At 38.7% G+C, this 72089-nt stretch overlaps 1 non-coding gene and 2 pseudogenes across 1 annotated transcript; 2 read left to right on the top strand and 1 right to left on the bottom strand.

Annotated features, from left to right (window-relative positions):
- The first annotated feature begins 18894 nt into the window (after nucleotides 1-18894).
- Nucleotides 18895-20848, top strand: LOC132651118 (zinc finger protein 433-like; annotated as a pseudogene).
- A 16695-nt stretch (nucleotides 20849-37543) lies between these two features.
- LOC132651117 (zinc finger protein 431-like) lies at nucleotides 37544-54318 on the top strand (annotated as a pseudogene).
- Nucleotides 54319-63470: 9152 nt separating this feature from the next.
- Nucleotides 63471-63604, bottom strand: LOC132651186 (U4 spliceosomal RNA). The gene has a single exon (XR_009589018.1). It is a non-coding gene; the product is annotated as a U4 spliceosomal RNA (small nuclear RNA).
- Between the last annotated feature and the right edge of the window lie 8485 nt (nucleotides 63605-72089).

Raw genomic sequence — 72089 nt, 5'->3', positions numbered from 1 at the left:
AATAATCTTTTAAGTGTATTGAGTAATTTCTTAGTATAAAGGTTATTAATTCTAGAATATTGTGTTTGTGGAGGTCTTCTCCATCTTGGCCTCCAGTGCAGGACTTCTGGGGTGCATCTTTTTTCCAAAGTGTTACATTATTCTCTTAAGACCGGATAAGAACACTTTGAGATGTTTTAAAAACAAAAGACAATATATTAAATAATTGATTATTTTCATGAATTCAGTCTCTCTAATAAAACACATCAGCATAATAAAATTAAACTATTTACCTACTTTTGAGTAGTTTTTTTGAAATGTATATTTAATCAAAAATAAGAGCCCCTCACTTTGTCTCACCATCACAGACATTCTATGTTAGAATAGATGCTACTGCTGAAAACACATTTTAGGAAGTTTTGGCCGTTAACTATTAATTTATGGACAATATAAATATCAAAATTTAATTACATGATAGTAAATATTATATATAAGATATGAACGAAATACTTGTTCCCCTTGTTCTTTTTCAGAGTATAACGCATTTGGTGTTATTTGAGATTCTTCTATGGAACAGAAAAATAACAAGATCTCTGAAAAACAAGGGGGGAGGGTTTTAAAAACCTTTTAAAAAGGTTGAGCCATTCCAGAAATCAGTGTAGAAATTTCTCTTAAATGAAACAAAAATAAATCTGCCTCATGACCCTGCTCTCTTATTTCTTGACATGTGCACAAAGGATTTAACATACCACTCCAGATATACTTGCTCAGTCACCTTAATTGCTAGTCTATTCAGAATAAGTATGAAATGAAAACTTACAAATATCTTTTGAATGGATAAGGAAAATATCATACAAATAAATCAATGGAACTAGAAAAAAATATTGGTTTTGGTTACCCAGAACCAACAAAGTCAAAGATCACTTGTTCTCTCTACTCTGAGGCATCTACTTCCAAATCTTCAGCTGTGAGTATTCACCATGGAATCACTGTAGAAACAAAGAAACATGGTAGGCAATCAATACAGTGGCAGGGTAAAATTGATCTGATTGGGATAATGTGGGGGAGGTACTCTAAATATGAAGGTGGATTATTATAAAAGAAGGAATTGGGAGAACATCCAGTAAATATATGTGAGAGTCTTAAGCAATCATACTCTGAGTTATCTACATAAAAATAAATATACTACAAATAAGTCCATGCATGAATATAAACACGGTGTTTACATAGAAAATATACAATGCTTACTTTAATAAACTAGCATAATATCTACCTAATATTTTCATTATATCTATATATAAGCATAGTTCACCAGTGACTAAAAATTTTGTTATGTTTTGTTTTTGCCAAAACAATCATGAGAGAAAACCAAAACAAATTAAAAGCCAAAATTTTGGACAGCATATCTGATACAAAAGAATCCCCACATTAAATGCTCAGAGAACATGCAAAAAAAAAAAGGTTGTGAAAACATTGCTCAAGATAGAGGATCAGAGTAGGATCTGGGACTATATGTCCTTTTAATGACAGAAGCTACACTCAAAAGACTTGCCAGTATACTTTCATGAACATGAACTGAAGTGCTCCAGGAAGAAATCATAGTCCTCAAACCTATGCAAAGACATATATGGAACAAATAAAACTGAGCATGGGAGAAATATTCTTCCTAGTAAAGAGCATAACAATCAGTTAGTTATCAAGCACCAAAAAAGTCACCTTGAAAACATATAGAGGTCACATTGAAAGACTGACCAAAATATTTTTAGAACTCTATATGCATACATATTTGTGTTTAATAATGAAATTAATGAAAAAGACTATGAATGTGTTTTTTCTTCCAAAATACATTAATTTATTTATAATTTCTGTATTGTAACATTCTTTCTCCTTTTTCATTTATTTATTTTTTATTTATTACAATTTATTCACTTTGTATTCCAGCTGTAGAGCCATCCCTCATCTCCTCCCAATCCCACCATCTCTCCATATTCTCCATCCATGCCCTGCCTGAAGTCCACTGAAAAGGGAGGTCATGCTTACCTTCCATCTGATCCTAGCTTATAAAGTCTCATCAAGACTGGCTGCATTGTCTTCCTTTTTGTCCTGTAAGGCTGCCCTTCCTCAAGGGGAAGTGATCAAATGGCCTGCCACTGAATTCTTGTCAGAAACAGCAAAGTTCCAGGATACAAAATCAACTCAAAAAAATCAGAAGCCCTCTTGTATACCAAAGACAAAAGGGCCAAGAAAGAAATTAGGGAAACAACACCCTTCACAATAGCCACTAATAACATAAAGTACCTTGGGGTGACACTAAACAAGCAAGTGAAAGACCTGTTTGAGAAAAACTTCAAATCTCTGAAGAAAGAAATTAAAGAAGATATCAGAAGATGGAAAGATATCCCTTGCTCATGGATTGGTAGGATTAATATTGTGAAAAAGGCCATCCTGCCAAAAGCAATCTACAGATTCAATGCAATTCCCATCAAAATACCAACTCAATTCTTTACAGACCTTGAAAAAAAGATTCTTAGCTTCATATGGAGAAACAAAAAACCCAGAATCTCCAAAACAATCCTGTACAACAACAGATCATCTGGAGGTATCTCCATCCCCGATCTCAAGTTGTTCTACAGAGCAATAGTAAAAAAAAAACTGCATGGTATTGGCATAAAAACAGAAAGGAGGATCAATGGAACTGCATAGAAGACCCAGAAATAAACCTACACACCTATGAATACTTGATTTTTGACAAACAAGCCAAAACCATTCAATGGAAAAAAGACAGCATCTTCAAAAAATGGTGCTGGTCCAACTGGATGTTCACATGCAGAAAAATGAAAATAGATCTATATTTATCACCCTGCACAAAACTAAAGTCCAAGTGGATCAAAGACCTCAACATAAAACCAGATACTCTAAATCTGTTAGAAGAAAAAGTGGGGAACAGCCTAGAACGCATTGGCACAGGAGACAACTTCTTGAACAGAACACCAACAGCACAGGCTCTAAGAGCAACAATCAATAAATAAGACCTCATGAAACTGAAAAGCTTCTGTAAAGCAAAGGACCCCATCACCAAAACAAAACGACTGCCTACAGATTGGGAAAGAATCTTCACTAACCCTTCATCTGACAGAGGGCTAATTTCCAGTATATACAAAGAACTAAAGAAGCTGAAAAGCAGCAAACCAAGTAATCGAATTAAAAAATGGGGAAGAGAACTAAACAGAGAATTCTCTGTAGAGGAATATCAAATGGCAGAAAATCACTTAAAGAAATGCTCATCCTCATTAGCCATCAGGGAAATGCAAATCAAAATGACCCTGAGATATCACCTTACACCCATCAGAATGGCCAAGATGAAAAACTCAAGTGACAACACATGCTGGAGAGGTTGTGGAGAAAGAGGAACCATCCTCCACTGATGGTGGGAATGTCAACTGTTACAACCACTCTGGAAAGCTATCTGGTGCTTTCTAAGACAATTAGGAATAGTGCTTCCTCAAGACCCAGCTATACCACTGCTAGGTATATACCCAAAGTTTGCTCAAGTACACAAAAGGAATACTTGCTCAACTATGTTTATAGCAGCTTTATTTGTAATAGCCAGAACCTGGAAACAACCCAGATGTCCATCAACGGAGGAATGGGTACAGAAATTGTGGTATTTTTACACAATGGAATACTACTCAGCAATCAAAAAGGAGGGAACTGGAATGAGTGGCAACAGAGCCACGCAGAATCCTGGGAATCAAAAACCAGAGACAAGACTAAAAGGGGCAGATCTAACTTTATTATCCATTGTAACAGCCTGTAAATGACTGAAAGCCCAATCAGAACCTCCTATGTCATCCTCAAGTACCAGGAACAATCAATGCAGTTGGTTCAACTATGAGGAAAAATGGGAGTTGAGTGGAGAGGCAAGGTCATGTTAGGAGACAGATTGGGAAAGAATCTTCACCAACCCTTTATATGACAGAGAGCTAATATCCAGTATATATAAATAACTAAATAAGCTGAAAAGCAGCAAACCAAGTAATCCAATTAAAAAATGGGGAACAGAGCTAAACAGAGAATTCTCTGTAGAGGAATATCAAATGGCAGAGAAACACTTAAAGAAATGTTCAACGTCATTAGCCATTAGGAAAATGCAAATCAAAATGACCCTGAGATTTCATCTTACACCCATCAGAATGGCAAAGATGAAAAACTAAAGTGACAACACATGCTGGAGAGGTTGTGGAGAAAGGGGAACATTTCTCCAGCTGGTGGGAATGTAAACTTGTACAACCACTCTGGAAATCAATCAGGCACTTTCTCAGACAACTAGGAATAGCGATTCCTCAAGATCCAGCTATACCACTCCTGGGCATATATCCAAAAGAGGCTCAAGTACACAAAAAGGACATTTGCTCAACCATGTTTGTAGCAGCTTTATTTGTAATAGCCGGAAGCTGAAAACATCCCAGATGCCCCTCAACTGAAGAATGGATGCAGAAATTGTGGTATTTCTTCACAATGGAGTATTACTGTGCAATGAAAAATAAGGAAAACATGAAATTTGCAGGTAAATGGTGGGACTTGGAAAGGATCATCCTGAATGAGCTGTCCCAGAAGTAGAAAGACACACCTGGTATATATTCACTCGTATATACTTATAACATAGGATAAACCTACTAAAATCTGTACATCTAAAGAAACTAATTAAGAGAGAGGATCCTGACTAAAATGCTCAATCCCCATCCTGAAAGGCAAAGAGGATGGACGTCAAAAGAAGAAAACATGAAACAACCTAGAAACCTGCCACAGAGGGCCTCTGAAAGGCTCTGCCCTGCAGACTATCAAAGCAGATGCTGAGCCTTATAGCCAACTGTTGGGAAGAGTGCATGGAATCTTATGTAAGAAGTGGGAAATAGTAAGACCTGGAGAGGACAGGAACCCCACAAGGAGAGCAACAGAACCAGAAAATTTGAACACAGGGGTCTCCCCAGAGACTCATACCCCAAGTACCAGACATGGAGATAACCTAGAACCCCTGCACAGATGTAGCCCAGGGCAGTTTAGTGTCCAAGTGGGTTACATAGTAATGTGAATAGGGATTGCCTCTGACATAATCTGATTGGCCTGCACTTTGATCACCTCCCCCTGAGAGGGAAGCATCCTTACCAGGCCACAGAAGTTGACAATGCAGCCACTCCTGATATGATCTGATAGACTAAGATCAGAAGGAAGGAGAGGAGGACCTCCCCTATCAGTGGACTTGGGGAGGGGTATGGGTGAAGAAGGAGGGAGGGTGGGACTGGGAGGGGAGGAGAGAGGGACTTATGGGAGGATACAAAGTGAATAAAGTGTAATTAATTAAATAAAATTTAATTAAAAAATTCAGGCTTGGCATGAACACTCACTTTCTGTGTTTTTACCCATTCTGATTGAATAAAATTCTCATGGGATCTTTAGGAAGATGCGCTGCTATTCAGATGAATTAATTCCTGATTATCTAATTCCTGATTTGATTCAAACAAATTTAGAAGTTAACTTGCTTAGAACTTCTAAAACAATTTTACAGTTTTATGGCTGCAATAAATACTTCTGTGGTTCTCCATAAGCCTCACTAAGAGAAGGGCTTGAGATAGATTGTGGCTTCAGATAATCTCAGTCTAGGAATAGCTCCATTCACTCTTGTATACAGTTAAAATATAGGCAAGTTTACTCTTCCAAAAATGCAAATTATAATGGGGCAACCAAGAAATGACTAAATTAAATACAAAACTTGACGTCAATATATACAAATTGTTTCACTGTAATTCCGTATGCCTTGTCAGCTTATGGCATAAAATACTGTCAGTCTAAATTCACTTTGTATCTTGGAATGAAAGACAGATAAAATTTTGGTCCTGATCTCACTACAAACTAAGAGATAGCTGGAGAATGTGTAGCCAGGTCAGTCCTAATTGAGCAGACATATATCTTCTTGTAATCTCTTGGATCCTGTTAACCTTCAACCCCTGTCAACCTTTGTCATTGTGAACTCGCATGAACTATAATGGATACACAAATACAAAATGTTTAGTTTTAATAAAAATACATGTAACCTGTTACATTTTTTAATTCCTTTTTATCTGTAATCAATTGCCTTTTTGACTATGAATTTACTCCTTTGTGTCAGAAATAAAAAAGCTAAGACCAGACCGTAAGCAGGACTGAAGCCCACTGGAAGTTACTTCATCCATGAGTTGTAATTATGTAAATATGTGTATTGATGTGTTTGCATGAAATATGTCTGTTTTTGTACACGTTACATGAGTGCATGTCAGTTGCTGCCTGTAAGGTGCTCCTTTTGCATCATCCATGGAATATGTATATAAATATGCACAGGTTTATATATCTGATCATTTGTCTATGTGATTGTATGTGGGAACCAGCCATAACCGGTGGACAGGGAAGATGTTTTCCCAAAGACAGCCTGAATTTTCTGCAGTTTATGCAGAGGGAATGCTAGCTAAAACCAACATGATCATCATTATCATATGTAAGCTTATGGGAATTTGTTTGAAAAATTTGTTTCAGTGAGTGTGTATGCCTGAGACCTCTTTTCTCTCCATTTCTCATTCATTCACAGAGGGCAATGGGACCCTAAATGTCTACCAGCCCTGAGAGCCTGCCTCAGAAAGAGGACAGAGGATGGCCAGTCAGCCCATAGTGGCCTGAAGAAAGTGTCTGAGTAAACAAGCCTGGAGAACTTTGTCAGTCTAATTAAGACCACCTGTTTTTAAGTAATAACAACATTAGGAAAAGAGTAATTTTGGTGGGAGAGCAAAAAGCCTTAAGTGGCTCAAATGGTAAAGCACCAGGCTCTAAGAAAGGAGACTGGGGGTTAATACCTAAATAAAACTACTTTTGAATTCCTCATCAAGATGCTCAAACTAAGTTTAGGTATACAGAAAGATACAAATATTAGTCTCTGACCCTGAATTCATGTGCCACAGTCGTTTCACCCTCAGTATTCACTTCTGGATATTAAAATTTATCAATTATTTTGAGTCTATAGTTTCTTTTTTTTTTAATGGAAAACATTTAATTGGGACCGGCTTATTGTTTTTTTGTTTGTTTGTTTGTTTTTGTTTTCTTTTAAGTTTTTTTTATTTTTTTATTTTTTTATCAGTTACATTTTCTTTTAAGTTTTTTTTATTTTTTTATTTTTTTATCAGTTACATTTTATTAACTCTGTATCTGAGCCGTGTCCTGATCCCTCATTCCGTCCCAGTCCCTCCCTCCCTCCCTCATCTCCACCGTGCCCCTTTCCAAGACCACTGATAGGGGTGACCTCCTCCCCATTCATCTGATCCTGTTTTATCAGGTATTTTCAGGACTGGCTGCAAAGCCCTCCTCTGTGGCCTAACAGGACTGCTCCTCCCTTCGGGGGTGGGGAGACCAAAGAGCCAGTCATTGAGTTCCTGTTAGAAATAGTCCCTGTTCCCCTCACTTTGGGAAACCAATTGGTTACTGAGCTACCACAGGCTACATCTGAGTGGAGGTTCTAGGTTATATCCATACATGGTCCTTGGTTGAATGTCAGTCTCAGAAAAGACCCTGTGCCCAGATATATTTGGTCCTTGTGGAGCTCCTATCCTTTCCCCATCAGACTAACTCCCCTTCTTTCTTATGATTCCCTGTACTCTGCCAAAGGTTTGGTCATGAGTCTTTGCTTTGAAAACACTGCTAGTTAGAGTCTTTCAGATGCGCTCAGTAGACTCCTGTCATACGTTCAATGCACATCCCCTCTGTCTTTCTAAACGAGGATTGATCATCTTACCCCATGTCTGCTCAATTGATTATCTTTTTTTAGGTGTATAGATTTCATTATGTTTATCATATCTTATAGGTCTATATAAGTGAGTATATCCCATGTTTGTCTTTCTCCTTCTGGGATATTTCACTCAGAATGATCTTTTCTAGATCCCACCATTTGCCTGCAAATTTCATGATTTCCTCCTTTTTGATTGCTGAGTAGTATTCCATTGTATAAAAATACCACAATTTCTGTACCCATTCCTCCGTTGATGGACATCTGGGTTGTTTCCAAGTTCTGGCTATTAAAAATAGAGCTGCTATAAACATGGTTGAGCAAGTGTCCTTTTGCGTACTTGAACAAACTTTGGGTATATACCTAGCAGTGGTATAGCTGCGTCTGGAGGAAGCACTATTCCTATTTGTCTTAGAAAGCGCCAAATAGCTTTCCAGAGTGGTTGTACCAGTTTACATTCCCACCAGCAGTGGAGGAGGGTTCCCCTTTCTCCACAACCTCTCCAGCATGTGTTATCGCTTGAGTTTTTCATCTTGGCCATTCTGATGGGTGTAAGGTGATATTTCAGGGTCGTTTTGATTTGCATTTCCCTGATGGCTAATGAGGATGAGCATTTCTTTAAGTGTTTTTCTGCCATTCGATATTCCTCTGTCGAGAATTCTCTGTTTAGCTTTGTTCCCCATTTTTTAATTGGATTACTTGGATTGCTGCTTTTCAGCTTCTTTAGTTCTTTGTATATACTGGATATTAGTCCTCTGTCAGATAAAGGGTTAGTGAAGATTCTTTCCCAATCTGTAGGCAGTCGTTTTGTTTTGATGACGGTATCCTTTGCTTTACAGAAACTTTTCAGTTTCATGAGGTCCCATTTATTGATTGTTGCTCTTAGAGCCTGTGCTGTTGGTGTTCTGTTCAGGAAGTTGTCTCCTGTGCCAATGAGTTCTAGGCTGTTCCCCACTTTTTTTTCCAATTGATTTAGGGTATCTGGTTTTATGTTGAAGTCCTTGATCCACTTTGACTTTAGTTTTGTGCAGGGTGATAAATATGGATCTATTTTCATTTTTCTGCATGTAGACATCCATTTGGTCCAGCACCATTTGTTGAAGATGCTGTCTTTTTTCATTGAATGGATTTGGCTTCTTTGTCAAATATCGAGTATTCATAGGTGTGTGGATTTATTTCTGGGTCTTCTATGCGGTTCCATTGATCCTCCTTTCTGTTTCTATGCCAATACCATGCAGTTTTTATTACTGTTGCCCTGTAGTACAGCTTGAGATCAGGAATGGAGATACCTCCAGATGATCTGTTGTTGTACAGGATCGTTTTGGAGATTCTGGGTTTTCAAGAAAATCATAGAAGAAAATTTTCCCAACTTAAAGAAAGAGATGTCCATAAATATACAAGAGGCCTACAGAACTCCAAATAGACTAGACCAGAAAAGAAACACATCACGTCACATCATAGTCAAAACTCTAAAACTACAGAACAAAGAAAAGATATTAAAAGCAGCAAGGGAAAAAGGCCAAGTAACATATGAAGGTAGACCTATCAGAATCACACCGGACTTCTCATCAGAAACTATGAAAGCCAGAAGGTCCTGGGCAAGAATAATGGAGACTCTAAGAGATCACAAATGTCATACCCTGCAAAGCTTTCAATCAACATAGATGGAGAAAACAAAATATTCCATGACAAAACTAAATTTACACAATATCTACACAGCAAACCATCCCTACAGAAGATACTAGAAGGAAAACTCCAATCCAATGAAAACAAATTCACCCAAGAAAACAGGGCATACAGATAATATCCCAACAAAAATGAAAAGAAAACAAGCAATGAAACAGGGTTAGATCACCGACTCCATTACAAAAGGAACTAACATGCATTGGTCACTATTATCTATCAAGATCAATGGACTCAACTCACCAATAAAAATGACACAGGCTAACAGAATGGTTAAGGAAACAGGATCCAACATTCTGTTGCATCCAAGAAACACACCTATGCAACAAAGATAAATACTACCTCAGAGTAAAGGGCTGGAAAACTGTTTTTCAAGCAAATGGTTCCAGAAAACAAGCTGGAGTAGCCATCCTAATATCTAAGAAAATAGACTTTCAACCCAAGTTAATCAAAAAAGATAAGGAGGGCCACTATATTCTCATCAAAGGAAAAATCCACCAAGAGGACATCACAATCTTGAATATCTATGCCCCAAATACAAGAGCACCGACAATCGTCAATGAAACATTATTAAAGCTTAAATCATACATTGATCCTAATACCTTAATAGTGGGAGACTTCAACACTCCACTCTCACCAAGGGACAGATCAACTAGACAGACACAAAATAGGGAAATAAAAGCACTTACAGAGTCCCTAAATCAAATGGACCTAATAGACGTCTACAGATCGTTTCACCCAAACTCAAAAGAGTACACCTTCTTTTCAGCACCGCATGGAACCTTTTCCAAAATAGACCATATAGTGGGTCACAAAGCAAGCCTCAACAGATACAAAAGGATTGAAATAATCCCTTGTATCCTATCTGACCACCATGGACTAAAGCTAGACCTCAACAACAACAGAAACAACAAAAAGCCGACACGCACATGGAAACTGAACAACTTACTACTCAATGACAGCTGGGTTAAGGAAGAAATAAAGAAAGATATTAAAGACTTCCTAGAATTCAATGAAAAGGAAGGCACAACATACCCAAATTTATGGGATACATTGAAAGCAGTGCTCAGAGGAAAATTTATAGCACTAAGTGCCTGCAAGAAGAAATTCGTAATATCACATACGAACAACTTAATGGCCCAACTGAAAAACCTAGAAAAAAAAAAAGAAGCAGATACACCCAAGAGGAGCAGATGGCTGGAAATAGTCAAACTAAGGGCTGAAATCAATTAATTAGAAACAAATAAAACTATCCAAAGAATCAATGAAACAAAAAGCTGGTTCTTTGAGAAAATCAACAAGATAGACAAACCCTTAGCCAAACTAACTAAAAAGCAGAGAGAAACTATCCAGATCAGCAAAATCAGAAATGAAAATGGGGTCATAACCACAGACACTGAGGAAATCCAAACAATTATTAGGTCATACTACAAAAGCCTATATGCCACAAAATTTGAAAATCTAAATGAAATGGATAATTTTCTTGAAAGATTCCATCTACCAAAACTAAGTCAAGATCAGGTAGAAAGACTGAATAGCCCTATATCTCCCAAGGAAATCGAAGCAGTCATTAAGAGTCTCCCCTCCAAAAAAAGCCCTGGACCAGATGGCTTCGGCGGAGAATTCTACAAGACCTTCAAAGAAGTGCTAACTCCAATTCTCCTCAAGCTATTCCACAAAATAGAAACAGAAGGAACACTACCAAACTCATTCTATGAAGCCACAGTCACCTTGATACCTAAACCACACAAAGACCCAACAAAAAAGAGAACTTCAGGCCTATCTCTCTTATGAACATTGACACAAAAATACTCAATAAAATTCTTACAAACCGAATCCAAGAACATATCAAAGATATCATCCATCATGACCAAGTAGGCTTCATCCCAGGCATGTAAGGGTGGTTCAACATACGGAAATCCATCAATGTAATCCACTACATAAACAAATTGAAGGAAAAAAACCACATGATCATCTCCTTAGATGCCGAAAAAGCATTTGACAAAGTCCAACACCCATTCATGTTTAAAGTCTTGGAGAGATCAGGGATACAAGGCACATACCTAAAGATAGTAAAGGCAATATACAGCAAGCCTATAGCTAACATCAAACTCAATGGAGGGAAACTTAAATCAATCCCACTGAAATCAGGGACAAGACAAGGCTGTCCATTGTCCCCATATCTCTTCAACATAGTACTTGAAGTCCTAGCCAGAGCAATAAGAAAACTAAAGGAGATCAAGGGGATAGAAATCGGAAAGGAAGAGGTCAAAGTGTCACTATTTGCAGATGATATGATAGTATACATGAGCGACCCCAAAAATTCAACCAGAGAACTCCTTCAGCTGATAAACACCTTCAGCAAAGTGGCAGGATACAAAATCAACTCAAAAAAATCAGAAGCCCTCCTGTATACCAAAGACAAAAAGGCTGAGAAAGAAATTAGGGAAACAACACCCTTCACAATAGCCACTAATAACATAAAGTACCTTGGTGTCACTCTAACCAAGTAAGTGAAAGACCTGTTTGAGAAAAACTTCAAGTCTCTGAAGAACGAAATCGAAGATATCAGAAGATGGAAAGATCTCCCATGCTCATGGATTGGTAGGATTAACATTGTGAAAATGGCCATACTGCCAAAAGCAATCTACAGATTCAATGCAATTCCCATCAAAATACCAACTCAATTCTTTACAGACCTTGAAAAAAAGATTCTCAGCTTCATATGGAGAAACAAAAAACCCAGAATCTCCAAAACGATCCTTTAAAACAACAGATGATCTGGAGGTATCTCCATACCTGATCTCAAGCTGTACTACAGGGCAACAGTAATAAAAACTGCATGGTATTGGCATAGAAACAGAAAGGAGGATCAATGGAACCACATAGAAGACCCAGAAATAAATCCACACACCTATGAATATTCGATATATGACAAAGAAGCCAAATCCATTCAATGGAAAAAAGACAGCATCTTCAACAAATGGTGCTGGACCAACTGGATGTCTACATGCAGAAAAATGAAAATAGATCCATATTTATCACCCTGCAAAAAACTAAAGTCAAAGTGGATCAAGGACCTCAACATAAAACCAGATACCCTAAATCGATTGGAAAAAAAAGTGGGGAACAGCCTAGAACTCATTGGCACAGGAGACAACTTCCTGAACAGAACACCAACAGCACAGGCTCTAAGAGCAACAATCAATAAATGGGACCTCATGAAACTGAAAAGTTTCTGTAAAGCAAAGGACACCGTCATCAAAACAAAACGACTGCCTACAGATTGGGAAAGAATCTTCACTAACCCTTTATCTGACAGAGGACTAATATCCAGTATATACAAAGAACTAAAAAAGCTGAAAAGCGGCAAACCAAGTAACCCACTTAAAAAATGGGGAACAGAGCTAAACAGAGAATTCTTGACAGAGGAATATCGAATGGCAGAAAAACACTTAAAGAAATGCTCATCCTCATTAGCCATCAGGGAAATGCAAATCAAAACGACCCTGAGATATCACCTTACACCCATCAGAATGGCCAAGATGAAAAACTCGTGTGACAACACTTGCTGGAGAGGTTGTGGAGAAAGGGGAACCCTCCTCCACTGCTGGTGGGAATGTAAACTGGTACAACCACTCTGGAAAGCTATCTGGTGCTTTCTAAGACAAATAGGAATAGTGCTTCCTCCAGACCCAGCTATACCACTGCTAGGTATATACCCAAAGTTTGTTCAAGTACACAAAAAGGACACTTGCTCAACCATGTTTATAGCAGCTCTATTTGTAATAGCCAGAACCTGGAAACAACCCAGATGTCCATCAATGGTGGAATGGGTACAGAAATTGTGGTATTTTTATACAATGGAATACGACTCAGCAATCAAAAAGGAGGAAATCATGAAATTTGCAGGCAAATGGTGAGATCTAGAAAAGATCATTCTGAGTGAAATATCCCAGAAGGAGAAAGACAAACATGGGATATACTCACTTATATAGACCTATAAGATATGATAAACATAATGAAATCTATACACCTAAAAAAGATAATCAATTGAGCAGACATGGGGTAAGATGATCAATCCTCGTTTAGAAAGACAGATGGGATGTGCATTGAACATATGACAGGAGTCTACTGAGCGCATCTGAAAGACTCTAACTAGCAGTGTTTTCAAAGCAAAGACTCATGACCAAACCTTTGGCAGAGTACAGGGAATCATAAGAAAGAAGGGGAGTTAGTCTGATGGGGAAAGGATAGGAGCTCCACAAGGACCAAATATATCTGGGCACAGGGTCTTTTCTGAGACTGACATTCAACCAAGGACCATGTATGGATATAACCTAGAACCTCCACTCAGATGTAGCCTGTGGTAGCTCAGTAACCAATTGGTTTCCCAAAGTGAGGGGAACAAGGACTATTTCTAACAGGAACTCAATGACTGGCTCTTTGGCCTCCCCACCCCTGAAGGGAGGAGCAGTCCTGTTAGGCCACAGAGGAGGGCTTTGCAGCCAGTCCTGAAGATACCTGATAAAACAGGATCAGATGAATGGGGAGGAGGTCCCCCCTATCAGTGGACTTGGAAAGGGGCACAGTGGAGATGAGGGAGGGAGGGAGGGACTGGGACGGAATGAGGGATTGGGACATGGCTGGGATACAGAGTTAATAAAATGTAACTAATAAAAAAATAAAAAAAAAAAAATAAAAAAAAAATTCAGAATTGAAGAAAAAAAAAATCTGGCTTTTCTACTCTCACCTTATTGCTTTTTATAGTCTCCAGCTAACTCCATTCATCTTTTCCAATCTTTAGGCTCTTTTTTATTCTCTGGCTCATTTGATCTTGACCTCAGTTCTCTCTTTCCAACCGGTCTTTCTATTACTGTCCCAGTAAAACTCCCTCTTCTCTCCATGTAGTACCCCTTAAGAAGCACATTTCTGTTACTGTCTCGTGAGAGACGCATGTATCATATTCTGCCAAATATTTTTTCTGATTGTGTCACCTTTTCTGCCACTACTTTTTCTTCAAACTGATTTAGTGTGTCTGGTTTTATGTTGATATCTTTGATGTACTTGGACTTTCTTTTTGTGCAGAGTGAGTAGTATGGATCTATTTGCATTTTCCTGCAGGTAGATATCCAGTTAGACCAGCACTATTTGTTAAAGGTGCTGGTCTTTTTTACTTTGTATGGTTTTAGATTCTTTGTCAAAAATCAAGTGATCGTAGGTGTGTGGGTTTTTTTCTGAGTCTTCTCTTTGGTTCCATTGATCCAGTATTCTGTTCTTATGCCAATACCATGTAGTTTTTATTGCTATGGCTGTGTAGTATAGCGTGAGATCAAGGATGGAGATACAGATGAACTGTTGTTGTACAGGATCGTTTGGGCAATTTTGAGGGGTTTTTTTCCATATGTAGTTGAGAATTGTTCTTTTCAGGTCTGCAAAGATTGATGTTGCTATTTTGAAGGGAAATGCTTTGAATCTGTAGATTGCTTTTAGCAGGATGTCCATTTTCAGTATGTTAATCCTATGCATCCATGAGAACAGAAGATCTTTCCATCTTCTGATATCCTCTTCAATTTATTTCTTCAGGAAATTGTAGTTGTTTTTTTTTTTTTTTTTTTTTTTTTCAAAGAGGTCTTTCACTTGCATGGTTAAAGTCACACCAAGGTACTTCATGTCATTAGTAAAGGGTGTTGTTTCCCTAATTTCTTTCTCAGTCCCTTGTCTTTGGTTCACAGGAGGGCTTCTGATTATTTTAACTAAATTTTGTATCCAGCCACTTTGCTGAAGGAGTTCTCTGGTTGAATTTTTGGGGACACTCATGTGTACTATCATATCATCTGTGATTAGTGATACTTTACCTTCTTCCCTTCTTATTTGTATCCTCTTCTCTCCTTTAGTTTTCGTATTGCTCTGGCTAGGACTTCAAGTACTGTGTTGAACAGGTATGGAGTGGGTAACCTTGCCTTGTTCCTGTTTTCAGTAGGATTGATTGGAGTTTCTCTGCTTTTATTTTGATGTTGGCTATAGTCCTGCTGTATATTGTCTTCACTGTGTTTAGGTATGTGCCTGTATTCCTGATCTCTCCAAGAGTTTAAATTTGAATGGGTGTTGGATTTTTGTCAAATGCTTTTTAGCATCTAAGGAGATGATGAGGTGTTTTTTCTCATCCAGTTCGTTTATATGTGAATTTCATTGATTCATTTCCATATATTGAACCACCCTCCATGCCTGGGATAAAGCCTATTAGGTCTTGGTGTATGATATATTTTATGTGTTCTTGGATTTGGCTTGAAATTTTTGATTATTTTTGCATCAATGTTCATGAGAGATAGGGCTGAAATTCCCTTTTTTTGGTTGCATCTTTGAGTGATTTAGGGATCAAGGTGACTGTGGCTTCATAGAATGAGTTTGGTAATGTTCTTTCTGTTTCTATTTTGTGGAATAGTTTGAAGAGAAATGGAGTGAACTCTTCTTTGAAGGTCTGGTAGAATTCTTTGCTGAAACCATCTGGTCCTTGGCATTTTTTGGAAGGGAGACTTTTGATGACTGCTTCTATTTCCTTGGGGGATATAGGACTATTCAATCTATTACCTTATCTTGACTTAATTTTGGTAAATGGAATCTACAAGAAAAGTGTCCATTTTATTTAGATTTTCAAATTTTGTGGTGTATATACTTTTGTAGTAAGACCTAATGATTGTTTGGATGTCCTCAGTGTCTCTTGTTATGTCCTCCCTTTCATTTATGATTTTGCTAATTTGTATAGTTTCTCTCTGCCTTTTAGTTAGTTAGCTAAGGGTTTACCTCTTTTGTTGATTTTCTCATATATCCAGATCTTGGTTTCTTTGATTCTTTGAATTGTTTTTTGGAGAGCTGATTCCATTGATGTTGATAAACAATAGTGACCAATGAATGTTAGTTTCTCTTCTTGTGGAGCTGGGGGTGTTACTGTGCTGTTTTGCATGTTTTCTTTTAATTTTTTTGTTGTGCAGTTATCTATATCATATGTTTTCTTGTGTGTAGTTCTTTTCATTGGATTGGTGTTTTCCTTCTAGCATCTCCTGCAAGGCTGGGTTGCTGTGTAGCTATTGTTTAAGTTTAGTTTGTCATGGAATATTTTCTTTTCTCCATCTATGTTGATCAAAAGCCTCATTGGGTATAGTAGTGGAGGCTGGTATTTGTGATCCCTTAAATTATGTGTGACATCTGTCCAGGCCATACTGGCTCTCTTAGTTTCTGTTGAGAAGTTTGGTGTGATTCTGATAGGTTTCCTTTTATTTGTTACTTGGCCTTTTTCCCTTTCTGCTCTTAATGTCTTTTCTTCCTACCATTTACCTGAATATATCATGATTTTCCTGTTTCTTATTGCTGATTAATATTCCATTGTGTAGGTATACCACAATTTGTGCTTCCCTTCCTCCACTGAGGGGCATCTGGGCTGTTTCCAGCTTCTGGCTATTACAAATAAGGCTGGTACCAACATTGTTTAGCAAATGTCCTTATTGTGTACTTGAGCCTGTTTTGAATATGTGCCTAGGAGTGGTGTATCTGGATTTTGAGGAAGCGCTATTCCTAGTTGTCTGAGAAAGTGCCAGATTGCTCTCCAGAGTGGTTGTACAAGTTTACATTCCCACCAGCAGTAGAGGCGGGTTCCCCTTTCTCCACAACCTCTCCAGCATGTGTTGTCTCTTGAGTTTTTGATCTTAGCCACTCTGATACGTGTAAGGTGAAATTTTAGGGTCTTTTTAATATGCATTTCCTTAAAGGCTAGGGAGGATTAACTTTTTTAAGTATTTCTCTGCCATTCAATATTCCTCTATTCAGAATTCTCTGTTTAGTTCTGTACTCCATTTTTAAGTGGATTACTTGATTTTTTGCTGTTTAACTTCCTTAGTTCTTTATATAGATTTTGTCCTTCCATGTTGAGAACACTGTCCCAAGAATACCAATGTTGTTCACAGTGGGTGTGTGGGTGGGAGGGATCGGATGTCTGGCTGCTAGAGTAGAGAGACCCTGGATGTGGGGCTCTGCAGGCACTCATTTGAAGGCATACCCATTCTCTCTTTGATCTAATGAGAGAACACAGGGTTTCCCCCTGTTTTCTACTCTCAGATGTGTCCCTGCTCGGGCAAATGTGGGTGTAGGAGATCTATCAGCTCAGTGGTGCTGCAGCTGCAAAACTTGGAAGCTGGTAAAACAGTCCACTGGGAGTCCAGCCACAGCTGCAGAAGTGGGAGGCAGGTACAGATGTCTGATGGGAAGCCTTGTGGAGACCCTACACCAGTCTGCAGTCCTGGGTGGACTGTACAGCCAGCTTCCCTCCACTTAGGATCTGGGAACCTGGTACAGTCACTTGCTGGGAGGCTCTGAAAGGCCAATACAGTTGCTTGTAGACCTGGGACATGGAAGGCTGGTATAGCCAGCAACTGCCGCTGAGGACTTAGGAGGCCTGCCCCTGCTGACTTAGTCAGGAAGCAGGGAGTGCTCTGCTAGGAGCTGCGGGGCACTGTGGGCTGCCTCGGCTAAGGAGAAGGGAGACCTGAGAAGGGAAAGTGCAGAGGGATCGATTGTTCCCACTCTCAGTCCCCAGAGGAGTCCTTGGATGACATTGAACTAAATGGTCTCAGCTCATGTGTTGTCCCCTCTTGCCAAGGAAGCCACAATGTAGATGTTCTGGCTTCAGCTGCCCCTCCACTTACCAATTTCAGAGTTTCAGATCCTTGGCCTCTCAGATATGATGTACGCTGGTTGCCACCATCTTGGATCCCCCATTGTTCTTTTTTAAATAACTATTTTTGTCAAGTGTGATACAACTCACGTGGGCATACGGACATGGAAAATGGAAACATACCTCTCTTTCCCAGAACAAGTAGAAGATATGTAGTAGTCCTTATTTTGTGCAGACTTTCTGAATGTGGTGCCAGTTTATATTTAATTTATTGATCATTATTCAGTACTGAAGTATTAGTTAAAATGTTAAAGAGTGTTCATTGTCTCCCCAAAAGAAGTTATTATATTGTAGGTCTCCATCATTACATCTGTGTAAAGGTTCTTTTCAGAAGGATTCACAAAAGTTCAGTTTTCCTGAGCAGGCTTTTTCCAGATGAACATCATCACAGCCTATTGCATTGTAAACCTCATTATACTTATGTACAATAGAACGCATGATAGTGACAACACTATAAATTAATATTTGTTCATGTGTTCATTCATTCATTATTAATAACAAATGAATCATAAACCTGTATCACATTCAGAAAGTTTAGTCAAAGCATGAGACTATTAATAAATTCAACTAATATAATTAGTTTTCCAACCTCATTGGAAATATAACCAATGAAATCACACTACAAAAAAATTCCTATGATTACTGGCCCGATGGAAATTGTTGTGTTCATTCTGTTTCACTTTACAAATTCAGTGTGGTTATGGATATAGGAAAATTTATGAATGCATTCACTGTGTTAAAGGTGAGTCCTCCTAGGTCCTTTTAAATATGTGAAAAACCACATATAGAAAAATGATGCTATAAGTTTCTTACCATCAAAGGTATCTTGGAAGATACAAAACACTCATAGTCAAGGGGGAAACTATGAATGTAAACAACGTGATAAAAGTTTAAGATGTAACTTCATTTTACAATGAGACCAAATTGCAAACTTAATTTACACTGATAAAAAGATTCATCAGTGTCATGTACATGGTAAAGCTTACATGTATACTTATTATCTTTGCAGGAATGAAAGAACACCTATATATGAAAATCCCTATGAATGTAACCACTGGGGTAAAGCCTTCACACATCCCACTAATCTATCGAGGCATAAAAGGAATCACACTGGAGAGAAACTCTACAAATATAATTAATGTGGTAAAGGCTTTTCACAACAGAGTCAACTCCACCTACATAGAAAAACACATGATGGAGAGAAACCCTATGAATGTAATGAGGGTGAGAAAGTCTTTTCCCAACATGGAAATCTCCAAATGCATAAAAGAACACAAACAGGAGAGAAACCATACCAATGTAATCAAAGTGATAAAGCCTTTGTATATTGCAGTGATCTCCAAAAGCATGAAAGAACTCATACAGGACAGCAGTCCTGTGACTATAATCATTGTTGTCAAGCCTTTTCACAACATGGTAGTCTCCAAATGCATAAAAGAACACATACTAGAGAGAAACTTTATGAATGTAACCAAAGTAGTAATGCCTTTTCATGCCCCAGTAGTCTCCAAAGGCATAAAAGAACACATACTGGAGAGAAACCCTACAAATGTAAAGAGTGTGGTAAAGCCTTTTCACACCACAGTAATCTCCAGGTGCATAAAAGAACACATACTGGAGAGAAACCCTACAAATGTAGTCAGTGCGGGAAAGCCTTTTCAAACACTAATATTCTCCAGGTGCACAAACGAACACATACTGGAGAGAAACCCTACAGATGTAATCAGTGTGGTAAAGCCTTTTCCCAATCCAGTGGTCTCCATGTGCATAAAAGAACACATACTGGAGAGAAACCCTACAAATGTAATCAGTGTGGGAAAGCCTTTTCACAACCCAGTAGTCTCGAAAAGCATAAAAGAACACATACTGGAGAGAACCCTTACAAATGTAATGAGTGTGGTAAAGCCTTTTCACACCCTAGTACTCTCCATGTGCATAAAATAACACATACTGGAGAGAAACCCTACAAATGTAATCAGTGTGGTAAAGACTTTTCACACCCTGGTAGTCTCCATGTGCATAATAGAACACATACTGGAGAGAAACCCTATGGATGTAATCAGTGTGGTAAAGCCTTTTCACATTACAGTAATCTCCAGGTGCATAAAAGAACACATACTGGAGAGAAACCGTACAAATGTAATCAGTGTGGTAAAGCCTTTTCACAACACGGACATCTCCAAGAGCATAAAAGAACACATACTGGAGAGAAACCCTATGAATATAATCAATGTGGTAAAGCATTTTCATGTTGGAACAGTCTCCAGAGGCATAAAAGAACACATACTGGAGAGAAACACTATGAATGTAATCAGTGTGGTAAAGCCTTTTCAGAAACCAGTAATCTCAAAGTACATAATAGAACACATAGTGGAGAGAAACCCTACAAATGTAATCAGTGTGGGAAAGCCTTTTCATGATACAATAGGCTCCAAGTGCACAAATGAACACATACTGGAGAGAAACCCTATGAATGTAATCAATGTGATACAGCCTTTGCAAGTTGTAGTGGTCTCCAGAGGCATAAAAGAAGTCATACTTCAGAGAAACCCTAAGAATGTACTCAATGCGGTAAAGCATTTGAATATTGCTGTGATCTCTGAAAGCATGAAAGATTTCATACTGGAGTGAAACTCTCTGAATATTACCAGTAAAGCCTTTGCATGTCACATTTTTTTTTTCAAAGCCAAGAAAAAAAATCATACTAGAGAGAAAACCTTATGTATGTATTTAGTATGATAAAATCTTTGTTCATTTCTATAGGCTTCACTTTCATGAATGATTGATACTGAAGAGAAAGCTGATGAATGTGGTATAATTAGCAATTGACTGCATCTCACTACATAGCTTGAGGTGATATGAATATGTATATATAATTTGATGTTCCATGATTCTGTATGTTTCTGCTAATTATCCGTTTGTCATTTCATCTTGAAGTACTATGTTCTATAGGAAATATATAAAAGGTTCTAGATAATGTAACAGCAAGGATAGTTACTTAAAAAGAACCACTTCTGGTGTGTGTGTGTAAGGTTCATGGGGTTTGAGGCCATGGCAGATATGTACAGAGTGGGAGACAACTTTGTTCCATGTCCTTTGGCCATCTAAATATGATGATTGAGGTCTGGTTGCCTGCTTTAGACAACCTGAGGACAAGCTGCCTCCTACTGTATTCTCTGTATCTACTCAGCTATGGTGAGTCAATTCTCCAGTTCTTCCCCTCTTCTTTTGTCTTCTCAGACATGTGTACTTGTCAGTCAGAATACCAAGGAGGCCACCACTTTGTGGTCTCAAATAGGAGTTTAAATCTCCTCAGTCCCCACTCTGTCATCCCTGTAATCTCTCTGCCTAGCAGGAATAAGGATATTCTGAATAAACATTCCTATATCTCCCTTGGATGAATATCTAGTCAATCAATGAACTCCATGAAATTCTGATTTCCTCTGGAATGTCATTGTTCAAAAGACCTATGCCTGTAGATGAGGTATTTTCTGCTCAATAACATTATGTCATTCTTCGAATACCTTGCAGTAGAGACATAAGCTGAGCATGGAGGAGGAATTTACAGATGGGAAGTTTTTAATACATGGCTTGGTTATATTACTGAGTTGTGTATCTCTCACCACTGAGAAAAGCTGCTGAGGTGCCTTTTTGACAGAAGGGGATCTGGCTTCCAGGTTCTCCCAGCATCCCTCAGTCCCTACCTTCTAAAAGGCATGATTGGCATACTCAACCACTACGGTTAACTTTCCAGTCCTATAGAATAGGCTTCCGCTCTCCCAGAGGCTCTTCCCCATATAGCTAGATATTTTGTTTTCTTCTATATGCTTTTCTTCTCTCACTCTTCCTTTCTTTGCTTCTTCTCTGCTTTCTGTTTACTCTCTGTGTGTTCTCTCTCTATTTCTTTTGCTCCCTCTGTCTCTCTTTCTCTCTACACATACTTCTCTGGCCACATTTATGTTTTCTGCATGGGAGCTTCCATGCAATTCCTTAGAAACTGGGAACCCTCTGAGAACTGTTTGCAATAAGCCTGCTTTTAAATGCATTCACATGTCTTCAATTACCAAATTTCACTTGCAGGAAGAAAGATAAAGTGAAACCTTATATATTTATCACTGTTCAAAATTAGTCACAATGCAGAAATATGTTAATATGTTTCCAGTTTTCGTTAATAATTTGTGTTTTAACCATTGTTTTTTTTTTTTCTTTTTTCCTTAGCTACTTATCAGTGAACTAGGGAAATTGCATATGGGATGATGGGAAGTGGGTGAGAATGGGTGGATTTGGAAGGGGATACAGCCAGAACACAAAATGAAGAAATTGTAATAAATAAATAATTAAAGGTGATTTCATTTTCAATCATTGATTTCTTTTTTTTTTTTTTTTTTCATTTGAAAGAATAGTCTCAATATGAATCTCAGGCCTACCTGGAAGTTAGTATACATACTAGATCTGCTTACCTTGCCTTCTTAGTGTCTGCAGTATAGTTGGGCACGGTCTACCTCAGTAACTGAGTTCTTTCAATGGGCTGATTAAGAATGAATCGCTGAGTTCAAATGGTCATGGTAGGCAGGACACAGGCTCTGGTCTTAACTCCAGTAAGTGAAAAAATATCTTTGTTCAACTACAGTTGTTTGGCTTAAAATCCTCTCCTATAATTATAAAGAAAAATATTTTTTTCTTTAACATTGAGTTTTTATCACTCATCATAGTAAATCGGAGTTCTGTCCTTATTCAACATATACTGAGCAGGTGCCTCACAGACATAAGTATGTATATGTATGTGTCACTACTCATTACACTCATCCCAACATTCTACTAAATCACTGAGGTTGAAACCACCTAAGCCAGGCTTGGTAACACAGGCCTATAGTCATGGTGTACAGAAAGAGGAGGCAGGAACTTCAAGATTTCAATGACATCCTAGCAAATATCCAAGGTCAATCGTATAATGGGAGGTCCACAATACAAAGGAAGACTGATTGGCTAAGACCAATGTCCATAGTCCTCCCTACAGCCCCAGAACATCCAGGCCATGCCAGCACCATGTGTTACCTAAGGAATTTGCCACCCTTTCCTTGTTAATGTTTCCTGTCCAAGACAGCTCAGGTCACTTCAGAGTCAGACTCATTCTGGGCATTGAAGATTAGAACACTCTTGGAAGTGGGAGAATTAGCCTCAGGCAGTGGTTAGTTCCTTATTTATATATCCTATGGAAATGGTTAAACACAAAAACCCTTACCCACACAAGCCATATAAATGGACTCAGTAAGTTTTGTTTATATACATCGGTCCATACTTATTCACACATTCTTTTCTAAGACATTGGAAGGAAAGAATTTGGAACAGGGTGGAGAAAGGACAAGGATAGGGGAAATGGTGTAAAATATTTGAATTAACATCTGTAATATTAAATTTAAATAAAATTTGGCTATAGAGGGCATAGGAGTTAATAGCACTGGGTGATGTTATAGAAGATAGCATACCCTGTAAATGAATTCCCAAGGGATCTGCTGTCCTCTTTGGCCTTTGCAGGTATGACACACAGACACATGACACAGTAGGAAAACATGAATTTACCAATTAGGGTAATTTGATAACAGTGCAGGCTGAGAGTAGAGCCAGGCATCAAGAATCAGGTCTTGCTTAGACTGAGGCTGTGCAAGATATTGTGGTGCACTGCTGCCTGGAATAGGGAGGAAGTTGACCCAGGAGAAGCCTATGTTTCTTCAAGGGCAGGGACCTTGAAGGTATGATTTGGCCTTTGGGTCCATCTGTGAAGAGTCACGAATTCTACCTGGCAACGGTTGTTATGGTGAGTATGTCAATGATCTGTGCCCCAAGTCGTTCTACAAGTGATAGTTGACCTGGCATACCAGGCCACTGACCGTACATGTTAAGACTGACCACTTAAAGCTGATGGGAACTTGCATAATGAACAGATGAAGGGCCCAGTTGCTTCGAATTTCCTATGATGAGATCTGTCCTGGGTCAAGAGATAGCCACAAGGAATCTAACCATATTGCTCACCAGTTTACATCGCATGCTAAGGAGTGGTTTATATAACTATAAACCACTTGAAACTTGACTAGGCCTTCTTTAGGGCCTATGATGTAGAATAGCAGCAGGCATTTTTCATAGGCTGACTTGGTGCTTGGCCTTCACCTGAATCACCAAAATGCCAAAAACAAAACAGCAAAAACAAAAGCCCAAACCCCAACAAACAAACAGACAGACAGATAGACAGACAAAATTCTCAGGGCCTTCTAAAGCTCTCAAAATGTCTAGAGCAAGACATGAACCTGTTAGACCTGGGCCAGGGTTTCCAGGGCAGGTTCCACGTTTCCATGCAAGTACCTGAAAAACTTACTACCAACAACTGAACTTACAGGAATGAAATCACTGAACTAGACCACTTTGTGTGTCCAAAGAACACTTCCTTTGGGTAAACAAACTGCTGAATGTCTTTATATGGCAGAGAACTGTACCTGGCTGTAAAATCCATGTCAGTTTTATAAGGAGAGTTTGCAGCAGAAGAAGAGTCCATCCCAGGACTACCTGGGAGTTAGCTTGGCAAATTTGGTCTGTTGTAGTCTCTTTGTTCTTATCAGCACCAGATGACCCTTTGGGTTGACAAAGGAAGGGGTGATTTTTCTACCAAACAGAGATCTGCTGCACAAATCTCTGAGAAATGCTGAGTTTCAATTTCTGTTTCTCTGACAGCAGTCCTTCTGTTTCCCGGTCAGAAGTTCTCCTGGACTGTCAGTGGGGACATTGTCAGCAGCTCTGCCACTTATGAGGCCGACTTTGAAACTAACAAGAAGCAAAAAGCAGGACATGGAGGAAAAGAAAGACCCAAAATATAACAGCACTGAAAACTGATATACAATTTCTTTAGCTACTCGACTAAAGATCACTATTTCTATCAAATTATAAGAGAGTTTAAGCCATGATATTGCTTATTACAATAAAAGTACCACAGTTTAGTGAAAATTTCTGGGTTTGAGAAAAATCTTTTCATATGTTTGATATTGTTTAATGTATTGACATGGTATTTCCATACTTTTTGTTTTCTCAGTTCAAGGATAATTTATAAGGCATAATTAAAACTGCTGTCAAACCCTTACTTCCAGGCATCAGTGGTAGTTTCAGGATGGTTTAGGGTCGACGGACAGCAGTCCATACAAACTATTACAGAGTTATACAGCTACTAAGTGTGTGAAGATCTAATTTCACACCTTTTAGCTACAATCTATTAGAAATGTTTGCAAAGCCACACCATCTTTTCAGATAGAATTTATGATATGTACCTTATTGATACTAATTTTCAATCTTTGTTCCCTTGTTATTTTCCCTCTTGTTTAACTTAGAGTTTGTTCCAATGTATCATTTTCAGTCAAATAACCATTTATTGCATAACATACAGCAATGTTTACTGTGCTATTTTGTACATATTTATGAATACATATATTTATAAACAAGAAAAGAATAAAGAGACAACAAATCCATGAATAGTTGGTGTATATAGTATTTGGAGGGAACCAGAGGAGGGAATTATGAGTATAGTATAATCTAAAAACTAAATATTTATAAAAATGGAAACATTTGAAATTTATTTCATCTTGAGCTATTAACACATCATATCATAGATGTCCACCTAAGCACAGGATTTGTACATGGTGCATGGTTTTGGTCTTCCGACCAGTGTTGGGGGCATAGTTCATTGTGTAAACTGCACCAGACACAGGCAGGCAATCAGCTGCTGGGAATACCATTAAGAAAATGAAGTTGTTTATGGCAGTGTGATTGACTTTGTAATATCACAGCATGTCTTAATTTATATTATATAATGAAGAGAGATAAGATTAGGGGTTGTGCAATTTGTGAACGTTAGGTTGAGCCAATGGATATTGAATTTAAAATAAGGCTTTCTCCTAAAAAATATATGGTATTCTGGTTGACCATGTTCAGTCTCTTCAAATTTTGAGATACAGGTCACCTGCTAGAGCTGTGTGTGTTGGGTTATAGATCTAAGCAGCTAACATTGCACATAGGGTCAAGGTTGATGAGTATCTTACTAATCACATTTGGTCTACCAGGAAATGGTCTGAACTTTGTCAAGGTCACAGTATAGTTGTGCATTTCACAATTTACTCATCATTTTGAAGGGGCAACTGTTGGTTTCTCTCTTTAAATTTGACTTCTTTAGTGCAACATAGCTCTGCATTCTTATTATATTAAGTCCCTAGTGTTTCTGAGCCATGACAATTTTTTCCAGTTCCTCAAGTACTACTTATTGATCTTGAGTTTTGTTTTTATTCATTTTTATTTTTATTTTTTGAGACAGGGCTTCTCTATGTAGCCAAGCATATCTTGGAACTCCCTCTGTATACCTGGTGGGCCTTGAAGTCACACAGATCTGCCTGGCTCTGTTTTTGGATTTCTAGGATTAAAAGCCTGTGCCACCACCACTAGGAGATTAATCTGCATCTTTTGAGGTTATAAGATCATTCTTTATATATTTCTGATGGCAACCTACACATGAAAAGGCCAGTGAAGATGATACCTCTGCCTCTTTTCAGCTTGCCAGAACGCTAGCTAGCAAGTTCATTTTTTTTTTTAAACTGGGAGTAGAGCCTACTTTGGAATTCTGGTATCTACTAAAGACCAGCTGAGACATTCAGCCACATGCTATGAGCAGCTACTGGATTCTTCAATATTCCATTTGTCCACAGGTACAGGCAATTTTTATAGATCCAGTTTCTTCATCAATAGAGAGAGTCATTCTATCTGTTGTGTTCATATACACTGCATTTGTGATAACACAGTGTGTTTCATTTTTCTTTAATTCCAAAATCCCACAGAGGAAGATATGCCTGGTCCAAATTGTGTATCATCTCTTTCCTGCTTTTCTCCCAGAGTTGTCTGATACCTACCAGGTGAAAAGTAGCTACAGTTTAGAGGACCCCAGTGTGAAGTCACAGAACAACAATCTCATTTTGTTTCCTAAAATCTTTCCAAATTGTTAATATTCTTACACTTGTGGATGGATTGTTCACTCCACTGAATTTGAGTAATGGGCTGTTCAAGCTATTCACCTTGATTCCAGGAGGAGGAGGGGAAGTGTCTACTGAGTGCTGGAAGATTGAAAGTTAGGCTATTTGACATCAGGCATAAGTCTGTCGAAACACAAATCTCTGCAAATTTGGAAAATGTGTGGCCCTGATTCTCCACATATGAATCCAAAGTTCAAGTCATGGATCCAAGGTGTCTGCCCGGAGCATAGGCTTCTCCAGAGTCAGCTTCTTCCCTAAGCCAGGTCGTCATTGCTCTTTTAATTAGCAAACATGCATTCATTTCTCCTAGGGCAAGAAGCACTATGCTTTGTCTTTTCAGTACACTGCAATCCTAGGGGAGGTGCTCATGTCGCTCAAGACTCACTGGCCAATCAGGACTTGCAGACGAATCCAGGAATCAGAGGAAGGGGAGGGTTCTTCCGGGCGCCATGTTGCAGGTTCAGATCAGTAGCTGAGGTGTGTGGAATGTTTGGCGTGCTGTGGTCTGAGCTTAGCTGCTGGGTCCAGTGAGGGGATTTCAGGCGACTTCCAAAGCGGCGATATGGTGAGTGTGTGGCTGCCGCCCCCAACGTGGTGGAGCAGGAGGCAGAACAGTAGGAGCTGGTGTGGTTTGTCATTCCCAGGCTGGGTGAGAACCCGCAGCCATCAGCTGCTTGTGAGGTCCTTTGTCCTGGCCTTAGGAATGCTGAGCTATCTGAGTCCCATGTGTTAGAAGTGGGATGGATGGTGAGCCCTACTGCATGTGGCCCTGGGCACTGTTAAGACTGAAATCCTGGGACAAATGGCTGAGGTGCCTATTTAACAGTTCAGAGCAGAATTAGCTACCAGGTTTGCCCAGCATCCCTGATCCCTACCTGTTCACAGGACATGGCTGGCATACACTGCCCTCTAGCCCAGAGCTGGGGCTGCCCTTTTTTCTGTAGTCTACCCATTTTGGTTACCTGCTCCGTTTCAGCTGTTATTTACTGTCATTGGCTCTGGGTTTTGCGTGCCCCTCTCTTTTCCTCCCTGTCCTCCCATGGCTCAGGGTTGTGTTCACCTTGGGCTTCCCCAGATCTTCCTGCCTGTGGGTGTGCCTTTCTATCTATAATAAACTTTCTCCCCACCATACCTAGGAAGAGTCATGTCATTTAATTTTTATTTTCTTCATTCACCTCCCATTTACTACTCCTTTCTTTGAAACTGATATCTCATTTTAGCTTTAATTGTTGTTACTGTTTGATATTTTGTCTGGTCTGCTGCAGGAATTCTCAGTAGCAGTGTGGGTGAACAGCATCAGGAAGAGCAGCTTCTTCCTTCTTCAAAGACCCCAGGCCCTCTTATGACTTTGGCATGTGTACCTTCTCCAGAGAACTCAACATTAAACTATGTGCAGGGGGCAAAACAAAATGCTTGTTAGAGCACAAGACAATCAGCATCATACTCCCCATATTGGGTTAAAAGAAAAACAGAAAAACATATTCACATGACATGAGTGGGATTTTAAAGAAACAAAAATTCTTAATACAATTTCTGATTTTATTAACTTGGGTATTCTCTCTCTCTCTCTCTCTCTCTCTCTCTCTCTCTCTCTCTCTCTCTCTTCGTTAGTTTTGATAAGAGTTTGTCCATCTTGTGATTTTCTCAAAGAACCAACCCTATGTTTCATTGATTCTATACCTTCTCTTTATATTTCTTTGATTTCTGCCCTCAAGTTGATGCTTTCTTCATGTCTACTCCTTTTGTGTGTGCTTACATGTGTTTGTTTTAGATTATTCAGGTGTGTTGTTAAGTTGATAGCGTGAAATCTCTCCAATATCTTTATGTAGGCACTTTGTGCTGTGAAGTTTCTTCTTAACACCATTTTCATTCCTCATTGTATTCCATGAGTTTTCATATGGTGTGTATTTATTTTCATTGAATTTTATAGTCTTTAAAAGTTTTTATTTCTGTTTTAACTCATTTTTCATTCAGTAGATGATTCACTTTCCATGAGTTTGTAAGCTTTGTGCTTTTTACGATGCTATTTATATCTTCCTTTATACGATCGTGACTGATAGGATACAGGATGTTATTTCATTTTTCTATTAAGACTTAGATTGTGTCTGAGTACGTGCCCAATTGTAGAGGAAGTTTCATGATATGATGAGAAGGTATATTCTATTCTGTTTCTGTACAATGTGTTGTAATTTGTCAGCTGTAGGGTGGTAAAGATCTTTTCTCAATCTGCAGATGACCATCTTATATTATTAATAGTGTTCATTGCTTTACAAAATATTTTCAGATTCAAGATGTTCCATTTAATAATTGTAGATCTTACAGTCTGTGCTGTTGGTGTTCTGTTCAGGAATTTGTCTCGTGGACCAATGAGTTTAAGGCTGTTGTTACCCAGGTTCTCCTCTAGCAGATTTAAGGAGCCTGGGTTTTTGTTGAAGTCTATGATCCACTTGGACTTGAGTTTTGTGCAGGGTGAGAAAAAAAATATGGAACTATTTGCATTTTTTACATGTGGACATGTATTTGGAGCAGCACTATTTGTTGAAAATGCTGTCTTTTACCATTGTATGGTTTTGACTCCTCTGTCAAAAAGCAATTGTGCACATCTGTGTGGGTTTATTTCTGGGTCTTTGATTTGATTCCATTGATCAAACAGCCTATTTTTATGCTAGTACCATGCCATTTTTATTACTGTTTCTCTGTAATTTATCTTGAGGTAAGGTATGGAGATAGTTCCAGAATTTCATCTCTGGAGTCTGTAGTACTCTTCTCTATGACAATAGTGGGTGTTGGCTTTGAGAATGGAGACATGCAGGGGTGTGTATTTCAAAGGGAAGAGAATGGGCACAGCGCCCTGAAGGGCGAGGCATTGTAATGGAAGCCTTTGAAGGGTAAGGGACATGGATACAGTTCAGTTTTCTTTTCTTTTTGAGAAGCAAAGGTATCGTTTTGGAATGCAATGAGAAGGAACCTCTCTAATGCCACAGTTCAAGCTAGTGAAAGATAACATAAAAAAAAATGACCTGAGCATTTTCCTCAAGGATACACATTTCATATTGCTGAGAGCAAAACTATAGGCTTTGTTTTTTCAAAAACCTAATTAATTTAGGGTTCTTAAATGCCTCTACCTCCTTTCTATCCACCACCCCTAGTTAGGAGAGAAAGCAGGTTAGTACAGACAAGGAACTCTGACCTCTTCAGATTCTTAATGTTGTGTAGGGTCATTGGCTTCTTTTGAACAATGCCAGTCTCATACATCTGGAGTCCGGAATTCTACTCAAACAGCAAACAGCAAATGGCACTATTTGTTTAATCTATTTTATTTTGGGTCTTTGGAAGAGGAGCCAGTACTTTTCACCTCTGAGCCATCTCTGCAGCCCTTTATTTGGGTTCTTAAATCTATACCCCCCTTACAACCCTTATTCCTTCCAACACCCCTACTATGTAAAAGAGAAAGAAGAGTAAAGGGAAAGGAGATCTAGGTCCCTTTAAGATGCTTCCTGTGGATTAGGGTGGCCAGGTTCTTTGGGGCAATACCTGTTATTCACAGGCTATCCAGCAGTCCAATAAACTAGCAATGACAAACACAGTAGCAGTGTGGGTGAACAACATCAGATAGAGCAGCAGCTTCTTTCTTCTTCAAAGAACCCATGCCTTCTCATGGTTCTGGCATGTGTACCCTCTCCAGAAAACTCAAAATTAAATTATGTGCAAGTGGAAAAACCTCATGCTTGCTAGAGCATGAGACAATCATAACTAACAGCTATGATTTAATCATAATCAAACTGAATCAGCCTCAAGGTCCATACCTGGGGTTAAAAGAAAAACACATTCACATAACATGAATGAAATTTTATTTATTTATTTTTATTTTTTACTGATTTTTTTTATTTTTTTATTTAAGTTTTATTAATTAAACTTCATTCATTTTGTATCACCCCATAAGCCCCTCCCTCCTCCCCTCCCCCCCTTTCTGCATGCATGCCCCTCCCCAAGTCCACTGATAGGGGAGGTCCTCCTCTCCTTTCTTATCTTAGTCTATCAATTTTCATCAGAAGTGGCTGCATTGTCACAATAAACTCTTAATAAAATTTCTAATTTTCTTACTTTGGATATTTCCTCTCTGTCTTATACTTAGTTTAGATAAGGGTTTGTCTTTCTTGTGAACCAACCCTTTGTCTCATTGATTCTTTAACTTCTGTTTCTATTTTATTGATTTCTGCCCTCAAAGTGATTCTTCCTTGATGTCTACTCCTTTTGTGTGCTTACATATTTTTGTTGTAGACTTTTCAGGTGTGCCATTATGTTGATAGTATGAGATCTCCCCAATATCTTTATGTAGGCAATTTGTGCTATGATATTTCCTCTTTGCCTCACTTTTATTCCTCATTACATTCCATGAGTTTGAATATGATTTGTATTTATTTTCATTGAATTCAATAGTCTTCAAATTTGAATTTTTTTAATTTCTGTTTTAACCCATTTTTCATTCAGTAGAAGATTATTCACTTTCCATGAGTTTGTAAACTATGTGTTCTTTCTGATGATATTTCTGCTCAGCTTTAAACCATGGTGGTCTGTTAGGATACAGGGTGTTATTTCAATTTTCTGTTAAGACTTACATTGTGTCTGAGTATGTGGTCAATGTTAGAGGAAGTTTCATGAAATGAAGAGAAGGTATATCCTTTGTGTTTCTGTAGAAAGTTTTGTAATTTTCAGATAGCTGGAGGTCCTGCTGTGGTATTATAGCTGAGCTCAGGTGGTGATATATTGCCTGACTGTTCTTGAATCTGTTTCTAAGCTGGGATCTAGGCATCATTTGGTGTGATTATAGGTATAAGTGCTGATTTGATGTGTGGGAGTTTTGTTCTTGGGGTTCTGTTAGTGCTCTCAAGTTTCAGAAAGTTTGTTGGCGGAATGTTGTTTATTTAATGGCCTGCTTGGCTAGTTTGTTCATGGTGTTAAGGTTGCTGGGATGGTATGGAGTGGATGGTGCCACATGTGTTCAGTTGAAACACTAGTGAAGATCCTGAGAATTGGGCATGCTGTAAGAAATATAGTGGGGAAGATGCCCAGTATACCACTTGGTCTCCATGCAAACATGGCCTAGAGTTGAGTTGAGTACTTTCAGTTGGGATCCCGGACACAGAACAGAAAGTGGGAGTGTGTAATCCACAGGAGACTTGGACACAGGGAAAGGGAATTTGCCATTGCTGTTCTTTTGGAGTGCTAGGGGCAACTGTAAGAACTGGGTCTTCAGTAACAGAAAGTGGAAAAGGTTCACAGAAACAAGTAGGAGAATATCATTGAACATTTATTTCTTCTATGTGTGCTTCTTTGGAGGAAGTTATAAAAGGTTTTGTAGGAGAAATCTGTCCAGATTTCTTACTGGGGATTGGATTTGAGTGTCTGTGATCACAAACCATTTCCTTTTGTTTCTGTCTACTGTGTTGTGATTGAAACCGATCAGTCTGTTTCCTTCTCATGCTCATGTGGGCTTCATCATTATCCAATCTATCTCTAAATCACAAGAAGGAGTCAAAGAAACTGCTATTCATTGCTAAGCTATTTTGGTATCCTGAGGTTTTACAGTTTTAATTTTGTTGTTTTTCAAGACCAAGGCTTTTGTGTAGATTTGACTGTCCTGGATGTAGGTATGCAATCCAGCCATGCCTCAAACTTAGAGATCCACCTCACTCTGGCTCCAGAGGACTGGGGTTCATTGTGGCCCAATATGCCTAGCAGTTTTTGTTTTCATATGTTTGCTGATGACTGTGGTATGTAGGTTTTTGTACATGTCAAGCATATGCTACTATGCTGATCTTCATCCACATCCACACTTGAATTTTGATATTTGGTAGAGAGTATATTCTGTTTATCAGGATGTTTTGTATTCATAACATTAATACTGCGTGAGTCTTCTGAGTCATTGGATTTCAGGCAAGTCAGGTTCTTCCTGCTTCTTGTTTTGTTTTAAGTGATTGAATATTACTAATATTTTTGCTGTATGTGTGACTATGCAACTCTTGTGTACCTGGTCCTCACAATAGTCAGCAGCTGACTGGCCTCAGAACTTCAGAATTTAAAGTAATGGGGAGTTGTGAGCCTCCATGTAAGCACTGGCAATTGAGCCCAGTTATTGGCAAGACCAACAAGAGCTTTTCATTGCTGAGCCCCGCAACTGCCTTATGTTGCTCATTTATGACCAACAATTCCAGTACTAATTTTTTCATCTGTCCATTTGTACCTGTTTTAACATGCATTCCCTTTTAGTTAACTTTCATTAACATTACAGTTTAAGCTGGGACACTTCAGGTTTCTGGAAGATAGATACAGAAATGTTGTGAATATATAATTCGTTGTAGGAACTTCAGAAATACCATGGAGTTATTTGTATCTTTCTTATCTTTCTTATTTGAATGATTGTGGTGGATTCAGGTCTTAAATGTACCTCTGGATGTCATGAAACTTTTTTCAGAGGCTGCGCTGGCCTCTGACTCAATAAGATACACATACCTCTGCCTCTTGAGTGCCTGAATTAAAGTCTTGAACCAGTTCATCCTGCTTGCTCCTAAATTTTGTAGTTAGTAATTGTGCATGCAGAACTGTGTTCTGTACTTTTCATCTACTTGCTTGTCTTGCTTTCTTTTAAGTCTGTTACTTTTCATTTCTCTTGAAATACTGCATTCTATTCAAAGGTTGCAGAAATGAGGTGAACCTCCTCATTTAGTTTCCTTCTAAAATGACTTGATGAGTATATCGAAACTTCTGGTTCAGGAAATGTCAGGGAATCACCAGAATTATATGAATATATTGTCAATGAAGTATACATTTACACTGTTGTCACCATTGTGCTTTCTGCTATCCTCATTTATGGGATCATTTAGAATTCAATTACCTATGCTGATGTGAATGTGAACTTCACTCGGGAAGAGTGGGCCTTGCTGAATCCTTCCCAGAAGTGTCTCTACAAAGATGTGATGATAGAGACCTGCAAGCACCTTACAGCTATAGGTAAGACAGTGATTTTTCTTTCTCTATTCAGGTAAAGGGGACAACTGTTGTTACTGTTGACTTTTCTTATTGATATTTTAATATAGGTTCACTTGGGATGAGAAAGAAAAATTCAGGCATGTTTCTAAGGTTCACTGAATATAGAAACTTAAATTTTGTCTAATTTTTAATCCCCTCTCATTCACTTTCCTGTCCATATTTCAGGCTACAATTGGGAAGAGCATAATACTGAAGAACATTATCGACTATCTACTAGATATGGAAGGTAATTACTCACGGAAGCTTATATAAATATGCCTATGAAGAAATGTTTAAAGATGATTTATTTATTCATTATTTATATATTATTCTGCCTGCACATGTGCCTGCCCACCAGAAGAGGGCATGGGATTTCATTGTAGATGCTTGTGAGCCACCATGTGGTTTCAGGGAATTGAACTCAGGACCTCTGTAGGAACAGCCAGTGCTCTTAACCTCTGAGCCAGCTCCCCAGCGCTGAGAAAAAAAAATTTAATATGTCCCAGAAATTTTAAAGAAAAGCAACTGTGGAAAAACAAACACCATTTTAAGAGTAGTAAGGAACATTAAATTCTCCCAAACCCATGTTCCTTACCGTAAGGTATATTATATTATTTATGTTTGCCAGGCATTTCAATGCAAAAGAAGACAGTGAAACCCTTGCTAAATAGATATTGCTGTACAAATGACATTTACTCAATCTAGAAATTATGATCTCTGAAAATGACTGCCCCTCTGTCTGCCACCCTAGGCCTGGGTAGGGCAGCTTCTAGGTTCCATACACTCTTTCTTTGGCCTAGAAGATTTTCTGTCCTTGAGAATTCCTGCTCAATCTGGCTTTTGTCCTGACCTCTAAATTGCTTTGTTTAGTCTCAAACTAACTCCATCAGTCTTTTCTAATCTTCAGCTTTTTTATTCTCTGCTTCATTTGATCTTCACCTTAGTTTTCTCTCTCCAACCTGCCTATTACTGCACAGTAAAACTCCCTTCTCTCTCCTGGTAGCGCCAGCCACTTTTGGGTGATTCATTTCCTCTCTCTTCTCATGAGAGATACATGTATGTTATGCAGTCAATTATTTTTCTGAATTTGTCACCTTTCCTGAAACTGAATGAGACAGCATTTTCAAATATGGGTGCTTCCTTCTACCAGCTATTTTTACACCCATAGTTTGGGATTAAAAGCATGTACCACCATGCCTGAATCCAAGCTTTTCTTTACTGGACATTGCTCTATACCAGGCTGGCATTGAAGTCAGATCTGCTTTCCTCTGTCTCCTGGATTAAAGGCGTGTTTGTATTCTAGCCAGATCACATTGACATAGAAGGTATTTGAATGGGGTCTTTTGACAGAGCAGCCATGTTCTAAATTAAAATTCCTCTGTAAATGATAAATCATTAATCATATCCATGTTAAGATACTCTGTAGAAATCCCTATCTGTTGATCCTCTCTCGCCACTCATATTGTAAACAGCATACTCATAAAATAGGTGATAATTTTCTGTACAAAACCTACTGATGAGCAAATATTCCATAACAAAGGTTATGTTACTCAAATACCTGAAGCAAAGTTGTGAAGTTTAATCAGATGGAAATTATGAGGGTCAAGAATACTGTTGTGGAGGAACCATAATAACCATGTCTTTGAAGAACAAAAAGCAAAATTGTGTGTATGTGGAAATGTTTCATTTGTTGTTCTTCCGTTTTTATTTATATTTTAATATTAATTACTGTTTATTCACATTGTATCCCAGCTGTACCCCATTACCTCCAAATTCTCCCTCCCTTCTTCATATCCTCTCAATCCCCTCCTCAAGTTCACTGATATTTGAGTCCCTCCTCCTCTTCAGTTTGACCTTAGCTTGCCAGGTTTCATCAGGACAGGCTACATAGTCCTCCTTTGTGGCCTGCCAAGGTTGTTGTGCCTGCAGCAAGGGTTAGTCAAAGAGCTAGTGACTGAGTTCATATCAGAGACAGTTCCTGTTCCTATTACTAGCGAATTTCACTTGGACACTGAGGTGTCATGGGCTATATCTGAGCAGGGGTTCTAGGTTATATTTGTGAATTATTCTTGGTTGGAGTATTAGTCTTAGAAAAGACCCCTGTGCCTAAATATATTGATTCAGTTGTTCTCCTTGTGGAGCTCCTGTCCTCCCCTTGCTATCTTCCCCTTCATTCATAAAATTCCCTCCACTCTGCAGAGAATTGTTAAAGAATATTTATTGTCTCCTCAATAGAAGTGATGATCGTGTAGATCTCCATCATTACCTCTGTGTAGAGATGCCTTTGGGAAGGATCCAGCAATGCCCACTTTTCCTGGTTGAGTTTTTCCAGATGCACATCATCATAGACTATTGCATTCTAAACTATCCTGTACATGTGTACAGTAGAAATCATGATAGTGACAACACTATAAATTTATATTTGTTCATGTGTTCATTCATCCATTCATGATTAATAACGAATGAATTATGAACTCCTATCTCCTTCAGAAAGTCTGCTCAAAAGAGAGGACTGTTAAAAATTAAACTAGTAGACTTAATTAGATTTACAAGCTCAATGAAAATATAGCCAAAGAAATCACATTACAAAAAATCCCTATGATTACTAGCCCTGTGGAAATTGTTGTGTTTATTTTGGTTCCCTTTATGAATGCAGTGTGATTACAACTCTAGGATAATTTATGAATGCAGTCCCTTTGTTAAGCTGGCTCCTTCTAGTTTTTTTTTTAAATATGAAAAATCACTTATAGAAAAGCGATGCTGTCAGTGAGCCATGTAATGAAGTTTCTTACCATCAAAGGTATCTTGTAAGGTACAGAAACCCACAATCCAGGGGGAAACTATGAATGTAAAGAAAGTGATAAGAGGTTAAGATGTAACTTCAGTTTATTATTAAACCAAATTGCAAACATAGTTTATACCGACATAAAGATTCATCAGTGGCTGGAGAGATGGCTCAGAGGTTAAGAGCACTGGCTGTTAATCCAAAGGTCCTGAATTCATTTTCCAGCCAACCACATGGTGGTTTGTAACCCTCTATACTAAGATCTGGTGTCCTCATCTAGCATGCAGTCAGAACACAGTATAAATATTAAGTAAATAAATCTTTAAAAAAAGATTCATGAGGGTAACGAATATGGTAAAGCTTACACATATCTGAATTATCTTTGCAGAAAGAAAATAATACATATTTATGACAAACCCTATGAATGTAAACAGTTTGGGAAAGCCTTTTCCCAACCTAGTGGTCTCCAACTGCATAAAAAAACACATAATGGAGAGAAACCCTACAAATGTAATCAGTGTAGAAAAGCCTTTTCACGAAACGGACATCTCCAAGTACATAAAAGAACACATACTGGAGAGAAACCTTACAAATGTAATCACTGTGGGAAAGCCTTTTCACACCCCAGTACTCTCCATGAGCATAAAAGAACACATACTGGAGAGAAACCCTACGAATGTAATCAGTGTGGTAAAGCATTTGCATATTGTAGAAGTCTTCAAAGACATAAAAGAACACATACTGGAGAGAAATCCTACGAATGTAATCAGTGTGGTAAAGCCTTTTCAGAAATCGGTAATCTCAAACTGCATAAAAGAACACATACTGGAGAGAAACCCTACGAATGTAGTCAGTGTGGTAAAGCCTTTTCAAGACACGGACATCTCCAAGTACATAAAAGAACACATACTGGAGAGAAACCCTACAAATGTAATCAATGTGGTAAAGCATTTGCATATTGTAGAAGTCTCCAAAGACATAAAAGAACACATACTGGAGAGAAATCCTATGAATGTAATCTGTGTTGTAAAGCCTTTTCAGAAATCAGTAATCTCAAACTACATAAAAGAACACATACTGGAGAGAAACCCTACGAATGTAGTCAGTGTGGTAAAGCCTTTTCATGACACGGACATCTCGAAGTACATAAAAGAACACATACTGGAGAGAAACCCTACAAATGTAATCAATGTGGTAAAGCCTTTGCATATTGTAGAAGTCTCCAAAGACATAAAAGAACACATACTGGAGAGAAACCCTACGAATGTAATGAGTGTTGGAAAGCCTTTTCAGATAACAGTACTCTCAAACTACATAAAAGAACACATAGTGGAGAGAAACCCTACAAATGTAATCAGTGTGGTAAAGCCTTTTCAAAAAAAGGAAATCTCCAAGTGCATAAAATAATACATACTAGAGTGAAACCCTACAAAAGTAATCAGTGTGGGAAAGACTTTTCACGACACGGACAACTCCAAAGGCATAAAAGAATACATCCTTGAGAGAAACCCCATGAATGTAATCTATGTGGTAAAGCCTTGGCACATTGGTGCATCCTTTACAGACATGAAAGAATTCATACTGGAGCCAAACCCTACGAATGTAATCAGTGTGAGAAAGCCTTTTCACAAAACGGAAATCTCAAAAAGCATAAAATAACACCTACTGAGGAGAAAACGTATGAATGTAATCAATGAGGGAAAGCCTTTCCATTTTGCTGCTACCTCCAGAGGCATGAAAGGATTCATACTGGAGAGAAACATTTTCAATGTAATCAAGGTGGTAAAGCCTTTTCACAATTCAGTAGTCTTCAAGTAAATAAAAGAACACATACTGGAGAGAACCTCTAAGAATGTAATCAGCATGGTAAAGCCTCTGCACATTGATATGATATCTGAAGGCATGAAAGATTTCATACTAGAAATAAACCATATGACTATAACTAGTAAAGCCTTTGCATGTCACAAATTTTCAAAGCCATAAAAGAAATCATACTCAAGAGAAATCCTTATGAATATATTTACTGTGATGAAGCCTTTGTAAATTTCTATAGGCTTCACTTTCATGAATGAAACATACTGAAGAGAAACTGTAAGAATGTGTCCATTTTGTTAACTCAAAGCTTTGTGTTTTGAACTATCCTGGAGATGTAATAAAGTGGTCTAATCATCCATCAACTGCATCTCACTACATAGCTTGATGTGATATGAATGTATACATAAGATTGGATTCTGTGAATCCATATGTTCTTCCGTATTATCCATATGTCATTTCATCTTAAAGTACAGCATTCTATAGGAAATATGTAATATAAAGGTTATAGATAAAGTAACAGAAAGGATATTTACTTAAAAAGAAACATTTCTAGTGTGTGTGTAAGGTCATTATGGGCTTTTAGGCCATGACTGATATGTACAGAGTGGGAGACAAGTTTGTTGGAACTCCTTTGGCCTTCTTAATATGATGATTGAGGACTGATTGCCAGCTTTTGACACCAAAAGCCTTTCCTACAGCTCTGTTACCCTGATGCTCAAATTAGATTAGTTGAGATATTACATCAATAAAATACTGTCTTCTTTTTATATTGTAAACATACTGTCATGTAATAATTGAGGGATTCAGGGCAATTTGAAGGATAAAATTTGTTTGAAAATGATAGTGTGCAGCCAGTTCTCCTAGGTGCTGAGCCATGTATTTGGCCCCATAAACGTGTCATGAATAGCCTTTTGAGGTGTGAAAGGTTAATCCTAAATTCATCTTTAACTCATCCCTGATGACCCAGAAGAAAGAGAAAATTGAGAGCATAAAAAGTAACTTAGGCTTGGTGCTGAAAGAAGTTTCTAATCCAATATCTTCACAAAAATATGGAAGTATCCAAAATTATCAGGATAGAGACTGAGACTACAAGTGTTTAAAAAGTGCATGACCACTTGACCAAAACCACCAGACTGAGTTTATCCCATATGTCATAAATAGGCAACAATGAGAGCCCACAAGGACACCTGCTTGAGATGATACCTAGTGTAAAAAGTGAAGAAGAATTTGAAGGCATGAAGACCGCTTTTCTGAAGTGGATTGTATTCTGCTTCCCTGATGCACACAAACATTCTCTTAGGAGCCCTGAGTGCTGAAGACTGCAGGTGCTGTGAAGGTTGTTGTCAGGGGAGCCTGAGATTCAAACAGATGTCCATAGAAGGCTGGAGAAATCAGGCATTTACAGAGACCTAAGAGACATGGAGAAGGAGATTTGGGTGTTAAAGAAAGGGAAGTAGATTTGGATGTTAAAGAAAGAATACAATTCCCAGAGAGCAATTAATTCTAGGTCTGTACCTGAGCACAAGCTGCCTCCTACTGTAGTCTCTGTATCTACTCAGCTATGGTGGGTCAACTTTCCAATTCTTTCACTCTTTCCTTGTCTTCTCAGATAATGTATATGTATGTCAGTCAGAATACCATATAGGCTGCCAGTTGGTGGTCTCAAATTGATTTTAAATCTCTTTCCCCCATCTGTCATCACTGCAACCTCTCTGCGTGGCAGGAATAGGGATATTCTGAATGAACATTCCTATATCTCCCTTAGGTGAACATGTAATAAATCAATGGACTCTTTGAATTTCTAATCTGGTCTGGACTGTCATTGATGAAAAGACCTATTCCCCTAGATGAGATATTTTCTGCTCAATAGCATTATGTCATTCTTTGAATACCTTGCAGGAGAGAAATAAGCTGAGAATGAGGGATCAACTTATAGGCAGGAAGATTTTAACGTAAGGCTTGGAGAGATTACTTAGTTGTGTATCTCTGCTCTCTAAATCTATTAAATCTAAAGGATGAACGTTTAACCATATGTTGTACTTCACACATAAGACAAGCTGCTGAGGTGCCTTTTTGACAGAAGGTTTTCTGGCTTCCAGGTTCTCCCAGGATCCTTCAGTCCCTACCTTCTAAAGGGTAAGATTGTTGTTCCCCACCTCCACCCTTAAATTTTCAGTCCAGTAGAACGGGTCTGCCCTCTCCCAGAAGTACCCAGATATTTTATTTTCTTCTATATGCTTTTCTTCTCTTTTTCTGTTTTCTGTTTGTTCTCTCTCTCTCTCTCTCTCTCTCTCTCTCTCTCTCTCTCTCTCTCTCTCTCTCTCTCTCTCTCCACCCTTCTCTTTGCCCACATTTAGGATTCCTCCACGGTAACTTCCATGGCCTTATTCCTTGGGAACTGGGAACCCTCTGAGAACTGTTTGCATAAGCTTGCAAGTAAATATTTACCATGTCTTCAATTAGCAAATATTACCTGTTGGAAGAAAGAAACAGCATAACATTATATAATCATCACTGGTCAAAATTTGTCACACTGAATAAATATGTGAATATGTTTCCAGTTTTTATTAATAATTTGTGTTTTAACCATTGTTTTTGATTTTTCCCTCGTCCCCTATATGAGGACTAGGGAAGGTGCAAGGGGGAGATTGGGAGGCTGGCTAGAAATGGTCAGAATTGTAAGTGGATACAGCCCTGATACAAAGAAAATAAACTATAATAAACAAATAGCTTAATTAAATGTATTTTCATTTTCAAACATTGTTTTCTCTCTTTTTTATTTGAAATAATAGTCTCACTATAAATTCTAGGCTGACCTTGAACTTAGTGTACATAATAGATCTGCTTACCCTGCCTCCCTAGTACCTGCAGCATAGTTGGGCATGGTCTACCTCAATAATTCAGTTTTTTCTGTGGGCTTATTGAGAGTAAATTGCTGAATCCAAATGGTCATGGTAGGCAGGACACAGACTTTGTTCCTAAGTCCAGTAATGGAAAAAAGCATTGATCAGTTGCAGTTGTTTGGCTTAAAATCCTCTCCTTTAAGTATAAAGAAAATTATTGTTTTTTTCTTTAACATTGAGATTTTATGACACATCAAAGTAGATTGGAGTTCTGTTCTTAATTCAACAGATAGTGAAAAGTAGCATCACAGACATAAGGAGATTCTCAATATAGTTAAGTGTAACAGCTCATTACACTTGCCCCAACATCTAGCAAATCACTGAGGTTAAAACCATCCAATCCAGGCATGGTAACACAGTCCTGTAGTTATGGTGTTCAGAAAGAGAATGCAGAAAGTTCAAGATGACAAAGTAAACGACAGAAATATCCCAGGTCAATGGTATAATGGGAGGTCCACAGAACAAAGGGGACTGATTAGCTAAGATCAGAGTCCATAGTCCTCCACACAGCTCCAGGATATCAGTGCCATTCCAGCACCATGTGTTATCTAAGGAATTTGTCACCCTGTGCTTTCTAATGTTTCCTGTCCAAGACAGTTTACCTTAATTCAGGGTTAGACTCCTGTGGGCATTGGAGACTGGAACTACATCCAAGTTGTGGGATTAGCAGGGATACACTCCATAATTATATATCCTCCACAAAGGGTTCAGCACAGAAACCTTATACCTTATCCTCACAACCAATAGGAATAGAATTAGTAAGATATGCAGGTCCACACTTATTCACACATTCTTTTTTAAGACATTGGAAGGAGAGAATTCGAAAGGCATGGAGAAAAGAGAAGGAAAGGGGAAATGGTGTAATATATTTTAATTAACATCTGTAGAAAAAGTTTTAAATAAATGGTGGCTGGAGATAGCATGGAAGTTAACAGCACTGGGTGATGTTAGAGAAAACAAGTTCCATTTCAGATATCACTTGCTAGCCAGCAAGTATCCTGTAAATGTGTTTCCATGGAATCTGGTGCCCACTTTGGCCATTTCAAGTAGGGTACATAGACACATGAACACAAATCATCCGTATATCTGAAAGACATTTAAAGCTTAACAAAGTGGCTTTCTCAGGGTCAGAGTGCTCAGTGGTTTGAAGCAGTGACTGGTCTTCCAGATGACCTGGGTTTTATCCCCAAAACCACATGGCATCTTACAACTGCCTAGAACTCCAGGGTCCATCACTATCACAATACATCAATGCACATGAAATAAAAACAAAGTTTCGAAAGGGAATTTTCTATATTGATGTCACAGTTCTGAGAAAGAAAGCAGACTTGGGTAGCTGCAATGAACTCCTTTTTCTTTATTGAGTCAATCTACCTACAGGCAAAGCAGCCTTATTCCGAGGTTAGACTAGCTCTGCATAGCTGTCCATCTAAGAATTGCAAACAGTGGTGATAGGTGTCATTACCCTGATTTCTGTATTTGTGATCTCTCCCCTTGGTATGTGAGAGAACTGTGGCTTTGATGAATCTTGTTAATGTACCGTTTATATCATTTATGATGAACTTAAAGGTAGTTTTGCTCAGTATATCTCCACCTGCTTTTGGAGCTAGAATTGCAGTCTTCAATTTCTACTGAAATTGTTCTAAGTGTGGTCTGTGGGGGGGATTCCAAGATGGTGGTGACCAATCTGCACTGTATTAGAGGGGCATAGCATTTGATTGAGGCAAATTGGACCCAGGCCTCCAGGGCCATCTCCTTAGTTTGAAAGGCACAAACATTGGAGCTCCTGCACTTTCTGCATATCCAGCCAGTGAGGAGCCCCAGGTCCAGGAACCTCCACTCCAGCAACCAGACATCAGATGGTCCATGCTTCCCTCAAGGGAGCTTTAGTATTTTTGGGACAGTTATGATCAATTGCATCCAGGCCCCTCCATGGCTGTCTCCCAGGTCTGAGAGTAATGAACCATGGGGGCCCTAAACTTTAGGCTTATGCCAGTGACTGTGGACCCCCAGGCTTAGGGAACCTCCATTCTTGCAGCCACATATATGATACCTCCTGCTCCCCTTCAGGCACCTTCAGGATTCTTGGGACATTTGGGAGTCAATAGATCTGGTAAACCTACAGCTGTTTCCCTGGTCTGACAGTCAGGAAACCTGGACCCACAGCACTTGACAGATATGCCAGTGAATGGAGATCACCAGGTCCAGGGACTTTCCTCTACAGCACCTAGACATTGGATCCCTCCTGGTCCCCTGAAAGCAGTATTGGGGTTCCTGGGGATGAGTTCCCAACACTGAAGCCACAGTTCACTGGTCACCCAGACCACACAAACAGTGGAAGCACCTGGTTCATGGTTCCAGGATGGCCCAGCCCAAACGAGTCTGAATGACAGAGACACAAAGTCTGGCACAAAATCCCTTGTAATTATCCCCCAAAACCCTCACTTAATCTCCTGTCCTCTGTGTCTACCCTGTACCTTCAACTCTCTCCAAGGTTACCAAGACAGAGCCTTGTACTCTATCCTTCTCCAGAAACTAGTGCCTTGCCTCGTCAGTGTGAAAATTACCAACTGAATCCACAGACATCAGCGCAACCTGCTCCTTGACACCTTGTCTTCTGGTCAAGTGCACCACCAAACACATCACTTACAGTCTTCTGAGGGGATCATACACTGTTGCTGATCTTGACCCTTCCAGATCCCAGCTTCCTGAAGAAATGAACACTCAGGACTTCCCAAAAGTTGACGCTGAATCCCGTCCCCCATAGACCAACCCTCCCCATTCATCTTAGTTGTATATACACTCAGACTGGGGTCACTTACATACCCTTAACACATACATCATCCTAGGGCTGGACACAGACCCAGTCACATGGAGTGCTAGTGTGTTCTCTTTTTTAATGTTCCTTTGAAATGTGTACATCTTACCCTTGTTCATTCAAATGCTGATTTCACTTCTCCCCTCCCCACTCTGTGGCTTCAATTCAGATATTGCAATGTGATACTTACTCTAAGAATCCTGTCTCAACTTTGTGTAAACAGGCCAAAATAAAGCAACTAGACACAATGTTGAGCAATGGGAGGAGCCATTGGGCAGAAAAGAGGGGATGAGCTAGAGGACAGGAAATGAGTGGGAGGAGAAAGGGTGAGAGGAGAGCTAAGGGAGGAGAGAGCTGGGGGAGAGATCTTGGAACTATGTGGAGAGATGGACTGGACCAAAGATATCACTGAAAGCAAGAATAATTGGGAAATCTAAATGTTAGGAAACTGTGAGGGCTTGGAGGTTTAGGATGGAGTAACTATTGCCCAGCACTGTGTTCTAGGTTAACTAAAGAAATCACTGTGTCTGTGTGGTGATTTGGTTGTACAGCTGTTTAAGATTAACAGCAAGCATTACTAAAAGATAATTAATAGTAAATTTTAACAGCAACTTACAAGAAATGACGCCCAACTAATCTAAGTATCCAAATTCTTTAAATCATACTTTATCATAACTTTGTGGGGGTAATACGCTCCCAGTGATAAAACCCAAACATAAAACCTAAAAACTCCCAGGTCAATTACTGTCTCTTTAAGAAAGACTCTTAAACCCGCCGAGGAGCAAAAGATAACAAAGGAATATATAGATATAGATATAGATATAGATAGATAGGTATAGATATAGATGTTCAAATACACATATATATATGTATTTTAACAAGCTAGTGAAGGAACATGCCTTTCCTCCCAACACAAAGTAAAAAGAAAAAGAAAAGTCTCTGAGTTCTGGATCAAGCTAATTTACATAATAAAAGCCAAGATGGCAACTCCAGCTGTTTAGCCACTTTCAGAGATATTCTAAGATTCAAAATGACAAAATTTTCTTTAAGGTTGCCATGTAAATTCTTTTTGCCTAAATAATAGATGTTATGTCCTTACTGCTCTAAAGGTTGGATTCACATATATTTTAGGTTTATGTAAAGAGAGATAATGTCACACTGCTCTAGAAACTGCCTTATCCTTTTAAATGTGAAACGTTTTCACAGGGGAAAATGCTGGCCATGCCTATGTAAAAAAGACACAAGAGGCGTAAACATGGCAAAATTCATGCCATCTTAGTTTAGTCAGAAACACTCAAAAAGTATATTCATATGTTAAAAAAAACAAAACTGTCCATCCCATATCAAAAAAGGGCAAGCCAAAGAATAGCCCAAACAAATGTAAAAACCCAGGTACAAGATGCTTGGGATATACTTATATGCTATAATGCTAAGAAAGTTTATGTAAAGTGTGGCTCTAAAGGATTAACTGTCCACTCTGTATAAAAAAGGGGCAAGCCAAAAAATAGCCATGATCAATGTAAAGCCCAGGTATAAGATGCCTAGGGTATGCTTAAATTCTAAAGGTAAGAGGGAGTTTATATAAAGTTTGACTATAAAGGCATAACTACCCATTCTATATAAAAAAAGGGATAGGACACATAGCTAAATATAAAAAATGCTTTACATAGCTATATATAAAAATCTATGGCTAATCCTCTAAATATGTACAAGATACTTACAGTATGCTTATATTCAAAATTAGAAAGGAGTTTATATAAAGTTTACTTAAAACATGCATTTTCTATTGATCAAGACAACCAGCTTGTCTCTCTAATGGGAGGCTTTTCTAGGGAAATAGGTAGCAACTTGGTCTAATACAACAGGCACGCAGGAGCCCCAAAAGCTATTTTAACTTATCCAACGTTGTTTTGATTTCAATGGGATAATGACTGTATGTTCAATAATAATGGTAGTTTATATTGCACTGATCCCTTTACATGGGAACAACTCTAAAACTAACTGAGAGATTTAAAAAAAATATCTCTAGGCAGAACTTCAACAATACTCGGCCAATAAATCCTTGGCTATAATGTCCTCAAAATATATTATGCTAATCTTTTAATTTGCATAGATAGAATTTGCTCACAGTTTAATTTCATCCTGCACATCTCATACATTTATAATTTTAGAACTCTATAATGCTTGTGAGAAATTATGTGTTTGCCAAACAAAAGAACTGGACACCAGAGATGCCGGATCAAACATAAACAGAATCATTCTTCAGCATGCTGAGACATTGACACATCTGTTCCAGCATCTTGCATGTTCCAGCATTCTGCTTGTTCCTGACTCAACTGCTTCAATTGCTGTATCTCATCTAAGCATGCTCCCAAAACAACTTTGAAGAAAGCTACTAATCGTTATTGGTCCAGCATTGTAGACTGTTCCAAAGAGGACTTTTATTGAGCCTAAAATTTCTCAACATTCAAAGACTGGACCACAAATGTTATTGCTTGCTTAATTAACCATTTTCCCAATTTTACTTGTACTCACTGCAGGATTTCTACATGTCCAAAATGTCAGCTAGAAGAAATTCATGAGAACAACATTCAATTTTCCTTAAAGGGTGTTGGGTGTGTTTTTGGTTGTTTGCTATGGCTACAAAATTTTATTGTAATTGAGAGCTGTTTATAATTATTAATGGTCATATTCAGAGTGAAACAAGGTTATACTCAGGGATTTCTCTCTTTTCCTTTTTCTTTCTTAGATAAGGAGAAAAGGGGTTAAAAAGAAAATAGTATACAGAGACTACTTATAGGAATAAGACAAAAGGTAGATTATTGAATCTATTCAGCTTAGGGTTTTATTTGTTATTCTCAAGTAAGGTAATTTTAACTCTGGTATAGGAATTTGCATACTGATACAAAAATAAGTATTTTTCATACATTGGTATAAGCTTTAGTATATTGATACAAATTCAAAGTTACTTCCAATACTTTTAAACTGCTATTAAACCTGGTTATTATATTAGGTAATGCAAGTTAATTGCTAGTTATTTAACTCATAGTCATGTCAGACACTAGTCTAATTTATTCAATGAGCATGCATCTGAGTTTTAACAGATAAATATGATTTTGTAGACAGATTGATGATATAAAGATAGGTAGTCTTCAAAAACTTCAGAGACCTACAGAATATGGCCTTTTGAAATGTCTTTATTATTTTAAAGATTCTTTGACAATGAGACAGGTCATCTCCTGGCAGCACCCCACCTACATGAAAGAAGATAATGAGCATCGAAGAACCTCCATGGCTCCAAATGTGGCAAACAAGCCACTCAGATAAATACCCTTCCTTCATGAAAGACAAATTCTGCCAAAAATCAGTAAGATAAAGCAGGACAAGTCGACTGCTGAACTCTGCCAAGACAGGGTAAGCAAGCCCTAAATAGTTCCTGTGTCACAAATATGTCTGTCAAATATTCTGAGCCAGAAGGCTGAAGATGATGCTCCAACCTTACAGAGAGTTATGGATGACTGTTCAGGCAGCAAACTGTTTCTCTAAATTCTTAATATTTGGAAGTTGCTAACATGTACTTCCTATTTAATCTAATACTTAATTTTATTCCTTCTCAAGTCTCTGATAGGGTTGAAGACCAAAGAGTTATAGTGCCACAATTAAGCTTAAGTTGTTTAGAAGTTAAGAAATGCTTTCATATAAGTAATACCAAAAGGGATAAAAGTTAATTTAGGTATAGAACTTTAAACTTGTCAAGATAAATAGAATGATCAGATACTTTCTCCTAAGTTGCTAAATACACATGCGCCGGACATTGCACATGTAAATTTTACCTAACAGTTTTCATAATTTCAAAATTATTCTTGTATTGAAAGAAAAGGAGCCTTTTATTGGACTTAAAGTGGGAAACATTGGTATAATGTTCTTTTGAAATGTAATACACTTTACCCTTGTTCATTCAAATGCTGATTTCTCTCCCCCACTGTCTGGTTTCAATCCAGACATTGCATTGTGATACTTATTCTAAACATCACCTGTCTCAACTTTGTGCAAACATCCAAAATAAAGTAACTAGGCACAATGTTGAGCAGGGAAAGGAAGCAGGAAGAGAGGGAGGAGCCAGAAGACAGGAAGATGGGAAGAGAGCTGGGAGAGCAAGGCTGGAGGAGAGCGATGAGAGAGACCTGGAGGAGAGATCTTGGAACAGCATGGAGAGAATGAACCAGACCTAAGATTTAAAAAAAAAAGCAAGTATAATGGGTAAAATCTAAGTGTTAGGAAACTATGAGGGTTTGAAGGTTTAGGAGAGTGTAACTATTGTCCAGCATTGTGTTCTAAGTTACCTAAATAAACCAGGTCTCTGTGTGGTGATTTGGTTATACAGATGTTTAGGATTAACAGGAAGCTTTAGTAAAAGATAAACTAATAGTAAATATTAATCACCGCTTACAACACAGGGGCCACAGGGAAGACTGTCGGGAGTTATGGCTCAACTAGTACTAAGATTTTCACAGGAAACACCCTACACAGGAGAGGAAAGGAAAGCCAGAAACCTTATTGGCAAAAAGAAAAATTATTCAACCAAGGGAAGGCATCTGTGTGTGGGTCGGCCAAAAGAGAGGATACCTCCTTTTCCCAGGGAAATGGAAATGTTCCCAGTCTCTCAGACAAAGGGGAACATTTATGGAGAACATGGAAAGGAAAGAATCAATCAACTTGTGTTTGATGTGTCGATATAGCAACTGGGTAGCCATGAAAGAGGAGTTCCAAAACCAGGGAAGGGAGAGGGAAGAATCCCTCCTTTTGAGATAGACAATAGGTGCAGTACTTATCTGGATCCTAATTGTTCTGAGCGGTGGGTTCAGGTGGCTTTTCTGCAGCTTACGAGGATCCCTTTTAAGTTTTATAAAGAAGATAAACTTTTAGAGATGGCAGCATCACCATCGTAACATGTATCGAAATACACATTGTAGAAAAGGTGGTAGACATACACCTTTATCTTAACTGAATCAACATTTTCAAAGGTGAACTGTGGAAAGGCAGAAGCCTTTCATGAAGTAGAAGGGACAAAAGCTCACTTAGTCTTAACTTTTCCTTTGATTATACCTTATGGAAAAAGAGGCTTAACCAATTTTTAAGTTTGCATTTATCAACATTAAAACACTTTCTTAGATCCTCAAACATTTATAACTTGCATTTACCAACCTTAAAACACTTTTGTAGACCCTTAAACATTTTTGTAGAACCTTTATAACTTAAACTTCTTCTCCTTAGGCCTTTGTATCTAGTTACATAATATGAGACAGATGTGAGACTGCTGTGAACATTTATTGTTCGTTAGCCAAAGGGATGGCAAAAAGTTACATCCATGGCCTGTTTTTTGGATCTGATAGCAAACTAGACCACTGAGACCTTACAACTCTACCAGTGAGGCTTAAGGCCTGGTCTGCTGCATATAAAGAGAACTGAGAAGGCATCTGAAGTCTCCCAACACAGAAATTGACAATATGACCAAGGGACCCTAGTTTGAGGCCAAAACAGATCCACAAAACAGACCTGTTACCCTGGGCTGGGCGATGGTGTTGGAGGTTGCTGAATCTAGGAGCCATTTGTCCTCTGCCAGGCCAAGGAGCAGGAAGGCTGAAAGGATCTGTGGCTCTTGTAATGGTTGAGCCTCCATGCCTGGGCATAGAGAAAAAGCCTGCATGGGAGCAGTTGGACTTCCAGAAGCCAGTCTGCCAGCAGGTAGTCATGGCTTGTTGAGGCAGCCATGGGACCAGTGACCCCTTTGGCTGCATTTCAAGCAGTCACCTGGCAGAGTTGACTTTTGTCTATACCCCCACAAGATGGGGCACTGAAGACCTCTTGTTTTCTGTGTGGGAATGCCAACAGTCTCAGAGCATCAGCCAAGGTCTGGAATACTTTAAGCCATAGATGAGCCTGTCGGGAAGGCACCTCTCTAATTCTTTTTACCAGATCCTATATGGTGACTCAGGGACCATCCTTACATGTTTAATTAAGATAATAATGAGACGTTGTTTGCATCTGTAGGACTATAAATATAATTTTGGACATGTTTGAAGACTTGATCATGTGTGAGATGACTGACTGTCAACTTGCATTTGTTAATTGTCAAATATTAGGGCTTTAGGTTTTGTCCCTGCCAAGGTAGAGCCTTAAAAGTCATAAACATAGTCTATAACTGATAAGAGTCTAAGGCTTTATTGTAGATCAATAATGTTTTTATATTTAGAAAATAAGAAAAAATATTTTAACCTTGATAGTGAAGATATAGCATAATGACCAAGTTTTAACATGAATAAATAAATGACTCTAAAATTAACAGATCTTAATAGTATTCTTGGAATTATATCATATAGTTTTAAGGTATTTAGGCCAAAACATTTACTTACTAACCATAGAGTTGTGAGATTTGGAATAAACAACAATATAGTCGAACAGTATAAAGCAATATTTTTTATAAAGCAACTTTAAAATTACATTTGAATTTATTTTACCAAATGAATTACCGAGAAAGTCTAGTCATAAATATGTATCACAGGCAGCTCATGGAAGGAAAAACGTAATTTATTCATTAATTTAGGAATAGATAGTGACACAGGCAGTTAGACATACATTTTAAATTAGCTTAATTTAAATAGGCTTTTATAATATTGAAATATTAGCATCTTATAAAAATTATGTTGAACCAGGGTTGAAGCATATTGCATAGCATGTTGTAAAATATAACTTGGAATTTTGATAAAAATCCATTCCAATTTAAAATGAGAGTTGTTCCTCTCCTTATCTAAAAGGGGATAAAATAAACAGAGAATTAATTATGATTAAAAGGGGTCATACCATGTGGTCACCTTAAAGTTTACAGTTTAATCTTAAGATTTCTTTTGAGAGTATGAAAAGCAACCAGGGAGTATTTTTATTTAGTGGGATAGCAGACAAAGAGAAAGAGACAGGACGTTGAGAAAAGAAATACAGGGAATCGCTTTTTCTTCTCTGATCACTTTTAGTGTTAATAGATATTCAACATTTGACTAGGATAAATATCAGTGTAGAAGCTACATGATTCCCAAAGGGAAGAAAATATAAAGAAGCCATTCCTGTGCATGAGAAAGGGGAAATGGAACTGGACCATGTGGCTAGTGGTTCATCAACCAAAAAGGACTGTAGATCAGGGGTTAGCCCAGCTAAGACCAAGAACCTTCTTACTTAGTACCGGGTCGTTATCAGCAGTAAGGATGAGTTCTCCTAGAGGGAATCTCATCTGTGGGAAAGGATAGGGCAGATAGGAAGCTTTAAATGGGGATAGGAAGGGGTTCAACAGCATTTTAGTACCTATAAGAGATGGTAGTTTTGTACCTGTGTAAACAATGAGACAGAAACAAAGTAGTAAGAGCAGCTGGATGCTAGGGAAATCACATTTGTTATAACCAAGATGGCTGCCAATCACGTGACTTCCCTTGATTGCCCTGGATTAACATGGCAGTGAAGCCGTGCCCTTAGTGAAGATGTCAGTGAAGCCGTGGCTCCACCTTCTTTATCCCAGAATCAACATGGTGGCTAGCCATGAGTCGAGGGCAGCCACAAATGAGGCTGGAAATTTAACCCCTAATTCTTGAGTCCTGAGGCAGCAGCAATATTTAAAGCCATTGGAGGGCAGTTTAAAAGATGTCCATACTATGTGGTGGAGTCCTGAGGCCTGGATTACCTAATAGTGAAGTCCAGCACAAGCTAGCAAGCTAAAAGACCAGAGCAGATGAGGGGGTTGGTGAGAAAAGTTTCCCAGCAGCCACCAGAAGAGAGAAAGTCGCATGTGGCTGTAGCAGCAGCAGTAGGCACACAGTTGAAGCCATCAAGAAAAAAAAAACAGGAGATGAGAGTGTGAGAGAAAGATCTGTAGTGAGTGGGCATGAGGATAAAATTCCAGCATGTCTTAACGTTGTCAGAAAAGGCCTCCTGGGTTTCAACACTAAATGTTAGTATTTAGATAAAAGGAACATGCATAGAAACATTCTGAAATCCAATGAGGTCAATAGCTGGAGATGGAGGTAGAAAGAGAGAGGGAGGGAGAGAGACAAGGTAGGAGGATGAGGCACTCGACAGAGTGAGTGGAGAGCAAGAGAGCAGCAAAAAGGCAGGTTGGTCCCTTTATGGAGCCATTGAACCATGGAAGCCAGGTGGGACTAACTGGCAGATGACGCATGATGACATCATAGGTTGCTAGGCAACCCAGAAGCAGGCCGCCTAAATACTAACACTCCCAGAATACAGTCCAGTATTCTAGCACTTTGTAGCTTGCCTGCTGAATTCTCTCTCTTAACTTTCCTGAACCTCTCTTGTGCCTGATTCCCCTGGCTGAATTTTCTAATTCCTCTTCTAACTCCTCCTCTCCTGACCTGAGGCACGAAGTCTAGCTGTGCTCTCTCCCCTGCTCAGCATCTGGCTGTCAGCCTCTTTGTTGACTAATCAGGGGAACACTGGGGGGCAGAGTTTATACACAGTAAGACAGGAGATTCTCAGAACAAGGCTTGCCACCAGATGTAGGGGATACAGAAATCAGCATTTGAATTACACAGTAACATTGTTCCTACATATCCCCCCTTTTAGCCTAGTGAAGGGCTTTTTCTTACAATAACAAATTATATCTAATAATATCAATTATAAAAATTACCATGTAAGATTGACGTTTGTATGTTTTCAGAACCCTCGGAGAAAGTATTTTACTATCAAATCCTATCATCCTAAACAATTTCAGTTTAACTATGAGACTATAATATCTACTCTTCAACCCTGTCAGAGACTTACTTAAGAAGAAATAAATATTACCCAATATGTAGAAGTGCAGGCAAGTAGCCTCTAAAAGTATAGAAATGACGTAGATATTTGGCTGACTGGAATCCTTCCAAATTGTTTGCTGCAACACCTTTAGCCTTCTGGCTCAGAACATTTGTCAGACTTTTCTTTGAAGCAAGTCATAGGCTTGCCTACCTTGTCCTTGCAAAGATCGGCAGTTGAATTTCCAGTGTGCCATTTGTCCTGTTTGGACAGCATTGAGCCTCTAATAGATGGGAAGGGATTTTCTCACCCAGTGGGTGGGATATTGTCCAGTCTTAAGAAAGCTAGCTGGTAACATTCGCTGTCCAGTCTCTGCATTCTAACACAAGTTCAGGGCTTATCTGAAGTCCTGACTAGAACAGTTTGCAATGCTGGACAATCTAGCTAGGCATTTTTAAGTGGCCTTGGAAGCAGAATTTTGAAGAAGTGTTGTCAGTGAGGCCATTTGTGTGGTAGCATCACCTGGACTAGTTGTCTTCTATTTTTGGGGTCTGATTGGTTCTCTTGATCTGCAAAAGAATAACTTCCAAAGGCATCATATATGTTTTATATTCATGATAAATGTACGGTCTGTATACTGAACACAGTTCAGTTAAAGGTGATACTCTGCTCTTTAGGTAAAGAACCAAACTATAAAATATGCCTTTTTATCTATGCCAATCAAAAGAATAGTATGGTAAGTAAGTCCAGGTGAGTGTGTTGTCAAAGATCTATTTGCTATGCCCAGTTGAAGTTCTGGCTGGAGACATTTTCACATCTTAGTCATCTCAGAGATATTCCCCAAGGCAGGATGAGGAAACTAGGTTACCTGGCCTGTTTGGCCTTTTTGATTTCCCTTTTATCTGTCTGCAGCCAGGATCTTTAGGAGGTCTTCCCCATCAAATCTGATTTCTGTCAGTTTAGATAGAATATATAGCGTTGTGTGTCCTGTTGAATCAAGAGCATGTTCTCCAGCCCAACACAATATATTTCCTGACATACATTTTAGAATTGGGACGTTTATGTGTTGATCTGATTCAGCAGTCCTTTGTAAACTCCAATGTATGTTAGCCTGTGTGTGCGACTTTTCTCATTTAGACAATTTTAAAGTGAAAAATCATTTTTAATCTATTTTGTGGAGATATTATTTTGCCTATCTGTTTTATGACCACTATTATAAAATGGTTAGATCTTTTCATAACTGTTTGACCTACAGAATTATATTTTATATTTTGGAAAGCTTTCATGTCATAATGTCTAGAACATTGTTGCATTCCAATGGGTAAACATGCTGAAGCGCCATTAACCTCAATGTGCAGAGGTATCTCGAACACAGTTGCCATCTCTAACAATTGCATGACCTTAGAATGATGCTTTCCAGAATTTAAGGCAATAGGACGATGGAATTCTGTATATGAACCTATGGCATGGTAAATATGTTTCAGTTCCCCAAACCCTGCGAAATGGAGCACACATGTCACTGCATGACCTCGTTCTGAGGCAATGCCAATTAGGATCTGCATTTCTACCTTAGCATATTGTTTTTCTGAACCTTGATAATACACATACAATGCCCAGTCTGACCAACCAAGTTGGCCTCTTGCCGAAGCCTTTCTATCTAGCATGTCAATGAAACGCATTTCTGCAATTTCTTTAAGACTTTGTGGATTCGCTTCATCTGGAACTACCTCTTTTGGTATTATTTTAATTCCAGATTGGAGTTCTCTGAAGGTTTCCTATTTTGATTCAAATATTCCTCCAACCTATGTTCTGTGTCCTTTAATTCAGCATATAATTTCTCAGTCTCTTCCTTCTCCAAGTCTCTCTATTCCTGACCTCTCCCAAAGAGGATATAAAGAACTGTAATCGTCAGTGGAATAAAGTATTTGTATGCTAAGAGAAACAAAGTCAAATGGAATCCAGAAGCACTGTGTCACTGTGCCTTCCTCCATTTTCAACACAGAAATTAATTTTCTTTAATCTCAAAATCTCTTCCCAAGGACCTTACTTTCTTAGACCCAGCTTCCCTTCTAGACCTCACCAGTTCAGGTGCTTGAAGCTTCTCCATTTGTGTTTGGCTCCTGCTTCCAAGGAGAGGCTTTTATCTGCCTTCCTCACTGGATTCTCAGCCCTCGCCAACTCTGGTTAGTTACTGGATCCACAAGTGTTTGCTCCCCTTAGCTTGCCTCTGTCATGTGTGCACTAGACCTTTCTCAAAGAGATTCATCATTTGTTCTTGGCTAGAAAGTTCTGGCTTTGAGAACTTTGCCTGTGTTAAAGAGCCGCTTTCTTTTTATTTGTAAGTGCTAAGTTCCTGAAGGGACTGCCTCTGTTTTCTCTCTCTGTGTTTTGTAACAGTGTTTGTCTTTCTGCAGCAGGCTTGAGATCTGGCTGCTTCTTCTGAACAGGAAGCTGTGAGCTGCTGCCTTAGAAAGTGGGGTTCCTCTCTTTTTGTACAGAACTAAGAAACTGCTCTGTACTTTTGTTTTCTACATAAACTATTGCTATAATACTGTAAATTCTGCCCCACTGTCGTACGCCATTTGTTATGCTTATTCTTATACCACTTTGTTAATTTCTCGGTTTCTCTTTTAACCCAACTAACATACAAAAAATGAGATTCTGTAATATTTGCTTAATAATAAGCTTCACAACAGGAGAACTGAGTAGTTATTACTTGACTCTTAACCCTCTGAGCTGATCTGCTTTTCTCCCAGCATACATGCCAGGATAATTGCTCTTCGTAACTTTCCTGCTAAGCTCTCTCTCCTGGTCTGTCTCCTGGTCCTCTCCTGTGGCTGAATCTCCAAGCCTAATTCCCTAATTCCTCTTCTAAATCCTTCTCCTCTGTCTGTCAGGAAGTCCAGCCTTATTTATCTGTCCTGCTCAGCAACTGGTTATAGCTGCTTTATTGCTGTATCAGGGGATCACCGGGGAGCAAAGTTCATACAACATTAAGTAGGAGATTCTCAGAACAAGGCTTCCAACCACAAAAGAGGATAGTGAAATAGGCGTTTTAATTACACAATAACCTTATCCCTACCGAAAACATTGGTAAGAAACCTGTGAGCTTCACATAACAATTTTTATATTTTCATATATAATGCAGGGAATAATTATAATTTTACTCAGATCATACACTGTTAAACAGCTAGTTTGTTCACCAAGTGATGAATACTTTTTAAACAGTTTTGCCTGGTATTACAGATTGCTTTTTACACATACACTTAATATTCACCATTATCCCAATTATACTGCCTTGGATTCTACTTTAATGACAATCTCTTTTAAACATAGTCATAATATTCATGGTTCTTGATCCTAACATTAGAGTTGATTTTTATGTCTTGCATAAATTTTAGAATTTTACATTTTATAGTTACATATGACATATTTATAAATAATGCTATATTTATGTTCATCTTTATATGTATATATTTGTGGAGAGCCGAGACTCAGACGCCACTAGGTGGCGCTGACATCTTGCCCTCAAAACTGTAAACCTCCAGTGTGCATGTGCAGATTGTGTAAGCACGCTAAGGATTGCGTAAGCACGCCGGGTAAGAGTGAGCAGCCAATCAGGGTATTGACACATCACAAGCCTGTTAAGCATGATGGGCCCAAGTCATCAGGCGGGGTAAAATTGAGCAGCCAGTCAGGGTATTCACACATCACTCAGGTGCGACCCGGGCTTAAATAAACAGCGCCACATCGGGGGCTCCCTCTCTCCTCCCCTCTCCTCCTTCCCCATTTCCCCGCCCGGGGCCTTGGCCCGCGGGACGTGGCCCGCGCCCGCGAGGTGGCCGGGCGGCCTCTCTCCTCTCCGTTTTCATCTCGTGACTAATAAAGATTTTGTTGTAGAAGAATTCCTGTGGTCGCATGCGTTTCTGCTGGCGAAACGCTCAAGGGGCTCCCAAAATATATTTAGAGAGAGAGCCTGGTTATTGTGCAATATGTTGTTATGGCATTTCAACTAATTTTCATATGATAAGGATTTGCTATGAGGAAGGCAGTGGATACAGAGAAGTAGATAGAAGTGTATAAATTAGAATTAGGTCAATAGCTGTAGTTTATTAAGTTGAATGCTGTAGGTTCTTTTTCTAAGATCCATGACTTCACTCTCCTGGAATACTTGGCTAGCTTTCTAAGACCAGACATGTTTTCCTTTTTCTTTGTTGGGCCTTCAGTTCAACTGAAGAGGTGTTAGTTACCATCAAGATATGAGTGTTGCTATGGAAACCATAGGAATATCTTGCCATGGTAATCACTGCTGTAGTTTATAGGTACAGCTGTGTAACACTGTTGGTTGCTTGCGTACATTATAAGCCCACATAAAAACATCCAGTGCTATGAAAGCTAGTCTTCATGCAGGAGGCTTTCAGGTCAAATCCAACTTGAATTCTCCAAGGCCTGTTTCTGAAGTTCATGTTGGCTTCAGAAATGGGGGCTTGCCTTCAAACTCTGGAATAGAACCAAAGGTAACAGCAGCAACCTAAGGGTTTTTCATGTGTTTTGGACACTGTTCATGTGAAAGAGCATATTTTCCATGCATGGCACAGTGTTTTTATTACATAGTAGTCTATGTCCTCTGTGGGGAGCATTAACGGCCCATGTGTCATAACTTTTTACAAACTATATGTATGTTTACATAGACACATACACATGTCTTAGAGATGTATTATTAACAACATTCTATCTACCAGGGAATGGCCTGAACTTCTCAAGGTCACTATAGCTATGCATTTTTCAGCTTTATTCGTCTTTTCAAAAAGGCAACTCTTGGTTTCTCTCTTTAAATTGCATTTTCTTTAAATGCATCATAGCTCTAATCTCTTATTATTATTTTGTCCCTAGTGTTTCTTAGTACTTACAATGTTATTTTTTATTTTCTCAAGTGCTCTGTATTATTTACTTCCATATAGAACATTGTCTCCTATAGCCCAGGCTTGTCTCATGCTATGTAATTGCAAATTGCCTTGAGTACCGAGACCTGTGTCTGCTTCGTAGTGCTGAGAAGATAGTCCTGAAACTCCTTCCAGGCTGGGCCTAACTGGTCAATGAGAAGAAAAAGTAGGCCAGTGAATGAGAGTCCTCCAACCTCTCTGGCCTTTATTGGGGCCTTAGAAATGAAGAAGGAACTGTGCAAGAAGTGAGATAACTGACCAATATTGCAGCTTTTATAGTCACAGCACTGAAAAGGATGGGCAAGAAGAGGGAGGAAGCTTTCATGCTTTGACAGTAGTTGACATTAACAATATGAAGTGAGGTGGTCAGTTACAGATGATCAATAAATGTCCTGATTGGCCATTTGTGTGTTCTTGATCGCAGGCATTCAAGAATCAATAAAGAACTAACCTTCTCAAGAGGAAGACATGCCTCTTCTAAATTATATATCACCTGGGTTTTGTTGTTGTTGTTGTTTTGGTTTTTTGTTTGTTTGTTTGTTTGTTTTGGCTTTTCTCCCAGGGTTGTCTGATACTGACCAGGTGAAAAGTAGCTGCAGTTTCACTGACCCCACTGTGAATTTGTGAATTCACACAATAACAATTTCATTTGGTTTCCTAAAATCTCTCTTTAATTGTCAGCATTTTTGGCAGCCTTCCTCCTGTGGACAGATGGTTCACTCCACTGCAAGTTGAATAACAGGGTGTTCAAGTTAATCCACTTGATTCCAGGAGGAGGGCAAGTCCCTACTGAGTGCTGGAAGACAGAAGGGTAGGCTAGCAGACAACAGGCACAAGTCTACTGACAAAGAAATCTCTGCAGATCTGGAAATGGTGTGGCCCTGATTCTCCACATATGGACCCAAAGTTCAAGTCATGGATCCAAGGTCCCTGCCCTGAGCATAGCTTCCTCCCTAAACCAGGCCCTACTTGCTCTTTGTAATTAGCAAACATGCATTCATGCCTCCTGGGCCAGGAAGCACTATGCTTTGTCTCTTCAGTATACTGTGAGCCTAGGGGAGGTGCTCATGTCGCTCTAGACCAATCAGGACTTCCAGGCGAGGCCTGTAGTCAGAGGAAGGGGAGGGTTTTTCCTGGTGGTTTGTTGCAGGTTCGCTTTGGAAGCTGAGCTCTGCAGAGTATTTGGCATCCAGTGGTCTCTTCTCAGCTGCTGGGTCCTGTGAGGGGTTTCAGGCGACTTCCAAAGAGGCGACATGGTGAGTGTGTGGCTGCCGCCCCCCAACGTGGTGGTGGAGTAGGAGGCTGAAGAGCCGGAGCTGGTGTGGTTTGTCCTTCCCGGGCTGGATGGAAACCGGCATCCATCAGCTGCTTGTGAGGTCCTTTGTCCTGGCCTTAGGAATGCTGAGCACTCTGAGACCCACGTGTTAGAAGTGGGATGGACTGTGCGCAGACTGGATGTGGCGACCTGGGCACTGTTAAGACTCAAATCCTGGGACAAATGGCTGAGGTGCCTATTTAACAGTTCAGAGCAGAATTAGCTACCAGGTTTGCCCAGCATCTCCGAGTCCCTACCTGTTTATAGGCTATGGCTGGCATACACTACCCTCTAACCCAGGGCTCAGGCCCTTAACCCAGCTGCCCTTCTTTCTGTTATCTAGCCAATTTGGTTACCTGCTCTATTTCATCTAATATTTACTGCCATAGTCTCATGGTTTGGCGTGCCCCTCTGCTCTCCTCCCTGTCCTCACATGGCTCACAGGTATGGTTACCTTGGGCTATCCCAAATGTTCCAGCCCGAGGGTGTGTCTTTCTATGTATAATAAACTTTCTCCCCACCATACCTAGGAAGAGTCATGTCACTTAATTTTTATTTTTTCATTCACCTCCCATTTGCCACTCCTTTCTTTCAAATGCAAAGCTCCCTTATGCTTTAGTTGTTGTTACTGTTTGCATTTGACTGAGGGTTGCTACAAAAATTCTCAGCTGTGAGGTAGAGATGGCTGCATTGGACAGTGAGAGGGTAATGAAATGTATACATGCAGGACCCTGTGACTTGTAAAATAAACATGTACCCTGGGAGAGAGGAAACATTTATTAAACTACTAATTTACTAGGCTAATGCTCTGTCTGCCCCTAGAATGGAAGGGCAGAGCTGAGATAGTTTGTGCTGTCTGAGACACCTGATCTCCCATCCTCCAGTAGAGGATCTGCCAGAGTCCTGAGGACCAAATGCTTGGAGTAAGCATATTATGATGGACTCTGGGGAAAGTTCACATCCTGGAAGGAGGAACAGTACAAAGTACCTTGCAGAGTCTTTCCAAGATTCTTCTCTGGTGGTTATATAGTGATCAATATCCTGGAAAATAAGCTAGCTATGCCATGGAGACCATGGGATTCATTGTTGACAGTCCCAGAAAAGCTGGTCTGCTGAGCTAGGAGAGTCCGATGTCTTAGAAGTGGGATGGACTGTGAGCCAGTATGTATGTGGTGCCCTGGACAGAGTCCCTTGTCCTGTCAGCCTTTCTGAGTGTGGATTCCCTGGGGAGGAGGAGATTCTACAGCTCTGTCCTGTAAAAGGGATTTTCATTATTCTCCTCTCATATTTGTCCTTGAGGATTAGTACTGTCTTTTGAGGTCTGTGTATGTCACTAAGGAAGATCTTTTCTAGTTGCATCCATTTGCCTGCAAATTTCATGATTTCCTTGTGTTTAATGGCTGGGTAGTATTCTATTGTGTAAATATCAGTTTCTTTACCCATTCTTCGGTTGAGAGGCATATAGATTGTTTCCAGTTTCTGGTTAGTAGAAATAATGCTGCTATGAGCATTTTTGACGGAATGTCCTTGTTGGATGGTGGAGCATCTTTCAGGTGTGTGTCCAGGAGTGGTATAGCTGGGTCTTTAGGTGGGACTTTTCCCAGTTTCCTTAGAAATTGCCAGATTGATTTCCAAAGTGGTTATATAAATTTGCTTCCCCTCCAGCAATGGAGGAGTGTTCCCCTTTCTGCACTTCCTTGCCAGCATATGTTGATACTTCAGGTTTTGGCCATAGTCATTCTGACAAGTGTAAGATGGAGTCTCACAGACAGTTTTGATTTGCATTTCCCTGATGAGTGAGGATGTTGAGCACTTTTTTAAGTATTTATGCACTGTTGAGTATTCTCTATCCCTGTGTCCTATTACTAATTGTATTATTTGGTCTGTTGGTGCTTAATTTCTTGATATCTTTAACATAATTCTGGATATTAGCCCTTTTTCAGATGTAGGGTGGTGAAGATCTTTTCTCAATCTGTAGATAGTCATCTTCTCATCTTGATAGTGTCCATTGCTTTACAAAGCTTTTGAGATTCAAGATGTTCCATTTATTAATTGTAGATCTTATCGCCTGCATTGCAGATATTCTGTTCAGGAAGTTGTCTCTCCTGGACCAATGAGTTCAAGATTGTTACCCACTTTCTCCTCTTGCACATTTTGGGAATCTGGCTTTATGTTTAAGTTTTTGATCTACTTGGATTTGAGTTTTCTGCAGGGTGAGAAATATGGATCTGTTTGCATTTTTCTATATATGGACATGTATTTGGAGCAACACTATTTGTTGAAGATACTGTCTTTTCCATTATATTTATTTATTTATCTGTGTCTTTTATTTGTTTCCATTGATCACTCAGCTTATTTCTATGCCAGCCCCAGGTAGTTTTTATTACTATTGCTATTAGTATATCTTGAAGACACGTATGGAGATACTACCAGAAGTTCATCATTCTAGGCTGAAGTAATCTTTGTCTGAAAAAATATGTCCAGGAGAACACAAATGGGTGTTGGCTTTCAGATGTAGCCACACAGTAGTGAGTGCTTTGATGTAAGGACACAGGCACAGGTGACCTAAAGGATGAAGCATGGGAACAGATGCCTTGAAGGGACGGGTCACAGGTTGTTTAGTATTTTTTGTTTTTGTTTTTGTTTTTTAAGAAGCAAACATTTTGCTTTGGAATGAAATGAGCAGGAATGCCACAATTTAAGCTATTGAAAGAGAACACAAAATGAGTTACGGCAATTGACTTCTTTAGGGCATTACCAGTCTCTGTCATCTGGATTCTAGAAGTCCACTCAAACAGCAAATGGAACTGTTTTCTTAAATGTCTTTTCTTTGTCCATTTCTTAATGTCTACCTCCCTTCGAAACTTTATTCCTTCCAACACCCTGACTAGGTAAAAGAGAACAAAAGCTAGAAGGGAAAGAGTTATAAGTCCCTTAAAGCTACTCTGTGAGGTTTAGGGTGGCCAGGTTCTTTGGGGCAATACCTGTTAGTCACCAGGATATCCAGCAGTCCAACAAACCAGCAGTGACAAATGGAGTAGCAGTGTGGGTGAACAGCATCAGGAAGAGCAGCAGCTTCTTCCTTCTTCAAAAACCCGGTCCCTTTCATGGCTCTGTCATGTGAACTTTCTCCAGAAGACTCAGAAATAACTATGTGCAGGTGACAAAACCACAGGCCTGCTAGAGCACGAGACAATCATAACTAACAGCTGTGAACAAACTGAAGCAGCCTTGCGCTCCACACCTGGGGTTAAAAGAAAAACACATTCACATAACATGAGTGGGATTTTAAAGAAACAAAAATTATTAACACAGTTTCTGATTTTATAATTTAATATCTTCTCTTTCTTTTAGTTAGTTTTGATTAGAGTGTGTCCATCTGTTTTATTTTCTCCCAAACCCACACCTTTATTTTTTGGATTCTTTATCATCTCTTTATATATTTTTTTTAATTTCTGCTCTCAATTTGATAATTTCTTGATCTCTACTCCTTTTGTGTGCTTATATATTTTTCTTCTAGACATTTCAGGTCTGCTGTTACATGGATAGTATGAATGTTCTCCAGTATCTTTATGTAGGCACTTTGTGCTATGAAGTTTCCTCTTAGTATCACTTTTCATTCCTCATTATTTTCCATGAGTTTGCATGTGATATGTATTTATTTTCTATGAATTTTATGCTTTTCAAATGATTTATTTCTGTTTGAAACTATTTTTTTTCACTTGTTTGAAGGTTATTCACTTTCCATGAGTTTGTAAGCTGTGTGTTCTTTCTGATGCTATATATATCCAGCCTTAAGCCAGGGTGGTCTGATAGGATACATGTTATTTCAATGTGCTCTAAAAACTTATATTCTGTTTGAGTATTTGGTCAATTATAGAGGATATTTCAATTAGCAATAATCGCGCCTCGGATAAACCTCATTGGCTATGATACTGCCACTGCGCAAAGCTATGGATATTTCATGAAATGATGAGAAGATGTATTTCTTTATGTTTCTGTAAAAAGTTTTGTAAATTTCAGATAGTTAGTCCCTGCTGTGGTAATATAGCTGAGCTCTGGTGGTGACATATTACCTGACTGTTCTTGAATCTATCCCTAAACTGGTGTCTATGCATCTGGGTTTGGGGCAATTATAGGCCAAGTGCTGATTTGATGTGTGGGAGTTTTGTTCTTGGGGTTCTGTTAGCACTCTGAAGTTTCAGAAAGTGTGGGATGAGTGTTGCTGTTTTAATGGCCTGCTTGACTACTGTATTCATGGTGTTCTGTTTGCTGGATGGTATGGAGAGGAAGGAGCCACATGTTTTTAGTTAGAGCACTAGGGAAGATCCTGAGAATTGGGTTTCAATTAACAAAGATATTGGGGAAGATCCCCAGTATACCACCTTAGACTCCATGCAAGCATATGCTATTGTGCTGATCCAAATCCACCCTTATATTTTAATATTTGCCAGAGAGTATATTCTTTGTCTCGCGATGTCATGTACTCATGACATTAATACTTCCTGAGACTTCTGTGTCATTGAATTGCAAGTCTGTAACATTCTTCCTACCTCTTGTGTTTGTTTTGAGTTTTTAAATGAGGTAATACGAGTAGTATTTTTCCTGTATGTGTGACTATGCACCTCTTGTGTACCTGGTCCTCACAATAGTCAGCCAATGGCCTCAAAACTTCAGAATTTGGGGTAATGGGTAGTTGTGAGCCTGAATGTAAGCACTGGCAATTGAACCCAGTTATATCCAGACAAACAAGAGCTTTTCATTGATGATCCACTTCAACCGTCTTATGTTGCTCATTTATGACCAGCTATTCCAGTACTAATGTTTTCATCTGTCCATTTGTGCCTGTTTGAACACGGATTCCCTTTTAGTAAACTCTCATTCATATTAGAGTTTAAACTGTGACAGTTCATGTTTCTCTAGGATAGATACAGAAATGTTGTGAATATATAATTCATTGTAGGAACTTCAGAAATACCACGAGTTCATTATATCTTTCTTATTTGAATGATTGTGGTGGATTCAGGTCTTAAATGTACCTCTTCATGTCATGAAACTTGTTTCAGAGGCTGGGCTGGCCTCTGACTCAATGAGATACACATACCTCTCCCTCCTGAGTGTGGGAATTAAAGTTTTGAACCAGTACATCCTGCTTGCTCCTAATTTTTGTAGTTAGTAATTGTGCATACAATTTCTGTGATCTGCGGTCTGTTCTGTTCATCAGCATCCTTGACTTGCTTACTTTATGTCTGTTAATTGACATTTCTCTTGGAAGGCTATGTTCTATTCAATGGTTGCAGAAATGAGGTGAACCTCCTCATTTAGTTTCCTTCTAAAATGACTTGGTGAGTACATTGAAACTTCTGTGTCAGGAGATGTCAGGGAAGCACCAGAATTATATGAATATATTGTCAATGAAGTATGCATTTACACTGTTGTCACCATTGTCCTTTCTGCTATCCTCATGTATGGGATCATTTAGAATTCAATTACCTATGCTGATGTGGATATAAACTTCACTCAGGAAGAGTGGGCTCTGCTGGATCCTTCCCAGAAGAGTCTCTACAAAGATATGATGATAGAGACCTATAAGCACCTTACAGCTATAGGTAAGACAGTAAATTTTTTTTCACTATTAAGATAAAGGGGACATCTGTTGTTACTTTTGTTTGTTTTTATTGATACTCTTATATAATTTTAATTGGAATCGGGATGATTGAGGTTAAAAATCAGGCATGTTTCTGAGATTTACTGAACATAGTAACAGAAAATTTAGGTATTTTTCAATAATATATTATACCCTTTCTGGTACATATTTTAGGCTACAATTGGGAAGACCATAATATGGAAGAACATTATCAACCTTCTAGAAGATATGGAAGGTAATTATTTCATGAAAGCTGATATAAATATTCTTGTGAAAATAATTTTCAAAGATGATTTATTTGTTCATTATTTATATGTTATTCTACCTGCACACCAGAAGAGGACATAAGATCTCATTATAGATGGTTGTGAGCCACCTTGTGGTTGCTGGGAATTGAACTCAGGACCTCTGGAGGAACCACTAGTGCTATTAACCTCCAGGTCATATCCCCAGCCCCTGTAAAAAATAATAATGTGTCCCAGAGGTTTTAAAGAAAAGCGACAGTGTGAAAACAAACACCACTCTAAGAGTATTAAGGAATATTAAATTCTCACAATCCCATGTTCCTCACTGTCAGGTATATTATTTATGTTCGCAAGGCATTTTGAAACAACAGAAGATGGTGAAAACCTTGTTAAACAGATATTACTGTATAATAAGTCACCTCTCTTAATTCCTGTCTCTAAGGATTACTGCTCCTTTGTCTGCTATTCTCGGCCTGAGCAGGGCAGCTTCTAAGTTCCATATGATCTATCTTAGGTGTAGAACATTTTCAGCCTGTGTGAATTACTGCTTCACATGCACACCCTATCTTGTTCTTTTGAGTTCTGGCCCAACAACTCTCCTAGCTAAGTTATTACATCTGGCTTTTCTCCCACCCTCTGAATTGCATTGTTTGGCTTCATATAACTCAAGCATTTTTTTCTAATCATCAGAGTCTTTCAAATTTTCTGGATCATTTGATGTTAACCTTAATTCTTTCCCTGCAAACTGTCTTTGTATAACTGTGCCAGTAAACCTGCATACTCTATTCATGCAGTGCCCCTTAATGAGCTTCCTGTCCTCTCTCTTCTCATGAGAGATACATCTTTTCTATTCTATCAGTTATTTTTCAGATATTGTCCCCTTTTGTGCCACTTAACTAGACATCCCTTTCAAATATGGGTGCTTCATTCTAGCAATATTTTACATCCTTAGTTTGAGATTACAGGCATGTACCACCATGCCTGAACCATAGCATTACTTTACTAGACATTGGTGTATATCAGGCTGGCATTGAAGTCAGATCTGCTTGCCACTGTCTCCACGATTAAAGGTGTATTTATATTCCAGCCAGACCACATAGACATCGAAGGACTTTGGATGGGATCTTTTACCACAGCATCCATGTTCTAAATTTAAATTCCTCTATATAAATGATAAATTATTACTTACATCCACATTTTAGATACTCTGTAGAAATTACTATCTTTTGAGTATCATACTGTTCATACTGCAAAAGGCAAATTCATTGAATAGGTGATAATTTTATGTGCAAAACCTCCTTGTGAGAAAATATTCCATAGCAAAGGTGATGTTACTTAAATCCTTGAAGTTGCTAAGCTAAGTTAGACAGAATGTATGAGAGTCAAGAATATTGTTGTGGAGGTACCACAATCCCTATAGCACATGTCTTTGGAGAACAAAGAGTCAAATTCTGTGAATTTGGAATCTTTCATTTATTATTGCTCTTTTAATAGGTATATCCTTTGTCATAATTCATACAAGTCATGTGAGAGTAAGGATACGGAATGAAGAAACATACCTATTCTCCCAGAACAATTAGAAGACGTCGTAGTCCTTACTTGAGTAGATTTTTTGAATGTGCTGCAAGTATTCATTGAATTTATTAATAATTATTCATAATGAAATAATCATTTAATTGTTAAAGGATATTCATCGTGTCCTCCATAGCTATGATGTTCTTGTACATCTCCATCATTACATCTTTGTTGAGATACTTTTGGGAAGGATCCAGCAAAGCCTGCTTTTCCTGAGTAGGCTTTTTCCAGAAGCACATCATCATGTGCTTCTAAACTATCCTATTGCATTCTAAACTATCCTATACATGTATACAACAGAAAGCATGATGGTGACAACACTACAAGTTTATATTTGCTCATGTGTTCATTCATTCAGTATTAATAAAAAAATCATAAACTTGTATCATATTCAGAAAATCTAGGCAAAGCAGGGGACTCTTAATAAATTATACTAATATACTTAATTAGTTTTCCAAACTCATTGGGAATACAGCCAAAAAACCTCTCACTACAGAAAATCCGTATAATTTCTGGCCCTATGAAAACTGTTGTGTCTATGATGGTTCATTTACGAATGTAGTATGACTCCAACAACAGGAAAGTTTATGAATTCAGTCACTGTGGTAAAGCTGACTCCTAGTTCTTTTTTAAATATGTGAATACGCACTTACATAAAAATGAACCTATAAGTGAGCCATGTAATAAAGTTCCTTACCACCAAAGGTATCTTGGAAAGTACAAAACACTCACTGTCAAGGGAGTAGCTATGAATGTAAACAAAGTGATAAAAGGTTAAGATGCAACTTCATTTTACAATTAGACGAAATTGCAAACTTAATTTACACCAACAAATAGATTCATCAGTGTAATGACTATGGTAAACCTTACAGATACCCAATTATCTTTACAGGAATGAAAGAAGACCTATTTTTGAGAAGCATGAATGTAAGCAGTATGGTAAAGCCTTTTCCCAACCCAGTGGTATCCTAATACACAAAAGAACACATACTGGAGAAAAACCCTATGAATGTAATCAGTGTGGGAAAGCCTTTTCACAGCATGGAAATCTCGAAATGCATAAAAGAACACATACTGGAGAGAAGCCCTACAAATGTAATCAGTGTGGGAAAGCCTTTTCACTACTCAGAAATCTCGAAAAGCATAAAAGAACACATACTGGAGAGAAGCCCTATGAATGTTATCAGTGTGGGAAAACATTTTCACAATTGATTAGTCTCCAGATTCATAAAAGAACACATACTGGAGAGAAACCCTATAAATGTAATCAGTGTGGTAAAGCCTTTGCTTGTTGTAGTGGTCTCCAGAAACATGAAAGAATTCATACTGGAGAGAAACCCTACGAATGTAATCAGTGTGGTAAAGACTTTACACAGTCCAATGCTCTCCAAGCGCACAAAAGGACACATACTGGGGAGAAAACCTACGAATGTAATCACTGTGGTAAAGCCTTTGTAAGCTCCACTATTCTCCAAGTGCATAAAAGGACACATACTGGAGAGAAACCTTATGAATGTACTCAATGTGGTAAAGCTTTTTCACACCTCTTTACACTCCAAGTGCATAAAAGAACACATACAGGAGAGAAACCCTATGAATGTAATCACTGTGGTAAAGCCTTTGCACAGTCCAGTAATTTCCAAGTGCACAAAAGGACACATACTGGAGACAAACCTTAGGAATATAATCAATGTGGGGAAAGCCTTTTCAAAACCAATAGTCTTCAAAGGCATAAAGGAACACATAATGGAGAGATATCCTATGAATGTAATCAAAACGGTAAAGCCATTGCGTGTAGTAGTGGTTTTCAGAGACATGAAAAAATTCACATTGCAAAGAAACCTTATGAATGTAATCATTCTGTTAAATGCTTTTCACAACCCAGTTGTCTCAATGTGCATAAAAGAACACATACTGGAGGGAAATCCATAAAAATGTAATCTGTGGGGGAAAGCCTTTTCACGATATGGAAAACTCCAAATTAATAAAAGAACACACACTGGAGAACCTAATCATGGTGGTAAAGCCTTCACACGTTGCAGTGATCTCCAAAGGCATGAAAGATTCCATACTGGAGTGAAACCCAATGAACATACTCAATGTTGTAAGGCCTTTGCACATTGCTGTGATCTCCAAATGGATGAAAGATTTCATACTGGAGTGAAACCCTATGAATATAACCAGCAAATCCTTGTCACATTTTTTCAAAGCCTTGAAAGAAATCATATTGGAGAGAAAACCTTGTGAATGTTTTTAGTATAATGAATCATTTGTACATTTCTATAGGCTTCACGTTTATGAATGAATGATACTGAAGAGAAGCCCTAGGAATGTGTTTCATATGGTAACTCAAGGCTTTGTTTTCATGTTTCATAGAGGTGTAATGAAGTGGTTTAATCAGGAATCAACTGCAACTCACTGCATAGCTTCATGTGATATGAACATGTATATATGATTGGACGTTCTGATTCTGTATGTTCCTCCAAATCATCCATTTTTCATTTCATCTTGAAATATTGCATTCTATACGAAATATATAGTATAAATATTCTAGATAATGTAACAGCAAGGATTTTACTTAAAAAGAAACACTTCTGGTGTGTGCATGTGACAGGAGTATGTGGTTTTAATCCATGTCATATATGTAAAGAGTGGGAGACAACTTTTTCACATATCATTTCGTCATCTCAATATGAGCATTGAGGTCTGGTTTCCAGCTTTGGACACCAAAATCCTTTCCTACAGCTCTGTTTCCCTGATGATCCAATAAGATTAGTTGAGATATTACATCGATAAAACATTGTCTTTTTTCACATTATAAACATATTGTTATGTAATAATTGATGAATTCATGGCAATTTCAATGATAAAATTTCTTTGAAAATGAAAATGTGCAGGCAGTTCTCGTAGGCCCTGAGCCACATGTTTAGCCCCATGAAAGTGTGATGAATAGCATTTAGGTGTGAAAGGTTGATCCTAACTACATCTTTAACTCAGCCCTGATGACCCAGAAGGATGAGAAGATTGAGAACATAAGAAAGTAACTTAGGCTTGGTGTTTAAAGAAGTTTCTGAGCCAATATCTTCACAAAAATATGGAAGTTTCCAAAAAATGGCCAGGAGAGCAACTGACAATACAAGTGTTTTAAAAGTGCCTAACCACTGGACTAAACCCACCAGACTGAGTTTATCTCACAGATGGTAAATAGGTATCAATGGGAACCCACCAAGACATATGTCAGGTATATCCTTATGCCTAGTGCAAAGACAGAAAATGAACTTGAAGGCATGAAGACCAACTTTTCTGAAATGGATTGTATTCTGTTCCCCTGATGCATGCAAACATTCAGTTAGGAGCCATGATTGGTGAAGACTTCAGATGCTGTGGAGGTTGTTGTCAGGGGATCCTGAGGTTCAGACAGATGTCATTAGAAGGCTGGAGAAATCAGGCATTTACAGAGACCTGAGGAACATGGAGAAGGAGATTTGGGTGTTAAAGAAAGGGAGGACGATTTTGATGTTGAAGAAAGGATAAAAGTCCTAGAGAGCTATTTATTCTTGGGCTGTACCTGAGGACAAGCTGCCTCCTACTGTATTCTCTGTATCTATTCATCTATGGTGGGTCAACTCACCACTTCTTTCACTCTTTCCTTGTCTTCTCAGATATGTGTATATGTCAGTTAGAATGCCATGCAGGTCACCACTTGGTGGTCTCAAATTGATTTTAAATCTCTCTTCCCCCTCTGTCATCCCTGTAACCTCTCTGCCTGGCAGGACTATGGATATTCTGAATAAACATTCCTATATCTCCTTAGGTGAACATCCAATAAATCAATGGACTCCATGGAATTCTAATCTGGTCTTGAATGTCATTGAGGAAAAGACCTATTCCCGTAGATGAGATATTTTCTACTTAATAGCATTATGTCATTCTTTGAATACCTTGCAGGAGAGAAATAACCTGAGAATCAGGGAGCAATTTATAGGCAGGTTGTTTTTAATGTATGGCTTGGAGAGATTACCTAGTTGTGTATCTCTGCTCTCTAAACCTATTAAACCTGAAGGATGAATGTTTTACCATATGTTGTACTTCACACCTAAGAGAAGCTGCTGAGGTGCCTTTTTGACAGGTTTTCTGGCTTCCAGGTTCTCCCAGCATCCCTCAGTCCCTACCTTCCAAAAAGTATGATTGGCGTTCCCCACCTCCACCCTTAAATTATCAGTCCAGTAGAATGGGCCTGCCCTCTCCCAGAGATAACCAGATATTTTATTTTCTTCTATATGCTTTTCTTCTTTTTCTCTGTTTTCTGTTTGTTCTCCCCCCACCTCTCTCTCTCTCTCTCTCTCTCTCTCTCTCTCTCTCTCTCTCTCTCTCTCTCTCTCTCTCTGTACATCCTTCTCTTTTAGGATTCCTCCACGGTAGCTTCCATGGCCTTATTCCTGGGGAACTGGGAACCCTCTGAGAACTGTTTGCATAAGCTTGCAATTAAATACTTTACCATGTCTTCAATTAACAAATATTACTTGTGGGACGAAAGAAACAGCATAACATTTTATATTCATCATTGGTCAAAATTTGTCACACTGAATAAATATGTGAATATGTTTCCAGTTTTTATTAATAATTTGTGTTTTAACCATTCTTTTTGAGTTTTCCCTAGCCCCCTATATATGGACTAGAGAAGGTGCAAGGGGAGATTGGGAGGCTGGGTGGGAATGTTCGGAGTTGCAAGGGGATACAGCCAGGATCAAAGGGAATAAATTGTAATAAATAAATAACTTAATTAAAAATATTTTCATTTTCAACCATTGTTTTCTCTCTTTTTTGTTTGAAATAATAGTCTCACTATAAATTTCAGGCTGACCTTGAACTTAGTGTACATAATAGATCTGCTTACCTTGCCTCCCTAGTACCTGCAGTATAGCTGGGCATGGTCTACCTCAATTATTCAGTTTTTCTGTGGGCTTATTG

This window comes from Meriones unguiculatus (genome assembly GCF_030254825.1).
Source record: "Meriones unguiculatus strain TT.TT164.6M chromosome 13 unlocalized genomic scaffold, Bangor_MerUng_6.1 Chr13_unordered_Scaffold_40, whole genome shotgun sequence".
Classification (NCBI taxonomy): Eukaryota; Metazoa; Chordata; class Mammalia; order Rodentia; family Muridae; genus Meriones; species Meriones unguiculatus.
This window is presented reverse-complemented; position numbering and strand designations above follow the sequence as displayed.